The sequence below is a fragment of the Leptinotarsa decemlineata genome, unplaced genomic scaffold (genome assembly GCF_025532065.1).
Source record: "Leptinotarsa decemlineata unplaced genomic scaffold, Ldec_3_MD MMD2_tig00000505_RagTag_RagTag, whole genome shotgun sequence".
NCBI classification, from domain to species: Eukaryota; Metazoa; Arthropoda; class Insecta; order Coleoptera; family Chrysomelidae; genus Leptinotarsa; species Leptinotarsa decemlineata.
Genome location: NW_027412549.1, coordinates 9,581,659 through 9,642,606, shown reverse-complemented (window position 1 = coordinate 9,642,606; position 60,948 = coordinate 9,581,659). Strand labels below are relative to the sequence as shown.

General features: G+C 34.9%; 1 protein-coding gene and 1 long non-coding RNA gene across 6 annotated transcripts; one reads left to right on the top strand and one right to left on the bottom strand.

Moving 5' to 3' along the window:
• The first annotated feature begins 366 nt into the window (after positions 1-366).
• Positions 367-6,361, top strand: LOC141481767 (uncharacterized). The gene is made up of 2 exons (XR_012465159.1): positions 367-546; positions 6,192-6,361. It is a non-coding gene; the product is annotated as an uncharacterized lncRNA (long non-coding RNA).
• Positions 6,362-8,138: 1,777 nt separating this feature from the next.
• On the bottom strand, positions 8,139-33,255 carry LOC141481766 (equilibrative nucleoside transporter 3-like). 5 transcript variants are annotated; one of them, XM_074173898.1, is made up of 9 exons: positions 33,049-33,255; positions 30,260-30,423; positions 25,781-26,024; positions 23,325-23,375; positions 13,119-13,559; positions 10,277-10,362; positions 9,441-9,640; positions 9,017-9,131; positions 8,139-8,803 (listed from the first exon to the last, which is right to left on the bottom strand). In XM_074173898.1, the coding sequence occupies exons 1-8, from the start codon at positions 33,077-33,079 to the stop codon at positions 9,023-9,025; spliced, it is 1,326 nt and encodes a 441-aa protein (XP_074029999.1). In that variant the 5' UTR covers positions 33,080-33,255; the 3' UTR covers positions 8,139-8,803; positions 9,017-9,022. The 5 variants fall into 5 exon arrangements, with proteins under 5 accessions (XP_074029999.1, XP_074029998.1, XP_074030000.1 ...); XM_074173897.1 differs by lacking the exon at positions 8,139-8,803 and having other exon boundaries at positions 8,934-9,131; XM_074173899.1 differs by lacking the exons at positions 8,139-8,803; positions 23,325-23,375 and having other exon boundaries at positions 8,934-9,131.
• Positions 33,256-60,948: the final 27,693 nt, after the last annotated feature.

Here is a 60,948-nt window from a genome sequence, read left to right as displayed (position 1 = left end):
ATATGAAAAAAAGTTACTCACGCACTGCACAAAATTCGCAAAATAAATATTAGAGACGTTAATTACTGCCGTAGACGCCGAAACACCAACGAGCCGTAAATTAAATGCGATTAAAAAATGTACTAAACCAAAAATTATTTTCGTTCGTAACAACTTCACCCTTTCAAGGCAAGTTTCGAACATAAACTGAAGCTTTATATTTAATGAATAAACACCTCAGGAACCTCCGCCTATGATTTTACGAGTTTTACGACCGTTTTATGACTTGGGCCCTCATTTTGTGCTATCGACAAATTATGAACGGACTATAGTATTTCTAAAAAACCGTTTGATGTTATGGACGATTTTGTTTCGAAAAAAAATGGACCGATCAAATAATATTACTGAAATATTCTCCCAGTTTGGCAAAAATGAGTTAGAAATATAATTGATAAAATGTTCAAATCAAGGATGAGTGAATCATCAAATTGGTCATGACTTTCATCGGTAGTGATGGTTTAAAATTATTTTTAAAAATATATTCCTAAAGGAAAAAATGTTATAAAGGTAAATTTACTAATTTGAGAAGATCCTTTACCTAACGTAGTAGATTCAGTTCAAATAATGGATAATATGTTTGCTATTCAGACAATTCAAAAAATCCTGTCGAAATATTCAACAGAGATACATGCCTATAGTCGATAAAAATTTTACAAATGCAAACTGCCACTTTCTAATTCACAAATTTTGAGAGTTCGAGAATTTAAATAAACGAAGAGGATAGATATCCTTCCAATGTATATCATTCCTTTCCAAATCTGCATTCTTGATCGAAATATTCCACGTATCATAACAACTTCATAACTAACACACCGTTGGCTGGAAATGCTGGATTTCCTTCTATTGTAGACTGCAGGGTATTTATAATTAAAACTCTTCACGTCCACTCAATATACAATACAATATATTTCCGAATAATGAATAATACGCATTATCGTATTTTACATTCCAACTTAAAAAGGCGATAAGGTTTTTGCCTTGCGTTACTCATCTTCGCGTTCACCGATGAGTCGTAATAGAAATACTGGATGTCGGCAATACGGGATGTCCGCACGGCCATCCTGTGAATCTTTCGTCCTCGAAAGGATAGTCTGAAACAAAAGAAACAATTGAGATTTTTATTATGTTTTATTCTACCATAATGTGGTGCCTCGGGTGGCAATCATTGAAGTCCCTATGATGGCGATCAATTAGTGCCAAGATAGCGATCTCTACTGCCAAAGATGGCGATCGGTTTGGTGCCTAATATGGCGATCTCTAGTGCCTAAGATGGCGATCTCTAATGCCCAAGATGGCGATCTCTAATGCCTAAGATGGCGATCTCTAGTGCCTAAGATGGCGATCAGTTTAGTGCCTGAGATGGCGATCTCTAATGCCTAAGATGGCGATATCTAATGCCTAAGATGGCGATCTCTAATGCCTAAGATGGCGATCTCTAATGCCTAAGATGGCGATCTCTAATGCCTAAGATGGCGATCTCTAATGCCTAAGATGGCGATCTCTAATGCCTAAGATGGCGATCTCTAGTGCCTAAGATGGCGATCTCTAGTGCCTAAGATGGCGATCTCTAATGCCTAAGATGGCGATCTCTAATGCCTAAGATGGCGATCTCTAATGCCTAAGATGGCGATCTCTAGTGCCTAAGATGACGATCTCTAATGCCTAAGATGGCGATCAGTTCAGTTATCGTTTTTAATATTTACCTTAGAAATTTTGAATTTTGAAAGGCTTTATATCCTCCAAGCAGACAACTCCTTCGTATGGTCGGCTGGAACGTTCAGTGTGAATATCCTCTCTCACTTGATACCTATCGTTTGCTAGAACCTCTACTATCTTGAAGGGGCCGCGAAATTTTGGAAGTAACTTCTTACTTTCATTGTTGGCCGGGAAACTTGTTACTTTTGTTAATACTAGATCCTCAACTGAGAAAAATTTTGGAGGACCACGTCTTTTGTTGAATGCCACATCTTGCTCGATTCTATTTTTCTCTAGGTTTTTGGCAGCTTTTCTCCTGATTTTTGTGACGTCTAATTCTTCTTCTGATGAATGATGAAGATCAGTACCTGTTCTCAACTGGTACCCAAATAGCAGTTCTGCGGGCGTATATTTTGTGATACGGTGTTTTGTAGAATTGATTCCCTGTTGAATCTCAATTATTTTGTTATCCCAATCATTTTTGCTGGTTTGTGCGCCAGATGTTGCCAGAGCATCCACAATCGTTTTATTCATACGATCAGCTTGTCCATTTGCTCTGGGCATCCCGACAGCTGTTGTGAATAACCGTATTCCATTGACGACAGACCATTCTTTGAATTCAGTTGAGGTGAAAGCCGACCCAGGATCTGTTATTATACGTTTTGGGTTTCCCAGAAGTGAGAATAATTCTTGAAGAGCATCAATTGCACATTTGGAAGATGTATTTGCAACTGGCTTGATACAGGTATATTTTGAAAACCCGTCCACAATGACGAGGATGTATTTATTACCATTCAAGGTTTCGACAAATGATCCAAGATGATCCACATGCAGCGTATGGTGTGGTCTAGCGTACTTGGGAATAGAATGCAAATAACCAGGCTTTTTGCCACCATGTTCTTTGTAATATAAGCAATAAAGACACGAATTAATATATTTTTTTACGAACCGGTTCATTTTAGGAAACCAGTAGGCTCGTTTAATCCTATCGATTGTTTTGTCGTAACCAAAATGACCAATATCATCATGGTTTGCTTTAGTGATTTGCCACCTACACAATTTTGGAACAAACAGTCTTCTACCTTGTTGCGTAATTCGATAAACCTTATTTCCGCGAAGATCGTAATCATTGAAAATATCTTTGTGTTCGATACTATTGCCGCTTAATAAAATCTCTTTAATTTGATTGATTTGATCATCTAAGCTTTGAGCCTCTCTTAAATAATCGTTTTCACTTATTACGGATATTTGCATTTTTTGGGATCAAGGTCACGAAAATTTCGACTTAATGCATCAACGTGCTGCATTTGATGACCTGCCCTATGCTCGAGTTGAAACGTGAAATCTTGTAAAAAAAGAATCCAGCGAGCAACGCGGGGAACAAGTGTCTGCTTATTCCACGCATTTTTCACTGCATTGCAGTCTGTGAAAATAGTAAACATATGTCCCGGCAAATAATAACGGAATCTGTTGAGGGTTTTTACAATTGCAAGCAATTCTAACTCAAATGAATGATAATTTTTTTCAGGTCCAGTAGTTTGTTTACTGAAGTAGGCAATAGGTTTTTCTAAATTGTCTTGTTTTTGAGTCAAAATTCCAGCAAAACCATCACGGCTAGCATCAGTATAAACAAGTACAGGCAATTTCGGGTTGAAAATTGCCAGTATTGGTTTGGAACATATTTTCACTTTTAAAGAGTCTATTATTTTTGTATGGTTTTCATTCCATTCCCAGCTAGAGTCTTTTTTCAAAAGTTTTGTTAGTGGTGCAGACAGTCGAGCAAAATTTTTAATGAATTTCCGGAAGTAGCCAACTAAACCCAAAAATTGGCGCAATTGATGTTGATTCTTTGGGTATGGAAAATTTTCGACAGCCTCTATTTTTGAACTAGAGGGTGATATTTTATTCAAAGATATTTCATAACCTAGATATTTAATTTTTTTCAGCATAAATGATGATTTGTTTAGTTTTATTGTCAAACCGTATTCTTTTATTATTTCTAAAACCATTTGTAAAATATTTAGACCATCTGAAATAGTTTTTGAAGGTATGAGTAAGTCATCAAGGTAAGGTATAACATTATAATTACGTAAAGGTGAGAATATTTCATTCATAAATTGTTGAAAGATAGACGGGGCATTACATAATCCAAATGGAACTCTAGTATATTCATAATGTCCTTCCGGTGTCACAAATGCAGTAAACGGAATAGAATTTGATTCCATTGGAATTTGGTGATAACCAGAAGCTAAATCGATACTCGTAAAGTATTCAAAACCTGATAAATTATCAATAATTTCCTCTATTATAGGCATTGGAAATTTATGTTTTACAGTTATTTTATTGAGTGCCCTATAATCAACCACTAGTCTTTTCTTATTATCACTTTTATTTACTAACAAAGCTGGACTGGAATAAGGTGATCTACTTTCTCGAATAATGTTCGCATCTAGCAAGTCCTGTATGATTGTTCTAAAGGTTGATTTATCTTTTTCGGCAACACGATATGGTCTATGAGTAACTGGCTTCGTCGTGGTTAATTCTATAGATAATGAAACTGAATGCGCTTCACCCACTTTTTTTACTGACTCGAACACACATGTTTCATAAGACATCAACAATTCATAAAAAGCATTTAAATCAGATGAGGACATTTGTCCATGGTTGATGTTTCGTAGCCACTCAGGAATATCACGTTTGTTCAAAAAGTTCAGAGAATCATCAAATCTGTAATACATAATATTGGGGTTTTCTGTAAAGTTTGTACCTATCAAAATGTCAAAATTGAATCTGGAATTGTCGATAACATAATATTCAATATCTAAATTAACTTCATCCACTTGTGTTTGGGCGTTAACATATTGATTAACTGTAACACCATCCCCTAAAAATCCTGATAAAATAACGGGGTTGTCGAGATCCTGCACCTCCAATTTGAGTTTTTGTGCAACAGATAATTTAATAATTGAGCAATCGCTACCACAATCTATGAACGCTTCGCATTCATTTCCGTTGAGGGTAATTTTTTTATTAAATTTTGACTGTGGCTTGGAATTTTCAATACGGTTTATATGTTCGGTTTTTTTGAAACTATTTCTCGAGCCTTTGTGATTTTCTGAATTTTTCTTTGAATTCTTATATTGTTTTTTGAGACAATTTAGTTCAATGTGACCTTTTAAATGACAAAAATTACAAATTTGGTATCTATGGTGACAATTAGAACGGTCATGGCCTGATTTTCCGCATGACATACATATTTTGACTTTATTTTCATGAGAAAAATGTTTACTAATAGAAGGTTTGAAATAACTTGGACCCGCTTGCATCATTGAGGTCCGAGATCTAGGATGCGGATCAGAAACTATGTTATTATTCCCTGGGGCATTTGGCAAAGTGTGAATTTTATTTTTCAAATATGCTCCCAGCATGTTAGGATCTACCATGTTGGAAGCTTCAATAGCTGCCGTTATATTACTATCATTGATAGCTCCACAAATCAAAGAAACTTTATCAGCGTCAGAAAATTTCACTTTTAATTTGTCGATTTTAGCTATATGTTCAAAGTAAAAATCATATAACGAACAACCCTCAGTTGGCCTATGATTTACTAAGTCCATTACTAGCTTGAATGCATTTCGGCTAGGCTGAAAAGTTGATATGAAAATATTTTTCCAATTTTCCCAAGTAAACTGTGACCAACTCAACTCGCTTTCTATATAGTTATCCAACCACAGCTTGGCATTACCTTTTAGTTTATTTGAAGCTTGAAAAATCATCAAATTATCTGGCCACTTGTACAAGTTAGCATTATATTGAATGATCTCTATCCAATCATTGATGTCCGTTGTTTTTGGATCAAACTCTGGTATCATTGAGAAAATAATAAAACTTGTACCTGTTTGTACTGAAGATGCCTCCATTCTTGGTTGGTAAATTGGTGGGGTATAACTTACATTTTCTCGGTGGATTTTCGATTTCCTATTGGTTTTACGTCTATAATACTCATCATCACTTGATGTCGAACTATCCTCTGAAGACGATGACGATGGTGACCGATGACGAGGTTTCTTTCGGTGTCGTCCCATATTTGAGAATCCAACTTCAGTGGCACTGGCACAAAACACAACTATACGTTCTTAACCACTTCTGATGTAGACTGCAGGGTATTTATAATTAAAACTCTTCACGTCCACCCAATATACAATACAATATATTTCCGAATAATGAATAATACGCATTATCGTATTTTACATTCCAACTTAAAAAGGCGATAAGGTTTTTGCCTTGCGTTACTCATCTTCGCGTTCACCGATGAGTCGTAATAGAAATACTGGATGTCGGCAATACGGGATGTCCGCACTATGAACCTGAAAAACATAAATGCTGGTTAAAAAAATATATTGATTTGATTATTGAGCTGAAGTTGAGTCTTTATTTATATCCATTTTTTTTTTCAGTTTTCCTTTGTAACAAATGAGTTATCTGCCTTTTTGGTCGAAATATTCCACGTATCATAACAACTTCACAACAACACACCTTTGGCTGGAAATGCTGGATTTTTTTCTATGAACCTGTAAAACATAATTGCCAATTGATAATAATATATTGATTCGATTATTGAGCTGAAGTTGAGTCTTTATTCATATCCATTATTTTTTTTCAATTTTCAACTCCAGAAAAGAATAGTTCAAAAAGGATAGCAACTATCAGTATTGTGAGTATGTATCCACCAATTACTTGCAGAGTATATTGAATAATTTTGAAGGCCGTTTCTTTTATCATGTGGTAACATTACTATATTCTAAACCGTAACAGATTCGAAGATGATTGAATGGAAAAAAGGTAGTAACTGTCATTGGAAACAATATAATGGTCGAAAAAAATTTACGATGACTATTGCCCTTGTCGAATTATACGGGAAAAGCCAAAATTTCTGTTTTTCGTTTTTCCGAATGGAATTGTTATTTCGGAGAATATCAAAAAATGGAAAAAAATGTTATTGTATTCGAAGTGTACTATAACGTTGTAATAATGAATATTCGATAAACGTTTCGTGTCAACATGTCCACCATCAACTTTTTCAAATACTCACCTGTCTTTTTTATTAGGTATAGATATTGATAAGGAATAAATTTACAATCCAAGGGTATATCACATTTGATATTTTAATAGTGTTTAATTTGAAATAACCACCATCGTATGTGTATATTTCAACCCCCAACAGTCTGAAGAAGAAAGCGGAATTGCCTGTCCTGTCATTATTATATTCGTTTTGGAGGTATTTATCCGTCGAAAAAAACCAATGCTTGAGTTTTTGTAATATTGATTTCAACCTAGTTACTTCCACCCCAATTCAAAATCACTTCTAGATCCTCATTAGGGTATGCAACCACCTACTACCGATAAAGATGTGCATCCGCAGCCGATGTCCTGGATTCCAAATGGAATGACGAGACAAATTTAAAACGCAATTTATTGGATCCTTTATTGGTTTTTTATAATAAGTCTATATACAATGTTGTGGAATTGGCCTCGGTGGTAATGCGCCCGACTCACGATCGGAAGACCGTGGGTTCGATTCCTGCCTCGACCAGATATTTTTCTAGAGAGAATTTTTCAGGTTGAAGCTGGGATGATTCTGCAACCGTGTTAGGAATCACACGTTGAAAGGTAAGACCTCGTTACTCTTTAGCTCGCACAAGTTTCTCAACTTCTGAGAGTTGTCGTTCGTATGGGGCGACAGCTGATTAACGGAAAAACAGATTTTAAACAGATTTTTAAACAATAGATTCTGAAGAATTGCTTTCAAATTATACAGGGAATGTCATTTTGAACAACTTTTGATTTTTCCTCCAGACAACTATTATATACTCATGGCAGACTATCACTGTACTACTTTGTGGAAAAAAGCTAGGCATTGATTCAACATTTGCTACTTCGATTCATGACATTCAATTTCGATTATAATATGTGTCTTGAGAATATCTCTATAATTTTATAAATTAAAATATAACGCACCTTGTTTTCAAGATTGTGAGTCCTCCATAGCTCTCCCTTCCTATATTTTATTTATATGTCAAAAAATGCTCAACTCATCGCTCTCCTTCCTATATCTCATTCTCATGTCCAGAATATCAACTTGTTTGATCTTCCTCTTGAAGATGTTCACTTGGTGATCGAAACACATGTCGAGGTGTTAAAATAATGGTTTGGTGTTGGGAAAAAACTCCAATAATATTCATTACTACACTAAAGGTTCCAAACAGTGCATCACAAGTAGTTTTTTTACTGAACTGAGAATGTTGGGAACATCAATGATAAGTATATGTTAGAATAATCAGAAAATCCCCAGGTCATATATTCCCCCAGTAATTCTATGAGTTAATTTGGCAATGCTTTTCAAAAAGTATTTCTTATAGGAGCATTCTCATTTGTTTTCAATTCTATGAACATCTCCTTCTTCTAGTGACCCCAACAAACATTAGTTAATATATCCTTCTTGAACAATCATGTACTTCAGGATCATTTAAGATTATATTTTGATTAATTTCTATACAATATCATTTGTCTTTTGTCCTACATGTTTGTCCAATTTTAAATTTGTAAGTTAGTCATTAAAGTTACTTCCTAGATTCTAATTTAGGATTTTTCAAATTTTACTTGTTTTATAGCAGCTCGAGGAATAGTATATTGAATGTTTTGGAGTGTTAAAAAATGACTAAATACCATTTGTATTATTTCAGTTCTGTCACGCGAAAAGTCTGATGCAATAGATAATATTTTTGGTTGCCACTTCAATCTGCTTATCATAGGTTACGGACGTAAGAAGTCTTCCCTTTCCTAACTTCTGAACAGGACTACATATTGAAGTGGAATTCGTTGTCGGTCGGTAGCCGGGCGGTTCGACGTGGGTGTTTTGTTCACTCAGTCAATCGGCCGATGTGTGAGTCGATGGTTCAAGTCCCAGGCTGAACGCTCGATTTTCACTTGCTTTCGTCCAATCCGTGTTAGGAATCACACGTTGAAAGGTAAGACCTCGTTAGTCCTCAGCTCGCACAAGTTTCGACTTCTGAAAGTTGTCGTTCGTGAGGCTGCGATAGATATGTATTGAAAGTTCATAAATTAACAAGTAAAGCATGTACCTATACTCGCAAAACTCTACGTAACTCAGAATGAATAACTGTAGTCAATTATTTTTATTAGATATTTATTGAATTTGAATGCATGCCATGTCAGTGAATGGTAACAAATTTCTCATCTGCATTTCTTGTCGAAAACGTACCTCGTTTCATAACAATTTCACAATTAACACACCATTGGCGGAAAATGCTGCAGCAGTAACCGAAATGAAAACAGACAATAATTTCAGAGCGATTTCTGGTTGTCCTTCTGAGAGCCTGAAAAAATTAAATACAAGTTAGTTGTGATTTGATACGAATAAATTTACGTGATCTGATCATTTCCAAATCGATTTCAATTTAAGAGCCACCGGTAAACAGTTGCTGTTTAAACTCTGATTGTTCAACTTAATTCGGTCAAAATGAAATTTTCTGTTACATTTCTTGAGATTTACAAATCTGATTCAGAAATAGATCTCGTTTCTGTATTTATTCCTGAATAGCGACCTACTGAAAGTGACTAGCAAACAATTTAGAGTAAATGGGAGAAAAAACGCTGGGAAACTTTTTTCTACATTTCATACTCACCCAGGCACACTAAGACAACCGACGTTTATCAATAAACCGCCACTTATATTGTATAGAACAATAAATAGAATAAACTGCCAATCTTTATCAAAAACTACCGATAAGTGACTCCTTGGTTTGGCATTGCAAAAAATAATGATTCCCACCGAAAGGACCGTTCTCATCACCGTTCCACCCATCCAAAAGGTAAAATTGGATCTCTGAAAAATAAGTATTAGAATAGACAAAGATCCGTTAAATAAAGGATCGCTTAGATATCTTGAATTTTCGATAACATTAGTTTCGGCAATTGTTTTTGAATCATGTAGCTTTTTGATAAACCCTACATCTGAGTAGTCTGAAAGATATATGACTCACTATCTTTTTTGTTTCATATCAAGATCAACTGTCGAAATTTATAAAGAACGAATCGAAATTTTTGCAAATCTATTAAACAAACTCGCATCTATGCGTGGGGATTTCTGACAAATCGAGGCAAGTTGAGACATATTGGTCTTCTTTAGAGAGAAGTCTCAAATAATGACGAAAAACGAAGTAATTTTTTGTATCAGAGATGAAAATTAAAATCAAAGAAACTTTTAATTTCATTTCATGTATGTTATTTGTATCCTCCAACATAGGCCACCCTCAACTTTGAAATTTCAAACACAGACCTCTATATTGTGTTAACATGTTTTCAAAATGTCATATATCATACAATTATTTCATTTCTGGCATTTCTAAAAGCTTCATTGGAATGCATTCCATAAATCACCAGTCGACAATAAACTGTCATTTATTGAGTATTGAAATTACTATACCTAATCCATCTCTCTTCATCACGTCAAATACCTTACCGTAACTCTTCCCAAAGAAATTATCTGTCCCACCAAGCTACTAACATCGGATAGCAAAAAAACAATAACTGGGGTGAAATATTTATCTGAAAAAGTATAATATTATGATTATTTCCACCAGATCAAGAAATATATTCAAAATAATCAGTCATATACTCGTATTATGAATAAACTGTCTCGTTACTTGATGCAAGTCTACACGCTACTTTCATCGGTTGAACTGGTACCTACTTCAAAGTATTCTACGATATTCTTTAAGCAGAAATTATATGAATTGAAGGGGTTATATCTTTAGAAGTGATTAATTTTTGGGAAAGAAAGTAGAAAACCAAAAACTTTCTTTCCCAGAAATTATACTATTGTGTCGTGGTGTGTTGTGATGCTATCTGACGTGACGGCGAGTGTGCAGACTATTATTCTGTCGTGTCGGGGCCAGGGCTGCTCCTGGCTATACAATTGTAGGAATTGCTATACAATTCAATATTTTTTCGTACATGCATACCACATTGACGAAAAACATACATTTTGATTTCATTTGGTTTTGAATGGATTCGAACGAGGCCACGGTATATATTTACAAATTTCAATCACTTCGTCCTTCGATAGTCAAGTAATCTGTCTATTTCTGTCTTCCGTCTGTCCTAGAACTCATAGAAGTCATAGATCACGATCACGTCGATCACAGAGCACCAAGCACTTATTTTTCAGAGTAGTCAAATGTCAAATTTGTCGAAAACCACTGACTCTAAAAGAAAAATAAATCCACAGTGAGAAAAGAGAAATGACGAATTTTAAATAAATATTTATGAATGGTAGTTGGTATTTCACCTCACCCCTCTTGATTTTGCTTCATTCCATCTTTACATCATGTGGGAAACTGTCACTTGTCAATTATTCTGATCACAGTGTTGGCGACTGTTGATGCTATACAATTATAGCGAAAAGCATACATTTTCATCTGTCATTTTCGTACAAATTTTTTTTACCTTGAAGCAACACTGGTCGGGGCGCGCTCTGACGTTATTTCTATTAATACAGTGGTGGCCTTTGGAGTTAACGCATGCAAGTATCTACAATGTTTTCTTCCGATTCGGATAGTGATATTGAAGAAAACCTTGCGTGTCTGCAAATGTAAAGTTAACTCAAAAAGAGAAGAGAAAATTTTGGGTTCATCCAGTAAATAATCTGAGAGGTAGTCGAAGCGAATATCATTCACTAGTGATGAAGAAAGATTTCATCAATATTTCAGGATGTCAAAAAATCAACATTCTATGGTACAAAATGATAATAAAAATACAAACCCAACTTTTCTAACAAGTTCAATACGTTCATTCGACATCTTGTGCACAAATGAATGCAAACGACTATTCTCTAGCTAGTTAATGCATCAGATTAGAAACATACTAGTGTGGAGTGTTCTGTCGCGTCATAACCCCACCATCGTTCTGACGCCGATCGGGAATCGACCGATCGCCGTCACGACAGATCACGTCCCGACACAATGCATTTTAGTTATATAATTATAAACATAATAAATGTATGGATACGATATACTTGTGGCGCGTGACGACACACCACGACACAATAATATAATTCCGGCTTTATACACGGCGTTCCAACGAAAACTTGCTCCTCTGTAAGACAGAAATGAACGTTTATTTTTAGTGCTATCAATTTCGATATGAAGGTCATAAACAAAACTCCATCCCCTTACGGTCACCAGCTACCCTCCATATTTTTTCAATGGCATGGTAGGTCGAGTGATACATCATTTGACAACTTTTTTGTTCCTTCACCACCTCTAAGTGTTTATGGAACTAGTTCATTCGGCATCGCTATCATTGAATGTTAAACGTATTAATTAGTAAAAAACATAATATGCGCTGTTGTTTATTGAGGAAATCAACAACAAACAATATCAATGGGAACATAAGATACATTGCTCAAAATGATTATCATCTACTGTAACACGACAGCTTTCCTTATACTAATCTATATATTCGATGTCAGCAATCGAGATTCCCGATCAACTCTCTATCATATCTCTTATAGATTTGTAGAATTCACTCAAATAGTAGTTGCCCTGTATCCGTTTAGGCATGGACGAGACTATTCGTTTTTACTGTAATGGTTTTCTTTCTAGGAGCTAGTTATTGCAGTACAATGTTTTTAAAATTTTCATTCTATAAATTGTATTCAAGACACGTGTTACACCAAGCTCGTTTCATCAGTTAAACTGATGCATCAAACTATTCCAAAATACTATATAGTTGTTCTTTCATATCGACTGATGAAATAAATAGACATAATTTTCGTTACTGGACTATGCTCAATTGTTGAATGAAAACAATTTACACAAAATTTGACTATTAGGGTCAGAAATTTTGGTACTCAAATTGTTGGATCATTCTTCAATGAAGATAATCTCAATGGAGATAGAAGCAAGTTACAGCAGGATGGCGCACATCCACATGTCGATGTTCGGGGATTCCTAAAAAAAGGATAGAACAATAACTGGGAATCATTATTCAATGTTCCTGATCACTGTATAAAAAAATCAATGGGTATTTCACCGAAACGGTGATGGAAGTTGAAAAAACCTGGTGTGCAGAAAAGTTCAGAGTTCACTGTGAAAATACCAGTTGAATAATTCTTTTATTCTTCAAGTCTCAAATTTCGTTTGCTTTCAAAGTAGGCTGGAAATTTTTCAATACATCCTTCTACATGCAAATTGAAATCAAGTACAAAATATTTGATATTCGTGACTTGTTATTCGAATAGTGCTTTCGATTTTCTTGTGACTGAATATGATAAGACTTTCTAATAATAATATTGCACTCACTTGCCCAAGCACTCCCATCTCCATAGTTTTGTGATTCAACCAAGCTTGTGACTGAAGGATCAATGTAATTCGTTGTAAAAATCACAGTGCCAACTATAGTAACTCCAGGCCATATCAGTTTAATAACATTTTTCATTTCTGACCAAGATAATGTATTTTTTTTCGTTTCTTGGTCTCCTGTGCTGTCTTTCGTGTAATAAGCATATAATTTTGAGTATTTTATGCCAAAAGATATACAAAAATTTGCCGTTACCAAAACAGTTCCTGTTAAAAAATAAATTAGAGCTCCATCTACGGCTGAGTCGGTGACAGATATACAAATGATTTGAAGTAGATCTGTGAGTATTCCTCCACTTTGTCCCAAGAGAAACCATTTCATGAAATTACTGGGAAATTTTGCCACTAATACCATTGAAGACAGTTGGTAGACGGCAACTGCAGCTGGAAGTAAACAAAATAAGTTTGTTATGAATTTCATGTTCATATTGATGTAAACTTCATTTTATCTACAATGGGTATCACCAATCCCTATCATATTTAGAATGTGCCCGGTAGAGTTGACTACATTAATGAGCATTTTCTAGGTATTTTGTATGCTATTTATTTTACCCCGTAAGAATACTTTTCTTCAGTACCAACCAATACGAAACCATACACCTATGCTATTCAATTAAAATATCCGAAAATTTGATGATTTTTTGAAACTAAAGCGAAAAAATGGGTTAAACAAAAGTAGTAATGTGACAATACTCAGAAAATATAATCAGTCATCAGGGCGTCAGATTTCCATCGAGATCAAATATATCATTCTTTCACTCTACAAAAATGAAAATGATCCTAAAAATTATAACTTTGCTGATAAATTCTCAGAATTTCAAATCACAAAAAAATGTAGCCATCAAGAAAGTTATGATTCACTATCAATAATCTGAAGAAATACTGAATGACAGTTACTCTGATGATATGACATGCCATCTGCATTTTGACAAAAATCAACGATTCACATCAGCATAAACGTTAATCGGAAACAATTTTTTCAAAGAACTTGTAGTTATTCTACTCGTCATTGTGGGCGTGGGATGCGAAACCAATCCAAGTCGTCTTGTTTTTATACAGTATTCTGAAATTGAATATGTTTTGTACAATCGAAAAGGTACGTTTCTATATGTACCTGCATAGTTCTTTCTGCCACGCCACATTTTTCTCTCACCAGAACAAAAATACCGACTCTCGGCGCGAGTTTCGGTATCATGATAGCACCTAAAAATTCAGAGGCCGTACGCCTATGGCGTGTTCAGTTTATTCGCTGTTGTTATTATTGTTTGTAGTTTTTGTAGTCGGTAATGAGTAACTTACCACAAAATCTTCTATAATATCCTTAAATTTCGTTTTCATATGAGTAAACGCCTATGGTAAAAGAACAAAATTGGATCCGCACTTCGTTTCGAGGTCGCCGAGAACTTTGTGAATTCATGACTGAAAGTAGTGGAAGTGGACAAACTGGTTGATTTTTACTATGGTGGAGGTCAAATAGAACCACTCACTTTGGACCTAACCTAACCGAAAGCCTATGGCACTTTATACCTGCCAACAAAAAACATGCAACCCTGCACTTCCAGAGTCATATACACTAGTGCAAAAATAAGAGAACATTAGTTTATACTGTTTTTTTGGGTTAATCACCTTCCACAAACCAAAAAAAAAAAAGATAAATCAATAGAGAATCTTCTGATTAAAGGGCAAACTGAAAAGTTCACCCCGAAAAGGTACAACGTAATATAAACTACTGAAAATTCCAATTAATCAGTAACCTGTCGTATTCATAAATTTTGCCTACAAATTGAAAAAAACTTGATTGAAAAAATTCAATATCGATTGATTAAGGTTTCGGAAAACAATCCTTTACGGTTTTCAAAACCTGTATTCACTACGAAAATCTCGCCTCAAACAGTGATATTTCTAATTTCTTTGACACAAGTCAAACGAATGGAATGTCCAAATGTCACATGCGACAGTCCACAGACTCTTCTCAGTAATGGGAATCAGGTACGATTCATTTCCACAAAATTATTCGCAATACACTTGTTACCTGTTCAAAGAATATATGCGGATTCTTTGATGTTATGATCAAAAAATCGATGAAAACGCTTTATACCAGTGTTTATCGAAAGAAAACTCATACCAGCAGATATCTCCACTATGAATCTAATCACCACGCTATCGTCAAAAAAGGTACAGTTAGGTGTTTGTATGATAGGACGAAGACAGTTTTTAATTCAGTTCATAATATGAAAGAGGAAATAACTATCATTAAAACAGTTTTGAAACAAAACGCATATCTGGAGCAGTTTCACATACCTCACAACTAACATCATACCTTATCTTCCTGGTTTATCTGAGAAATTGAGACGCATGGGTTGAAAGTATAATATAAGAACAACTTTCAGAACTACCAACATATTGAGATCTCTTTTGACACAAACTAAACACGAACGAAAGTTTGTATTTACAACATACCTTGTTCCTGTGGTAAAAGTTCATAGGTGAAACCTCAAGACCTCTTGATGTGAGAAAAAATGAACATCGTGAATATATAAGGAGAAGACAGATGGCAGGTTCTGGGTGATCACGTCATAGAATGGAATGAAACAAAAATCATCACCAGAGAAGCTCATGGAAAAATTAGACGACTAAAAGAATCCGCATAAATTCTTACAGCTGGTAACAAGTGTATTGCGAATAGTACTGTGGAAATGGATCGTATCTGGTTGCCATTACTAAGAAGAGAGGTTGAAGACTGAAATATGTGGACTGTCGCGTGTGACATTTGGATATTCCATTCTTTTGACTTGTGTCAAAGAAATTAGAAATATAACAGTTTGAGGCGAGATTTTCATAGTGAATACAGAAAAACGGAAAAGGATCATTATCCGAAACGTTAACCACTTGAGTAAGCTGATCAACTATCAATTGGACTTTTCAGTAGTTTATATTACGCAGTAACTTTTCTGGGTGAAGTTTTCATTTTGCCCTTTACCACACTTCAGCAGATTCTCTATGGATTTACCTTTTATTTTTTCAGATTATGGAAGGTTATGAATCCAAAAAAAAACAGTATAAAATATTGAGTCCCCCACAAAAAATTGTCTTTTGAAGAATATTTAAAAGAGAAGATTAGTATTGTGTCGTATGTAAGACAGTCACAACCAACTAGTCTTGTCTATTCTTCCAGAAATCTTGTACAAAGTTCATTATAATTTTGTTAAACTACAAAGTCTACAGTCCACTCATTACCCAACAGACCAGTTCGCATCACTGGAAAATCTACGACTAATGCTAACGGCTACGTTACTGTTTCTATTTGCATCTGGACAAATTATTACTTTACATAATGAGGTGCGATAAATGTCTTTTCAAAAGTCATTCACTCATGATGATACATTGTTCACACAATACAATTGTCAATGGACACATTTTGAACCACATGTTTTTGTTTCTATATGAAAGGCATGGGTGATGGTCACCATGCTATCATTACTTGCCAGGTACTCTCATAGACGATATCAAAACAATCATCGAAGTTACAGTTAATCTTCTTTCTGCTAAAAATGACTCTTGAGTGTTTCAATACATCATGTGAAAGAATAAGCAACGATGTGAGGCCATTTTTTGAAATAAGCACCAGACATTCTTTAATATTTTTCACAATGGGGATTTTCATTCCTGAAATAAATTGTAAAGAATATATTTTTGTATATTTTTTAAAGGAATGTATTTTGTCCATCGAGAGTTGCCTTTTTAATCCTCTTGAAAATAAGTGAAGATAGTTTACTACTTATTTCCTGTCGTAAAATTCAACTTTCATAAGTTGTTCATATTATTTTCATTGTTTCGAAATAGTATTTCCTTTAGTTTATATCGGAAGAAAACATTTGAGCACGATCTACATATCGTTGCGGAGAGTTTTCATTTATAAAGTTTTGTCATATTTTTTGTACAACGATGGAGAATCAGAAAGTCAAAAAATCATTTTCATAAACTAACATCTTGTAAAAATGAGTATACGTATGTACTCATTTACGCACGTAAGTTATACTTCGTTTTTTTTTAATCATATCTTGCTGTGATTCATTTTATTTTTCGTTTAAGTTTATTTATGTATTCTATATTTTTATTAAAATTATTTTTGATACTATCGTCATGTTATTATATGTGTGTAGCACAATTTGAATGAATTTCATCATTCAAAAGATTACTATGAGGAAAAAACATCATATTTAATTTATCATTTGAAATGATTTTATTTTTTCGGGTGCTTTATTCACTCAGTTGCGACAGCCGGTAACGGAAAAACAGATTTTTTTTTATAAATACCGTCAACTAACCTCAAGTTCTACAAACTTACTCAAAGTGATAAGTGAAAACCACTTTCATCACATATCACCACGATATATTATCTGAGATATGATACAGGACTATTCAAATTCGTTTCTGTACATGGGGATCTCGTAAACGATAAGAGATAGAGTATCGGTTAAATTGTGACAAAGTTGCGTATTTCAGAGACCTATTCAATGGTGTAAAAAAATCGAAAATAGCTCTCTTGGTTTTGGAGATATACAGGAAAAACCAAATAATCCCAAATTATTATTTTGCCTATATCTTTCCTATTCGCAGACATATTGAAAATCTGTCTACATTTTGCCATTGGCACTTGATGTAGGCTATCACAATATGCCCATGAATCTTTCATATAGAGGGTCATCTGACTTGGGCCACCTCCATCTTCATATTTTCAGATACAAATCTGTATTTTTTTTCGCAGTTTTTGAATTGTAGACGTTCACTTCATACTGAGAAATTGAATTTTATTTTATATTTCAAGATGTTTCGGTAATATTCGATTATAATTGGGTGAATTATTTCCTTTCAAATTACGGCCCTGGAAATTGGTTCACTGACTTAAATGAAAACATAATAGCAACTTTCACGTCTTCCTATGTACCGTAGAGTTTTTCGAGAGTTTTTTTTTTCATTTTAAGGTACCTATTCATATTTTTTCATATTCCCATTGCTCTGAGCGTTTCCTACAATGAATTCCGAATAAGAAAACCTTCTATGATTATCTGAAACATATCTACAACAAAAATATATTATATGTGTTTTGATGAGCAGAAAAAGAAATGATAGCAATAATAACATTCGAAATGAACACTATAATTGTAATGAAAATTGAAATGAAGTAATTTACATACACAAAAAAATTAATAGCGCAATAAATGTTCGAATTGGAGTCCTTCCATTTCGAAACAAATTATGGGCTAATGAGATGGCTTGCAAGATCACCAGATCTTACTATTTTGGACTATTTTCTATGGAAGACATTGAAAAATAGGACTTACGCTGACAGAGAGGTACAAAATGTGGAAGACTCGAGATTGAGGATTTTGAATGATTTCGCAACAATGCAGCAAATAACTGTATTGAGGGCAACGAATAATATGAAAAACCAAGTTCAAAAATGTCTCAAAATGAATGGACTTCCATTCGAACATTCATTGAGCCATTATTTTTTTGTGTATATAAATTACTTCATTTCAATTTTCATTACAATTATAATGTTCGTTTTGGATGTTATTATTGCTATAATTTTTTTTCTGCTCGTTAAAACACATTCAATATATTTTTGATATAGATATGTTTCAGATAATCATAAAAGGTTTTCTTATTCGAAGTTTATTGTAGAAAACGCTCAGAGCAATGGAAAAAATATGAATAGGTACCTAAAACTGAAAAAAAAAAAAAAACTCTCGAAAAATTCTACGGTACGTGAAAATTGCTATAGTGTTTTTATTCAGTTCATTCAACTAATTTCCAGGTCCGTGATTTACAAGAGTATAATTCACACAATTATAATCAAATATTACCGAAACATCCCGAAATATGAAATTGAATTTGAACGTATGTATGAAGTATGAAGTGAACGTCGGTGATACAAAAACTACAACAAAAAATACAGGTCCGTATTTAAAAATTCGAAGACGGTGGTGGCCTAAGTCAGATGACACCCTGTATAAAAGATTCATGGACATATTCTGATACCCCACATCAAGTGCCAAATTTTCAATATGTCTGCGAATGATGAAGATATAGGCAAAAAAACTATTTCGGATTTTTTGGTTTTTCCTGAATATCTACAGAACCAAAAGAGCTTTGTTCGATTTTTTTACATCATTGAATAGGTCTCTAAAATACGCAACTTTGCCCCAATCTAGATATATATGTATGTATGCATGAATATATATGTAGATATATTATCTGAAAAAAAAAAAAAAAAAATATATATATATATATATATATATATATATATATATATATATATATATATATATATATATATATATATATATATATGAAATCTGAAGTTTTCACGGGTAGGAATATGCTGAACTGGTTTTTCCGGGTATTTGATCCGTGTATGTGATATTATCTCTAATTTCACCGACGTTTCGACAAAATCTCATTTGTCATTATCAAGGTGTGCTGTTACGTGTTCAGAAATTTGTTGACCTTGCTCAACTCATTTCTTACTATAATGGTAAAATGGTATTCGTTATGTGTTCAGAAATAGAGTAGTCCATAAACCCTCTACTACCTACTATTTAAACGTTCTTGAGTTTTACCTGCGTTCTTCTTCTTCTTAGTTGACCTCATCTCCCCGTTCAGGTATTGAATATGAAAACTTCAGATTTCATATTCAATACCTGAACGGGGAGATGAGGTCAACTAAGAAGAAGAAGAACGCAGGTAAAACTCAAGAACGTTTAAATAGTAGGTAGTAGAGGGTTTATGGACTACTCTATTTCTGAACACATAACGAATACCATTTTACCATTATAGTAAGAAGTGAGTTGAGCAAGGTCAACAAATTTCTGAACACGTAACAGCACACCTTGATAATGACAAATGAGATTTTGTCGAAACGTCGGTGAAATTAGAGATAATATCACATACACGGATCAAATACCCGGAAAAACCAGTTCAGCATATATATATATATATATATATATATATATATATATATATATATATACAGGGTGGCCCACCACATTCGCCTCGGTATTTCTACGAGAAATGAAGAGAGTTAGGGAAAAACTTTCAGCACAGTTATATGTGGGTCTATGAGGAACATATTCCAGAATCATTTTGAAATATATAGGGTGACTCACAAAAAAGTTACATACCAAAGTTATATTTTTTCTTATGGAACACCCTATATTCTTAAATACTATAGACAAAATGAAGGTGAGTTACTATTATATTTCCCATCCTTAAAACTGACCGTTTCTGAGAAATTTCGAGAAATTTAAAAATACAGACCACAATTTAAAAATTGTTTTCACCCTGTAACGTGTAACGAGCTGCTCGTGATCAATTGTACTGCTTAGCTCAAAGGTTAAAGTTGACTACCACATGAAATTTTCAATGCAGTATCATTCCTAGTAGCGAAAAAAATTGCCTCAAAACTTGGACACACATTTAATTAAATAACTTCTTGAAGTTGAATGGAACACCCCTTATTTAGTAGCGAAATTTGACGCAGGAGTAGATTCCCTTCAAAACTATATTAGGGTTCCCTATACCCATCTCTTCTGTTTTTTACACAAAAGGTGTTTTTATATTTTACTTATGAGTAATTTTTTTATCTTCAAACTGAAACACGCTGTATTGTAATTAAAAGTTCGCAAAGCGTTTGAACACCTTTTTATTGAAGAATACGCAGATTTGCTAGAAGCACAAGTTGAAATTCTTCAAAATAAGGTGTATCTAAAGTAAAATGCAGGCAAATGTAAAAACTTAAATTTTTTGCCATTTCTGAAATATTCTTCAAAATAAGAAGATGCATGTGTATTAATTATTGAGGCAAAATATGTTAAATTCGCTTGTTTCTTAACAAATATATTAGACTTCATAGTGGAATAAATACCAAAATAACAATATGGGCTCAATAAAAACATACATTTACGATTGCCTATAAAACCTATTCTACTATTTTTTCAATAATAGTAGGCTCTGGCCCAGATGACGTTAATTATTATTATGAAACAAAAATTTGACAGTGACACAACTTGTTAATCAAACCATTAGGTATGATTGTTTTAACTAGTTTGAAATTATTGTCATTTTGCAATATTGTAAAATGAGAACGTATCCCCAGGAAGAATGAATTGATATGATTTTGATAATCGGTGAGTGTGAAGAAAACTGTCTATTAACGTCTATGCCCAAAGGTATCCTAACAAGCGTTCATTGCAAAAGTTGTTGCAGCTTTTCCGAAGAACAGGCAGTGTATCTTATAATATGCAAGAACGGCAAAAACCGGTTACTGGAAATGAGGAAAATATGTGAAACAACTGGATAAGCAGACAGAGTATCCAAAGAATAAATAAAAATTACAAATTCCACCCGTATCGCATTCAACTACATCAACAGCTTTCAGGAGAAGATTATGATTGACGACTGAATTTTTGTTTATGGGTTTTACAAAAGTTTCCAAGAGTTTCCAAAGAGTCAACTTTCCATAACAACGAAGCAGTTAACAGACATAACTTCCACCACTACAGTGACGAAAACCCTAATATTTTTAGAACCCTTGATCACCAGCACAGCTGATTTGTTGATGTGTGGGGTGGAATAATTGGAACGCAAGTAGTAGGTCCTTACTTTTTTTATGGTCATTTAAACGGCGTCATGTTTTTCGGATTTATTAGGGATAATTTGCCTATGCTCTTAATATGCCTCTTAATATTCTTCAACGGATGTGAATGCAGCTAGATGGTGCTCCTGCCCACTTTGATAGACGTGTTAGAAACCAGTTAGATCGACAATATCCAAATAGATGGATAGGACGAGAAGGTCTACAGAACTGGCCAGACAGGTCTCCGGACCTTACAAGTCCCGACTATTTTTTATGGGGATATATCCGAAGTATTGTTCACGATACACCGCCAACGACACCTCAGGATATGAAAATAGGAATGAGAAGAGCGTTCCGTTCCATATCACATGATATGTTATCCAGAGTTCAGCACTAATTTCAAGAAAGAGTTCGCCTATGCATCGAAAATAATGAACACCATTTTGAGCATTTATTGAAATAATTAACTATTCAAGATTCCTAATTTTTCGATAAAATGACTTCAAGAATGCTTTTTTGCTTTTCATAACAATACAGGGTGTTCCATTTTCAAGATAAAAAAATTACTCATAAGTGAAATATAAAAACGCCTTTTGTGTAAAAACCAGAAGAGATAGGTATAGGGAACTCTAATATAGTTTTGAAGGAAATCTACTTCTGCGTCAAATTACGCCATCAAATGCGGGGTGTTCTATTCAACTTTGAGAAGTTATTCAATTAAATGTGTGTACAAGTTTTGAGGAATTTTTTTTCGCCACTCGGAATAATATTTCATTGAAAATTTCATGCGGTCGTTAACTTTAACCTTTTAGCTAAGCAGTACATTTAATCACGAGCTGCTCGTTACACGTTACAGGGTGAAAACAATTTTTAAATTATGGTCTGTATTTTTAAATTTCTCGAAATTTCTCAGAAGCTGTCAGTTTTGAGTATGGGATATATGATAGTTACTCACCTTCATTTTGTCTATAGTAACTAAAAATATAAAAAAATATAGGGTGTTTCATAAGAAAAAGTATAACTTTGGTATGTAACTTTTTTGGGAGTCACCCTGTATATTTCAAAATAATTTTGGAATATGCCCCTCATAGACCCACATATAACTGTGCTAAAAGTTATTCCCTAACTCTCTTCATTTCTCGTAGAAGGCATCTGTTCATTATGGACAGCAGGAGTCAGCCAAATGCGCTCGACTGAGAAGCAACCGCCATATAAATCAAAGAAGAAGATAACTTCAGGGTTTCGGATTATCGTGACGGTGTGCGCACGCAACGTGAAAATTTACTTTCATAATTTCATAACGAACGCGTCAAAATGAGTTTGAAAATATTTTCTTTCCTATTTGATTTATAGGTCAGTTCCAAATTGAAGATGAGCGCCTCTTCTCGTGATATATTCGAATACTTTTTTTTTGTCACTATTTTCAATGCGCCTGCGAATAGCTTCCTCGTTGGATATGATATACTGAGAATAAATGACAAATATAAAACGGAATTTCGAATACTTACAGCTATTCACTGCCAGCAGCATCATCGACATAATGAAAAATCCTGATTGCCCTAGAAAACAAGCATAGTTATTTTTCATCAAATTGAAAATTGTAAGCATGATTGCATTGAGATTCTGACATTTTTGCTTCCTTCCATCAAGCTCAATGAGTATCATATCAATATTGACAATGAATATGTCCGCAATGAATGAATAATGAATAGTTTTCTGTATCAGATTCTCTGAATTATCTTTTGAACACGTTTTTCCGACACTTGGTTAGCGGAGCGCGCATCGAGCTCTGAGCGCATATGGTATGGGAAAAGTATTTTCGATAGAATAATTTTGCACCTGACGTTCCAATTCTACATATGAAATATTTCGAGTTTGTTGCTGACTTAAAAAAAAATTACCGAAATAAAGTAAATTCTCACAATTTCCAACAAATTTCTGAAGGAAGTATGATTTGGTTTCACCCATCATTTATATGAAGGTCAATTTCACAGAGGTGATGATTAGAAAAAAAATTGAACACGGCAATTTTTATTTTGACGATGAAATCTCCCAGGCATATTCTGAATCTTTTCCCATCGACTCCATTGGTGTGATATTATGCAACTCTCAAATTTTAGATGAGACTGGAGATCAAATAATACCTCGTTTGACAGGATGCTACATACTTTTTCGAATTGATATAGCAATTATTGGTAAACAAATGTACATGAAAAATATTTCTGAACACGTATATCACACTCATTTCACTTTGAGAGTAATTGTGTATTGATGGTTATCAAGAACTGACTTCCTTATTCATTAGGTATGCAGTATCTGGACATCGATGCTTGCGATGAAACAATAAACACAGTTTTTGCTATTTTTCATTGGAAGTGAAATGATGAATTATTATCATTTGGTTTATTGACATTATTGATTTCACATTAACACCGATAAATATCTTAATCAGCATTTGAGAGAAATGATTCGTAGTGAATAGATCATTTAAAAAGGATCAGTTAAGTGGTTCACAAGGTCAACTGATTTGAGTTAGTTAGATTTTTGTGGAATCAAACGGAAGCTACAATTCATTCAATATATGTATAATGATGAGAATATAAATAATAATAGTCATCTACTGTCTGAGGCCTCAGCTGAGTTGCGTTACCACTTGTCCTAATAACTAGGGCAAAACCGGATCGGCAGCCCAGGCACACATGGCAGAAATAATTCAAACTGACGTCCTATATTTGGATTAACAGTGAATCATTTGCCAACTCACGACAATCGCAATGACACCAAACGCATTGAGTGGACCCATTAGTTAAGAGATGGCGTGATGAGTTGTTATAACCGTGGTAGCGAAGAAAGTACATGGCAAGAAGGTATGTGGTTTGTGGTGAGAATTGCATCCAGGGCATGCAGCCCTTTCTGGTGGCTGGGATGTATAACTATTCCACAGCTTGGCTGAAGGAGTGGTGCAAGTGGCAGCAGTAGAAGTGGAGAGCAGATTCGCATCATTCCTCATGCTGAAATACACGGAACACGCAATGGGCTGGTTAGTTTGGATGCGAAGATTCATGACGATTTTGAATAAGAGGCCGACAATTGACAAATTATCATCGCAGTGTAAGGCACCGTCCATTCGCTTTCCGAATCGGAAGGATGGAATCCCAACCTTGTGATACGAAAAACTGAACGACAAGTATACATATGTATTTTGCTTTACTACAACATTGCCTTGACAGGATACGATTACTAGTGACTGCTAAAAAGTTACTGATGTTGCGAGCGAGAAGTATCGCCAAGTATTCAGTAGAACATCTATGATCATCCGTAACCTCTCAACATATACACTCCAGCCCTGACGAAGTTCAAACTTCCTGTTAAGGTCTGATTACGATAAACTATGCAACTCGATAACCTTGGATGACGTTCGATCTCATCCCCGAAACCAGACATTTATAGAATCGATAAAATTCGTTCAATAATTTGTTAACAAGCATCTTCTCCACAGAGCGATTGTTTTCATTCATACGTTTTTTCTGCCTACATTGGTGTTTTTATTCCAAAATATCTGCCTTTCAAAAAGTTGAAACAATATAAGAGTACACACATACTATCGATATGAAACTCAGGAGAACGATGGGTGGATTTCAGTGTAGTTTCATGCTGTTCGGAACATTGGGAACTGTTGAATACACATAATGGCTCCATTATGCGTATTATCGATATATTTTTGAGTCATTCTCAAATTTGAAGCTGAGTGACTACAACGTGAATTTAAATTTCAGTGCAAATTGATTCTGTTTGACAAAATTATAAAGTACCGCCGTATTTCACCTCTAATGATACCTTCAAATAATACCTACAATTTCGTAGTAGGTATTCTCCATTTGGTCCCAAGAATATTGTATATTAGAACCAAGAAAGAAACGAAAAATATGTTATGAGTTCGAATAAAAGTTGTGGGTTTACTTACATGAGTCTGTGTTAACTCTAGTGAACGATGAAAAGGTCAGGAAAATAAAAAAGATGACAACCAACGCAAACAAAATTAATTTTCGTGCGTCGAATTTTCTACCGTGAATTGTCCCTAAAAGAGTGAATAATACTGTTGGTACTGAAATAGCAACTGACAATGCTGACTGGTAAAGAGACTGTAATGATGTCCTGTTTCCATCATCTGCTGGTGCACTGGCATTTCTGAACTTGAACATCCAATACTGAAAACAAATAAGTTATCTGCCAAGTTATATAATTTGAAAAAATTGTATTAACCGATATCCAACTGCTTCCTACGAGTAACTTTCAGAAGACTTCTGTAAATTGAGTGCTGGCCTCACTTCAGTGTGCGGTCTTTGAAACACTTGAGGATAGATATATAGTATATTTGGTTAAATCAATATAAAATGTATTTCTGAAGGAAGGCTGGTTGGGTAACAGGATCAAGTCGACGTTTCAAATTCAATTAAATTCTTCTTCCCCACCAATTTCCGCTTTCCACGACTATGTCGGCTCTTGTAAACAAATCGTACCCCAACAAAATAGGAACCCCATTCACCTGATGTCCCGTTACTGTTTGTGAAAGTAATGTTGATGTTTGTCAACTGTTGTCTTGTGATTTACCGGAAAAAGACAGAAGTTTGTTAAAAGACGTACTACTCAAATATAAGTCGATTTTTTCGGATATACCGGGGCGCACGAACTGTTATGAACACTCCATAATATTGAAAAATTACAACGATACCAGTAGCACACCAAGTGGCAGTTATTGAAACTATTGCACGGATGGAAAGTTGGGGGGTGATAGAACGAGCATCTACACCTTACATATCTCATCTCATGACCACTCTTAAAAAACATGGTAGCGTTCGAATTTGTCTTGATGCAAGACACTTGAATTCTGTTATGTAAACGGATCGTGAACTTCCAAGGCGCATTGAAGACATTGTCCGTTCTTTGAATGGATAAAAGTTTCTGTCAAAGATCGATCTTCCTAACTCTTACTGGCAGATACCTTTGAAACATGAAGATCGAAAATATACCGAATTTATCGTAGGAAATAAAACTTATCAGTTTTGTGTTCTGCCATTTGGGATCTCAACAACGGTTAGCTCTTTCATCCGGGCAATTTCCACCATCTTTGGAGAAAGTGTTTTCAAGGTTGAAAGAAGTGGGCCTAACTGTTAAAGGAGAAAAATGCCGCTTCATTCAGAAGGAAATGCATTTTTTTGGCTACATCGTGACGTTTACCGAATCCATCTGATAAGTGTTTGCAGCTTTATCAATTGAAGCTCTCGAAACTTTAGATATGTACACTGAATAGAATTGTAGAGTACCAGAGTGAGGATGAATACCTCCCAGAAATTATAACCAATCTTCCATTAGACCTGAATTTACAAAAAAATTTCGTGTGGAGGCACTTATATATTAGTCGTTTTAAATGTCTTTACGAAATACGTGACACTAAACCCTTTGAAAAAAGGGACTTCTAGGACCATATTAAATCGACTGACGACTAACTATTTTCCATTACATGGTCCGCCTATGCGTATCTTACATGACAACGCTACCCAATTTACTTCGAAGATTTGGAAAAAAAAAATTGTCTGACTTAGGCATAAAACTAGTGTTCATATCGGTCAGACATCCCATGGCTAATTCCTCTGAACGCTGGACTTCAGACATAACTTCATTTCAGAATTTTTTAAACCACGTCGTACACGAATCGACGGGGTTTTCACCTGCCGAATTGGAATATGGGCAAAAGAGAATGAAACTTTTACCACCGGCTGTTCGTCACCGGCCACAATGCCACCTTTCATGCCAGTCATTTGAAACCATATCATAAACTAGTTAGTCCGTCTTGAGTACACGAATAAAATGAATACGGAACTCAAGCTGAAGAGGGGGGCGAGATGTGGCAAAACACGGGCATTTTTTCTTTGAGTTATTTCACGTTTACTACATTAACATATATTTTTGATACATATATTTGTATGATGGGTTGCTTGCCACAGCGATCCTCGGTATGTCTAAAAACCTCGCATCTATCGGAATGTACAGAAAAACCGCCACCGTTTTTATATCGGAAACTATTTTATTGAATTGCGTTGACAGAGAGAGATTTGTTGAAACGAAGTAAAAGTCCGTGGTTTTATTGTTATCCACGCATTATTCAATTTAATATAATTTGCCTGGGGCCTGAAAGATCAAATAATACTTGTATTATGGCGACCAGTTCCTTCATCTTATTTCAGGTAGGCAATGGTAAAGTCAGTAGTGTTATAATGTGAGAATTAATCACATCTTATTTCAACTGTATATTTGCGAGTAACCATCCATTATTGATGCCTGTATTGATCACTCATTTCACTCCGAATCAATAAAGGTCCCATATTATAAGAGCAGCAGCCTGATTTTCCCTGACCACCCACGAAAAACCCGTTCCTTTACATACCCAAAACTATATTGGCCAAACAGGGAGAACGTTTTCTCAAAGAATTAAAAAGCACCGAAGTAGTTTTGTAAATGAAAAGACCAATTCCACATTTGCAAACCACCTTTTAGCAGAAGGATATGAGTTTAATCATGAATATGACGTATTACATTCAGAATAGAAAAATTTGAAACTCAATCTTCTAGAATGTTTAGAAATCAATAGTTTCAAGAATTCGGGTAATTTACTGAATGATCAATTAAAATAGAATAACTCCCCGTTACCAAATATTTTTTCAAATGTGGAAACGGGGACATAAGCTCAGGAAATTAAATTCCTTACAATGTAGGTGAAACTCAGGTACTCAAAATGTAGGTACTTCAAATTGTAAAATGAGATATATCAAACATTGAAAATGTAGAATATAGTCGGTGAAAACACGCCCGAAGAAGCCATTGTAAGGCGAAACACGTGTTGCGTTTTTGTAAAACTGTTTAGTGAAAATCTCACAAAAAAGTATTTGTTGAATACGTTAGTTATGGATTTTCATCAAGTATCGGCCAATTCCATCATATATAATAATTTGATGGATCATTAGAGCTGAAACAAACATCTATCCAAGGAAAATTTCGGAAATGATCTTGAAGATCCTCTTACTCAGCAGATCTGTGATGTCAAAGTTTTCCAGTAATAGATTTTTGTTCGTATTGCTATCTGAATAGAAAATACAGATTTTGGGTTTGGTTTGGTTCCTTTTGCCTATACCAATCTTGGATTTCGGGTTCGAATCTGGTTTAGAAAAATTAACTTTTTTAATTTCTTCTCATAAGTAGGTATAGAACTGAATTAAAAATATTTGGTGGTTTACACGATGAAATTTGAAAACCGACTGTTTGAAGCAAAACAATATAATATCATAGCTAAATCAAGAAAGCAGCTAACAGCAGTGATTCGTACCGAGATTCGTACCGTGATTATTGGGTGTTATTAAAGTTGAGCAAACAGACGTATAATGGGTACATTATACAATAATCGTGGATAAATAAGTTGTTTAGAGCGGCAAGGAAAGTATTTTGAGAATTTGGAGTCGAGTATATTATTATCCTTGTCTTAAAGTTAGTAACAATTGAATACATTCATTCGTTATTGTTTGAATATTTTTCTATTTTGATATTTTGTTTTGTTACCCGCTCATGTAACAAAATCGAAATAGTTCCCAATATTTATATGTTTTATGTTTCATATACCATCATCAGTATTTTATATATTTTGCTTGTTTTCATTTGTTCTCTTTGTTACACATATTTATTTGAAATCTCAAACTTTAGTTTTCACTTCAATTGAGAAAATGCCTCCAAAATAAAAAAAAAAATTGAAAACTGAAAGTTGTGGAGTCTCAATCGAATAAGGTAAGAAGTAGAAAGGCAAGAAGAAAATAATGTTTCAAAAATTAAAATTCAATTGAGGTATCATCCAGTTTCGTTCTGGTCACAAATAGGGGTGTGAGTACTACATGAAGGAGGTATCAGATAAGTAGATTTCATAACTTCTGCCTTAAAGTTCTGTACCGGATATCACAAAAATAACGTTTCAAATTACATTTTATTGTGAGATTTTCAATGAACAGTCTACAAAACTACGACATGTATTTCACTATGTGATAGTTTCTTCGTATAAACACCCTTGAAAAAATCATTGTCTATTGAAACGTTGGCGATCTGTAAATTGTTTTCTGAAAAGTGTTACTCAAATACAACCACAAAATAGCTTTATCGGATTAAATAAGTAGAGATTGTATTAGGTGGCCTCCACTGTTATATAGATAGTAACTTACTGAATGTCAAAATATTTTTGGCAGAATTTCAAAATTACAAAACAACTGTAGAAAGACTTTCAATAATGTGATTCGCGAGGTGGAGAGAATAACATCACAATGAAAAATGTCAAGAGATGAATATTTCATTAGTCATTATCGACGTATGAGGTTTCATTCAATGTAATGATGATATTTGTACTCACATTAATTGCTGTTCCGATAAATATCATTGGCATCAATGTCATAAATCCCATGAAGAAAAAGAAAATAAAACATATTAAAAAAGCATCCTTTGGTGCATTCCTGATTTTCTCGGCAAATCTTTCATCGTTAGATTTCGGAGTTGATAACACAGAAATAAGAGATTCTGCAAAGTTAAAGCCTATTGGATGTCGATACAAATAATAGGTTACTTGTGCTAATTAAAAAAAATCTTCAAGAAACCAACGAACTGCCTTTTCTACAATCAGGGTTTCGCTCTTTCAGACAATTATTTATGTAATAGCTAACGAATATCCTACTTTCGGAACAGAAAATGAATATTCAATTGTTTTTATATAGATTCATAAAATTATAAATTATTGGTTACTAATTAAACGGTTTCATTTAGCTTGCCCTATTTGTTTGTGTTCGGGTCAAATTCAGTAATTGAAGTTTGACCTCCTTCCTAGTGACAGATTAATCTGAAATTTAATTTTGATGATAATAAATTCTGTATCACTGTGAATCCAAGATGGCTTCAGCTACAAAATGGCGGACTACTAGTTTAACAACTACCTCAATATGGGTATCAAATGACAGGGCCTAACTAGTAAAATAGTAGTACACTCTGAAAGAAATGCAAATTCAAGATGGCCGTAGCTACAAAATGGCGAATTACATATTGTTTCACAACTACCTTAATATGGGTATCAAATGGTAGGGATTGGTTAGTAGAATAGTGGTACACTGTGAAAATGGCGGATTATATATTTTTTCATAACTACCTCAATATGGGTTGTAGAGGACAGGACTTAACAAGTAGAATAGTGAAACACTTTGAGAAAGATGCAAATTCAAGATGGCTGCAGCTAAGAAATGGTGAATTACTAAAATGTTGAAAATTAAATGAGTGAAAAAAATCAACTATTTTGAAAGGTTTTATTGAAAAAAATATATAAATGATTTAGATAATGTACTAAACAATAAGTCGGAAGGTCCTAGGTGGCAGTCATTACATCACTCTCCTCAGCAATCTACGGTACCGATCATATAGAAATAGAAAAATAATAAAATCGTTGGGCATAATATTCACATATTTACTTAGGTTACAGTTTTTAGTGCATTATCCACATCATTATTTCTTTTAATAAAACCGGTTTTCATAATATACATACATATACATATTTTATCTTTCTCAATGCATCAAAAGAATAGTTGAATACTATTCAGCAGTTACAGAGTTTTAGAGAGATTACATGCACAAACCTGTTTAATCATTCAGAAGAACAGGAATCTCAACATACGTATTTCCTTAGTTGACTATTTCGAATCAATCATAAAACTTGTGTCCCATAATTTTAAAAATATCCAGGTTGAGATGAAAAGAAAACCTTATCTCGTGCCTCTCATGTGAACCTACGACTTTGTAAGTGAGTGTGGCAGATACCCGACGGAAAAACAACAACCATCGTAGCAAATGCCGCGTAGAAAGCTGAAATAAAACCATCAGGCACCTGTGCAACATCTTCCATTTTGAAAATCCGTCTCAAGTTATTACCCACTATGAAAAGTAGAAATTGATTTCATTTGGTCGGTAAGACTAATCGACAGACCGGTTTCGGGGTACTTGCTTCATCATCAGTACTGGGCATGGCACTTCAGAATTAGATTGATCCACTCAAACTGTCTTTTTTAATTCATAGGTGTGGTTGGTACCGGTGAATGTGGAGTTCACTTGAATTATTTACTTTTTGGGGCACTAGATTGTGAAAAGAGGCAGCATCGAATGGTCATCAGATTTGTCGTTGCTTGATACGTTATGGGAAAAGCTGAATGGTAAAGTCTACCGTTTTTCTACGAATGCTTTCAAATCACCTCGAAAATGCTCTCCTCAGTAAGCTGGAGCATTTCAAAAACTATACTCAAATCAAAATGGGCTTTGAGTAGTTACTAATCTGAATATTCAATCAACTAGTTGGAAGTGAGCATCCATATAGATATAGACCTTATATGAGATTCTGTTCGTCAGGTTGCAGTCACTTACGTTTTGGACAGCTCAGTGCAAAGAAAACTCTTTGATATCTGTCAAGTGTTTGACAGTATTTACTGTCTTCTTCGAAAAAGACAACTGTAATAAATGATGTTATAGAATATAGAAATGTAGTTGCATAAAGAAAGGGTGATATTTGAATGAAATTGGTTACAAACTGAAAAAATATTAATCAATCAGTCATATTTTCATGAAAGCTTTATTCAAGAATTGAACCAAAAGTCACAATTACGAGAACAAGAATCAGGAAACATATTGAATGTTAATTGAAACAACAGCTCATTATCGGAACAAAAGCCATTAGCCTTACATGAAAATGATTTGGTTACGTTTTCAGTATTCATTGAAAAGTGATATTTACGTATCATCTGAAATCATTTCAAGCTGAAATAATAATTGACAATTCAGTACTGGTTACTTGAATTCATCAAAGTTTTTTTAATTCTTCAACAATTATATATTTCACAACTCTCAAAAAACTTTCATGTCATGCACACAAAAAATAGCTACAAGCATACAAGCATTTGCACTATCGGGACTTCATACTGCAGGTCTCATGTTGTAAAAATAATATATAGAAATTGTATAGATATCACCATGAGGTACTCAAACCTTGTAATTTCCATGAGAGTTCTCAGATATGTTGAAAATTTGCGTTAAAAATGATAATTGCCTATTTAAATTTTGGAGAAATTGTTCTGAATTAAATTTAGCAAATGTATGAAAAATATTCCTTCTTACCTCTTCTCAAAATTTCAATATGTGGAGACATGATCAAGTAATATTACTTGAATAATCTCTCACCAGTTTCAAAAAAACATTTTTCAATACAAATTATCGACAACAATATGAATGGCCATTCAAATTTTATCTACTTTCACTCGATTCTTCCAATGAAGATTACATTGATATCGCTTAATTCATTCTCTATGTACTCCATTAGAACAAACTTCACTCAAACGATAATATAATGAGTGTTGAAAATGAACTAGATAATACTGGGGATCTGATAACAAACTACTTCATTGATCGCAATTGAAAATTCGTTTCTATTTATATCGGCTTTTTTCACAGTGAAAATCTCATCAGGGCCATATTATGGCTATAACATCTAAACTCATTCTGACCCCAAAATAAACTGAGTGTGGAGAGAAGGTGATATTTCCGTTGACAAAAACGTATTCTATAGGATCGACAGATCATTTATTACCACCCATCAAAGATGGACCAGTATTGATGTTTTATTGAGGGGTATAAAGAAGCTATACAAAGTTTCTAGGAGCAAAATTATAAAATTATCGAATGGAATCAGTATCGTCGTGCATTCATTTGTGAAAGAATTGTGTTTAGAGAATGCACTAGAATATGAATTATCATTCAAATAGATTTATTCTGATTTCAGATTAGTTACATCTATCAGTCTATCATACGTTAAAATAACGAAGAATAATAATAATTTTTGTGGACTGGCGAAGACAAGTATGAAGACATATGTCAGCTCATAAATTATATGAGCAGTATTGGCCTGGCTGAAGAAATGATGGAGCGTTCAGCTCCATTCCTCAATAGTGTTGACCAGTGTATACAAGCTCATTTCTGTTTCTGGTCAGCAGATCGTGTTGAACTGATAGTTCAGAATATTGACTGGATGTTATTTTAGGTTGTATTTTATAGAGTTTGACTCTTCTGAAATATAAACTTTTTAAAATAAATAAAATATGAAGGACATATTACTAAATTTACCCAGAAATGTTACTGCATTTGGATAAAATTCAGATAGGTTTTCCAACCTCTCTTTTCACCTTCATTGTTCAGCAAACAAGATTAAAATAAAATTGTGAATGAATAAATACTCCCCTTGAATGACGTTTCGAAAAATTCCTCTGATGCCTTTCTCGAATGCTAAGCAAAATTTGATCAGAATCGCACAGATAAAGTAAATGACAAATGCCTAATAATTGGATATAGATGGTTAGTTTTTGCATACCCAGTACACTGAATGTTTAATTTTTCCTGGTATGAAAATTTCCCAGTTCGTCTTCCTTTCTATAGTATAACAATTTTCAATTGGAGGTAACTCATATACAAATTGAACTGAGAGCTAACGGCAACAATGTTAAATGTCAGAACTAAATTCTTACCGGAGTAATTTTTATTGTCTATGCATCGCCATCGCCCCCGTAACAAGATAGCTTCTGCATATCGATAGGAGGTACGAGCGAATGGGTGAACCAGTTTGTTAAATACTTTGAAACATCGGTAAACTGATCAACACTCCGCAGGTCTATTATATTTGCGCCCTTCAGTTGCCATAAAGAGTAATTCGGTTTCTTCATTATCAAGGGTCCTTATCTGCATAGGCGTAATGTGTTCTGTTTCTTATGGAGGTGACTTTGTTTTGTATTGATTAAATATATTTTATTATATTTATTAAATAGACTATTATATTTATTAACTTCAAAATATAAGATAGAGTTGGACGATACTTGTTTTTCAAAATACATTATAATAGATTTTCATCACATTCACACTTTATTGTGAGATAATTAGTTGACCTAGTCTTCAAACTCAGGTACAAATGTTTCTTTAAACTCAGGTATAACTGTAATTAATTAGTTCCTAGAATATTATTAATTTCTAGGTAGATAGTAATATTTCAAAAAATATATATGAATCACAATGTATGTAGAATTCAGTTTGTCACTGAACACGCTTAAAAAAGCTACTGTGCAGCGATACACGTGTTGCGGATTTGTTAATCTGTTCTAGTGAAAATCTCAAAATAAGGTATTTTTCAAAATACAACAACATTAAAATAGTTTTTGAGGTTGTTAAGGTTGTTTTTAGCTATAATATCCCAACGACATTGATAACTAACGAAATAATTTTATCACAGTTTTCGAAAGCACGTTATTTGGTAACATCCCGACGCCGAAGGCGGAGGGATGTTACCTAAAATAACGTGCTTGAGGAAGTTGTGATAAAATTATGAGTTATTTATCAATTCTCGAGGGATATTCGGTGAGAAAATTTTTTGCAATTCGAACAAAATTATTTATTGAACACACAGTTATTAAAAGAACAATTCGTATAATGATATTCCGTGATATGAAAATAATCAACTAAGCAAGCAGCACCTTCACCACCTCTCCAAGCCAATTCCTCCGCTGCTATGTGATAAAATTTGCGTAGGAGTCCTATAGGGGTATTTTCATCCCAAAAGTTTATAATTTTACTCATTTCATTTGAAGTTAATGGTACTGAGCTTGTTTTGCCTTTAGTGGGATCTGCTTGTAAATTTCTTCGTGCTGCGTCGCGTGCATTCCGCGCTTGTTTGAATGCAACACTTTTAAAGGCGTGTAGCATGATATTATACTCCTTGTAATACTTTTCTTGTAATAATTTGCTTGTTATATTCCATACGGTTTTAACAGTAGCCTCCTTAAACTCTGTGCTATCCTTTTTTCTCATATTAATCGCCCCTTGAGTATTAATGCAAGCTCTTCGAGAGTACGATTTCCATCCAATTCATATTTTCTGGCGTCACAAAACTCCATAAATATTTTCCAAGTGTATTTTTTACTATTGACAGTATTTTTTTGGTGTATTTTCTTCAATGATTTTGTCAATTGCCGCATCATTTTGAACACCAAAGCGAGAAAGTGACATTTTCGAAATAAATTGAATTACTGAAATGTCAAACAACTTTATTGTGTTGGTTGCTTAGCAATGTCATGACATAAGTGATAACTACCCGTGAAAACTATCCATGGGTAGTTATCAGTGTAATGATGGTTTCATTGGTTATTTCGACACACATGACTAGAAATAGACAAATTTGATAGGATAATTTTTTTGGCAAAAAATTATCAAGTGAACAACTGACAAAAAGCTGAATAATATAATTGAATATTATTTTTTTCATAATATTAAAATGGATGCCATATCAGGTCCAAGTAATGTACAAAGGAAGCGGAAGTTCATGTCGTTAGAAGAAAAACAGATTGTCTATAGAGAGTACGAAAATTTAAAAAATACACTCCGTACAGTGGAAGCTGTAACCCAGTGTTCATTTTTAAAGGGAATATCCGTGTCGACAATTGAACGAATTGTACGTGAAAAAAAGGTGACTGGGGTTGTGCAAGCTCCAAAAGTACATTGTCGTGGTAGAAAAAAAATTGAATTGGACGAGTACCAGAAAAATTTTGTACGCTATACCATTCATTCTTTCTTTTTTGAGAATAAAGCGCCAACCCTCGAATCCATTAGGACGAAGGTAATGGATAATGATTTCATTCCAAAAATGAGCAAAGAGAAGATAAGGAAAATAATAAAAGAAGATTTAAAATTTATATATACTGAACGATCCCGTAAATCTGTCTTAATAGAAAGGGAAGATATAGTCTTATGGCGATGGAGATATCTTCGCTCTATTAGAGAAATGCGTTCTGCTCACAAAAAGATTTATTATCTGGACGGAACGTGGGTGAATGCTGGTCACACAGTATCTAAGATCAGGCAAGATACTACTGTAACTAGTTATCGTCAAGCATTTGTGGACGGTTTATCAACAGGGTGACGCGGACCAACGGGTAAAGGGCAACGACTAATTGTCGCCCATAGAGGTAGCGAGAGTGGCTTTTTAGATGATAGTGCATTAATTTTTCCATCCGAAAAACCGCGGGATAATCACGAAGACATGGACGCCCAATGCTTTGAAGGATGGTTTGAATCCTTTCTTTCACGTGTCGAGCCAAATTCGGTAATAGTAATGGGTAACACTTCTTATCACAGTCGATTAGTAGAACAGCTGCCAACTATGACCACCAGAAAAGCAGACATGCAGAGTTGGTTAGGACAAAAAGGAATTCCATTTTACGAGGACATGGTTAAGGTCGAGCTTATGAGTCTCATTAAACAGCATCGTGACAGATATCGCCAGCATGTGGTGGATATTAGCTCGTGCTGAAGGCATCATCATTTTGAGACTTCTTTCTTACCATTGCGAGTTAAACCCGATATAATTAATCTGAGCTCAAATACAGGAAAACTGAGACTAATGCATCTGAATGTAATATTAGGTACAAAGTTCAAAAAATTGAGGTCCTTCTGGTGAAATTAAGCCCTAATATTTTCTGAGTATCAGAACATTGGTGTAGGGAAGGGGAGATAGAACTGAGCAATCTGAATAGCAACTCACTTGCTAGTAGCTATTGCCGAAACTAAAATCGAGGTGAAGGAACAGTTATACAGGGTGTTAATTAAGTATGTATACGTAATTCACATGTATGTAAATTCAACAGATGTTTTTTTAGGTAATTTTAAAACAAAATGTTCATATAAACATGGGTCCGCAAATCCTTCGTTCTCAAGATACAGGGTGTTGAAATAAAAATTAAAAAAAAGTTAGTCGTAAATATCTTAAATATCCTTCATCTAATTTTGTTGTAATTTGGCAATGATATTCATAACATTGAGGAGCTAATTTAGCTCAAACGTGATTCGAATTATTAGGTCCAGTGGCGTCTCGAGCGGGATTTGAACGAATATTTTTGACTTAAAAATGTACGCCACTGACTTTCTTGCAATTTTCATTATTTATTTGGATTGAGCAATTAGAAAAACAATTTTTTTGGCTCCTGAAATTTTTTTGTATCTTGCTTAGTTTTTATGAAAAAAAAGTCGACCTAATTGCATATCCCTACACCTCACATAATATAGGGAATTAAATGTTTCTTTCGAAAATTATTATTTTTACAATTTTTCATTACTAATTATGTAACAATAACAACAAATATTAAATAACATTGACATCTAGACTAACGAATTGCACTAAATTAAGTGTTGGAAATGACCTCCTTCAGCTTCAATATTACTGTCTAGCCGCCGCATCATTGAATTTCACACTCTTCTGAAAATACCTGGCGTATTTTTTATTATGTCACATGAATTAATGATTTTATTCCGTAAATCCTCTTCACTTTGTATAGCAGTCTTGTATACCAACGCTCTAAGGTGTCCCTAGAGAAAATAATCTGAGGAATTCATTTCGGGCGAGCGAGGTGGCCATAGGTGTGGGCCTGATCTCCTAATACAGCGATTATGGTAATGTTCATCCAAAAATTGCCGTGCCACTACAATTAAGTGTGGTAGAGCACCATCATGCATGTACCTTATACGAAATCTTTCCATGACTGGAATTTCTTCTAAAAGTCCAGGTAAAACAAATTCTACAAACCTTCGGTATTCTTCTCCATTGAGTCTAGGTGGAAGGAAGTGAGGCCCAATGAGATGGTCACCGACAATTCCAATCCAAATATTAAATGAAAACTGTTCATAAAAATTATTTTCTATCATGGCGTGTGGATTGTTTTCTGTCCAAATATAATTGTTGTGGAACTTAATAATTGAATTGCGAGAAAAACAAACTTCATCTGTAAACAATATTCGACTTAGGAAGTCTGGATTTCTTCTTATTTTACCGCGTAACCAATTAGGAAAAGCTAGTCTTACAGGAAAATCTCTGGGAAATAGAGCTTGCACACGTTGCATGTGATAGGGATATAGCTGCTGGGCTCTTAAAATCTGCCACACTGTGACATGGATAATATTAAGTTCTTCAGCTATTTTCCGAGTACTGGTATGAGAATTTACTTCAATCTCATTTGAAACAGCTTCTTCAATTTGAACTGTTCGTACCGTTGCAGGCAATAATAACCGTCGATCTTTTAAAGCTGCCTGTTTCAGAAAGTCGTGCATGGAGACGTACCAAAGTTCTTCTATTAGGCACTACACGCTGAGAAAATCTTTCAGGGTAAATGCGTCTTGCAGCATTCGAGTTTCCGTGAGCCATTCCATAACAGAAATGCATATCTGTCATTTCACTGTTAGTAAATTGAACCATGTTTTACAAAAATGGTTCAAAGAATAACCACTAAACACACTTTTTATAACAATTATAAATTAATTAAAGTTGACAACAACTGTCAAGTTGTTTATTGAATGCTGCGATCGTTTTCCAAGCCAACCAGCATCAATGATGCGGCGGCTAGATGGTTGTATTGAAGCCGAAGGGGGCCATTTCCAACACTTAATTTAGTGCAATTCGTTAGTCTAGATGTTAATGTTATTTAATATTTGTTGTTATTGTCACATAAATTAGTAATGAAAAATTGTAAAAATAATAATTTCCAGAAGAAACATTTAATTTCCCATATTATTTCTTGTCAGGTCCAGGGATATGCAATTAGGTTTCCAACGCAAGCCGCATCAATGATGCGGCGGCTAGATGGTTGTATTGAAGCCGAAGGAGGCCATTTTCAACACTTAATTCAGTGGAATTCGTTAGTCTAGATGTTAATGTTATTTATTATTTGTTGTTTTTGTTACATAATTAGTAATGAAAAATTGTAAAAATAATAATTTCCAGAAGAAACATTTAATTCTCCATATTATTCTTTGTCAGGTCCAGGGATATGCAATTAGGTCAACTTGTTTTCTTTAAAACTAAGCAAGATACGAAAAAAATTCAAGATACAAAAAAAATTGTATTTCCAATTGCTCAATCCAAAGAAATGATGGAAATTGCACAAAAGTTAGTAGCGTACATTTTTAAGTCAAAAATATTCGTTCAAATCCCGCTCGAGACGCCACTGGACTTGATAAATTGAATCAAATTCGGTCTAAGTTAGCTCCTCAATGTTATAAATGCCATTGCCAGATTACAACAAAATTAGGTGGAGAATATTAAGGATATTTACGAATAACTTTTTTTATTTATTTTGATACCCTGTATCTTGAGAACGAAGGATTTGCGGACCCATGTTTATATGAACATTTCGTCTTTAAATTACCTAAAGAATCGTCTGTTGAATTTATGATACATACTTAATCAACACCCTGTATACAGAAAACTTGGTCAACAAATAAATACAGCCACTAGCCGTATAAACCAAATAGAGAACAATTTGAGAAAACTTTTTGTTAAGTCAAAATTCGTATGTATATTATATGTATATTATTTATATGTATATTATAATGTGGTTACAGGTCACCAAATGGTAGCTTAGAGTTTTTCTGACGGAAAACTGACGGTACATCTGGACTTCTGCAGTACCCGAAATGAATATCTGATAGTATGCGGGAACTTTAATATCAAATTCAAGCATAATGTTGCAGCAGTTCATCTGATCTATTCCTTAAATGCCTTGTACATCAGTCAATATTATCAGACCATTAGAGCCAAATACTTGACATAGAATATAATACTCCATCCAAAAACTATTCTATGAAAAAATTATTTTTTCACAAAAGCAATATAGAACAGTTTCAAAATTCTTTACTATTGAAAAATCAATATTCATGGAGTTTTTTCCTAACTCCAAACCGTTATTTTAACAACTCAACACGTGTTTCGATCACCAAGTGATTATCTTCAACAGGTAGATCAAACTAACCATACTTACAGAGCTACCCTTATTTATACCATAGATACCTGTTCTAGATACCTGCGGTTTGAATGTCCTTATCTACTTGTCTCAAATTAATTTCACAATGTGTCCTTATGTAACAGTCAGGTACATTTGATAATTGAAATATCATAAGCTATATAAAATTAATTTCGCATATTGCCTCATCTACTAGTTTTGAATTAATTTTACAATGTATCCTTATGTAATAGAAAGGTAAATCTAATAATTGAAATATTAAAAGCTATATAAAATTAATTTCACATATTGCCCTATCTACTAGTCTTAAATTAATTTTACAATGTGTCTAACAGATTGCCTAACTGTTGCATAAGGACACATCGTAAAATTAATTCAAGACTAGTAGATAAGGCAATTTGTGAAATTGATTTTATATAGCTTTCAATATTTCAATTATTAGATTCACATTTCTATTGAATAAAGACACATTGTAAAATTAATTCTAGACTAGTAGATGAGGTAATATGTGAAATTAATTTAAGACAAGTAGATATGGCAAATTCTAAAATTAATTCAAGACAAGACGCAAGTACCTAGAACAGGTATCTATGTTATGAATAAGGATAGCTTTGTAAGTATTGTTTGTTTGATATTTCTCTTCAACATGATCACTTGGTGATCGAAACACGAATTATATCGCCCGTAAACACGAATTATATCGTCCGTTCCCATGTGAACCACTGACCATGCTGAAGCAAAATTTCGCGATTCTGGGAAACTGATGTGCAAGCAATCTTATCTCCATGGGAAGAATACTTTTGTAATTCAGTTAAAATTTTGTTCTCACACCGTTAACATCTATTTTTGTTAATAAAATTAATTTTTAAAAAAGGACTCTGACATCCGAAAGTTATATTTGGCGCAGTCAGTAGGATACTCGAAATTGAACGTATCGAACGTTCAGTTTTCGTTTCAACGATTTATCGGGTATTCAACTTGTTGTTTTGTTTCGTGGAGGTGTTTGTGAAGGAGTGGCTCTTCAAACTTCAAGAAACCCAATCCATCGTGGACCTTTAGCTACCCTTAACAGGCAGATCATCGGGTAGTGGAACAGAATCGTTCAGTCTCGCGAGGAAGTCTTTCTGGAAATCAAAAATCGAGGAACCAGTCGTCTACCTTATAAAGGATGATCAAAGTTCTTAAAATTTTAATGTAAGTCGTAATTTTTGAATGTCTATTGATAACTTATCTCAAACTCTTGGAAAGTTAAATTTGAATAACGAAAACCCTTCAGCTGACTCTTCAGTTTCTTTGCCTAATTCTTCTAGTAGTTCAAATATAAAAATGGCTAATCAATTCAACTCAGAATACCTTAGGTGTGTGCCTGAATTCGACGGCAATCCTAATGATTCAAATAGATATCTAGCAGTTTGTGATTCAATAATTATTACTTTTTATAATGTGGCTGAACCGACAAGCTTTCGAAATGTTCATTTACTGAACTGTCTCATTTCAAAATTATCAGGCAATGCTAAAGTTGTAGCTAATATACAGAATGTTTCAAATTGGAAAGAACTTAAAGTTACATTAACCAGAAACTTTGCCGATCAAAGGGATGAAACTCGCCTAAACAGAGACATGGTTATGCTTAGGCAATCCCCTAATGAAAAACATCAACAGTTCTATGTTAGGTTTTTGAATATATTGAACCTATTGTGCAATTATATCGACGTTCACGAAATCACAACAGAATCTAAAAGGTGTAAATGAGATTTATATAGCAATTTGGCATTGGAAACCTTTCTTTCTGGGCTCAAGGAACCCTTGGGTACTACAATACGTTGTATGTAAACCAAATCTCTCAGTGAAGCATTGCAGTTTGTGTTACAGGAAGACAATGTACATTACTTTCAAAATTTCTCAAATAAGAATACATTTAGGCCAAACTTTCAATCTTCTAGAACACCAATTCAGATCAGACAGCCAAATTCTTCTCCTATCAATAATTATAGTACACCAAATAACTTTTTCAGACAGCAAAATCAATCAATCATATTAAAACAGAAACGTTTTCAGGCCCAATCAAAATCAAAATCAGAACTTTACAAAACCTACACCCATGAGTGTATCTACCAGAAATACATATCAAACAGATAAACCAGTACCAATGAGTGTTTCGACAAGAAACGCCCCTAATTATTGATCAGGTCCCTCAAACCCATTTCAAAATCAACCTCAAAGAAATTTCATATCAGAGGAATTATTTAATACGATAGTTAGTGACACTCAAAATGATCCAAATTATAGCGAACAAGAATATTACGCTAAAGAAGATTATAACGAACATTTTGACGAATTTCTGTATTGCGAATATGAAAATCAGGAAAGTAACTTCGACAATTCTGAGCTAAACTTTCAGGAAATGTCAACCACAAACCTAGTTTCGCGAATCATTTCTTTCAATAATTCTAGTTCTAGCGAATTATCATATATAACATTTACGGAATATGACGCAAAATTTCTCATTGATTCAGGCTCCACGAAATCTTTTATAGATCCAGAAATTGCTCAAAAACTGTTTCCAAATCTAATTAAATACGACCCGTTTATTGTTTCCACGGTTTTCCAAAAATCAGCTCATGAATATAGCGCATCTATGCCCTCTTCAAAATTATTCAATTTGCCACAACAAAAACATTCAAAATTTTTCCTTTTCAAATTTCATGACATTTTCAAAGGATTAATTGGTCTTGACAATTTTAAACTTTTGCAAGCTAACCTAGATTTTGGTAATCGCTATCTTATCACTCCATATGCGAAAATAAAACTGAAGTTTGAAAAAACAAAAAGCGATCTCAATTAAATCACGATCACTCCAAGATCTGAGCAAGTGATACAGATCAAAACATCAATTCAGAATGGTGAAATAATAATACCTCACCAATGTTTCCATAACGTTGTGAGATATTATAACTGTTGCAAATAAAGGTAGAGCTCTCACTACAACACCACCAAACCAGTAACCCTGAATTTTTCAGAACCAATCGCTGCTGAAAAATTTGATTTCCAATTTGATTCCCCTAAGCAAAATTTAGATTTCCAAAAATACGATGTGACCATTCGAATGGCGAGGAAAGATTTAAGATACTTTCGCTGTGCAAAGAATTCTCTGACATATTTCATTATGAAAACACCCCGCTTACATTTAAGAGTCGTGTGAAGCACCAAATCAGAACATCTGATGAAATACCGGTGTATACAAAATCATACCAGTACCCATTTATACACAAGCAAGAAGTCGAAAATCAGATCAAAAAATGCTCGACCAGAAAATTATTTGGCCAAGCAATTCTCCTTGGTCATCGCCAATTTCGGTGGTACCCAAAAAGGTTGATGCTTCTGGGAAGCAAAAATGGAGGGTTGTTGTTGACTATCGCAAGCTCAATGACAAAACGATAGATGACAAATACCCTTTACCTAACATCGCAGATCTTCTGGACAAACTGGGAAAATGTCAGTATTTCACAACACTCGACCTGGCCAGTGGCTTCCATCAAATTGAAATGGAAGAGGACGATATTGAAAAAACCACTTTTTAATACGGAACATGGCCATTATGAGTACCTGAGGATGCCATTTGGTTTGAAAAACGCGCCAGCTACCTTTCAGCGCGTAATGGATAATATCCTTCGTGGTATCCAGAACGAAAAGTGCTTGGTATACCTCTACGATATTATTATCTTCTCGACTTCCCTCTCGACTTCCCTCCAAACACCTTGAGAGCCTTAAATCTATCTTCAACAGGCTGAGAAGCTCAAACTTCAAAATTCAGCTGAATAAATCGGAATTCCTACGAAAGGAAGTAGCCTATCTGGGACATGTGGTGACTCCCGAAGGTGTCAAGCCAAATCCAGATGAAGTCACAGCCATCAAAAATTTCCCTGTCCCAAAAACTACCAAACAGATCATAGGATTCTTGGGTTTGTTAGGTTACTATCGACGCTTCATCAATAATTTTGCTAGACTAACGAAACCATTAACCAAATGCCTGAAGAAAGGCGCAAAAATCGAACATAATGTAGAGTTTTTGGAATGTTCCAATACCTGCAAAAACTTGTTAATCAACGATCCGATTTTGCAGTACACCGACTTTTCTAAACCTTTCAATCTCACCACGGACGCAAGTAAATTCGCCCTAGGAGCTGTCCTTCCTCAAGGCCCTATAGCCAAGACCTTCCAGTTGCATACGCATCTCGGACCCTGAATGACTCTGAGCAAAATTACTCAGTCATTGAGAAAGAGCTTCTCCCGATCGTATGGCCTACCAAATACTTCCACTCATATCTGTTTGGACGAAAATTCAATATCGTCACTGACCACAAACCCCTTCAGTGATTATTCTCTCTGAAGGACCCCAAATCAAAATTGCTGAGATGGCGGATTAAACTAGAGGAATAAGATTATACCATAATCTACAAAAAAGGCAAGTTGAACACCAATGCCGACTAAGGACAACATAACCTTTTGGGAGGAATTGGATGACATACTAGACGAATCACAACGTCTAACAAATCAAAGTGTCACTTTCAGTGGTCAAGGGAACCCAGTAAGTCGTTGCCTTGAAACCCCGGATTATCAACCCTCTTCCGATATTTTGATTATTGGAGAACCCAATCTGGACACTGAATATTCTCCCATCATGATTCCCCCTAACGAAATGCATGTAAATAATACGGACAACGAGTTACCTCCGAAAAGTCACACAGAAAATGACAATCTTTCTTTACAAGTTCAACCTGATACCGAACGTACAGGAGATGAACCTCTACCAGAACCCAGAATACACGAAGACAATGAATTACCTTCCACAGGTAATGGAAGAAATGACATTTCTTCACCATTGCAACCTAATATCGAACAAAAAGAAGATGAACCCCTACCAGAACGCGAAAACAGATGATACTATTCACTCAAATGCTGAACAGAACCCTGTTGTAGCAATTCCAATAGCGCAGTGTGCCGTGAACCTAGGGCTCAATCAGTTTATTATAAGCTCAGTTCTCCATTCTCCGGCTAAACCTAAAACTACCATTCTGTTCGAGAAAAAGATGAGAATTCATGTACAAATATCGCAAAATAATACAGAAAACGATATTTTGAATTTTATCAGAGAATATGTCGCCCCAGGAGTACAGTACCATGTCTATTTTGAAAGCCCCGAACTTTATGAACCATTTTCGGCAACAATTCAAAAATATTTCAAATGTCCTTCTATAAAATTCAAAAGGTATACCAAAAAGCTTCTGGACGTTCAAGAAATTATCAAAAACCAATATGAAGGTAAGTCAACTCACCGGGGTGTTGATGAAACTTTCGCAAGAATCAAGGAAAAACATAACTGGCCGAACATAAAAGAAACCATTCACACATTTATTAATCAATGTCTTATTTGCCAACAAAGCAAATATGAGCAAAATTCCATCAAAATGAAGCTCAACATCACCCCTACAGCAACCAAATCATTCGAAATCATACATATGGATACATTTACTATCGAAAGTAGAAAATTTCTCATAATCATAGACAGTTTTTCAAAGTACGCCCAGGCATACCTAGTCAACTCCTTGACAGGTACAATTTTTTTCTCAAATTGGTATCCTCAAACGAATTATCATTGACAACGGTACGCAATTCAATAACTTCCTCATTTCGGAACTCCTGGCTTTACACAAAGTCGAAGTTCATTCCATATTACCACACCATCCGCAATCCAATGGAATGATAGAACGGTTCCATTCTACCATTCTAGAACACATTCGTTTACTCAATACTAGAAGATTTTTGAAAACCCCTTCAAAAATGAAAATGAACGCAATTTCGACATACAACCACTCTATACATTCGGTCACGAAACTCAAGGCAATTGACATCATAAGTGGTCACAACCAATGATCCTTTCAATATTGATATTGATCGGGAATTACTAAATGATTACACCAATGATCACAAAGAACGATCAAAACTCCTCTATTCCAAAATAAACTCGGATCTAATAGAGCGAAAGGAAAAGATAGTAGAACGAGAAAATAAAAAACGCGATGATCCCATTGTATTCAAAACCAAACAAAAAGTTTATATGAAAAAACATTAGGCAAAAGGATGCAAATAAATTTCAAAAACCAACTCAAATTAAAACGGTCGATCATACAATGAAAACAGTTTCTATAGAAAACCACCAAAAAATTCACATGGACAATTTAAAACGTCCCCTCAAAAAATACCCATCTCCCATTAAAAATTGATTACTTCTTCAGATTATCTGGAACTCTCGGACTCCAGAAAAATATATCTAAACAAAACCTAAAGAACAACCCAGGATTTATTCCTCTCAAACTTGGAACAGCCAAAGTCGAAACGCACGCATATTCACTTATTCATTATTATGATTTAAATCCAATAAACATGGAGGTAAATAAACTGAAATTTCATTCAAAAAATATAAGGACACTTGTAGGCGGTCACAAAGACTACTCATGGGACGCATCTAACTATTTAAAAATACTAGAATTTTCGGAAAAGGGGGTGACTGAAACTCAACAATATTTAACCACATACACTCAGAACAAAGCGCGGTCTTATAAACGGCATTGGATCCATTTTCAAGTTAATCACAGGAAATTTAGATTCCAACGATGGTGAAAAATATGACCGTCTGATCAAATAATCACGAGATAATCAAAATAATCTAGTAACGAACATCAAGAAGCAAAACTCACTCTCAATCTCATTAATTGATCAGTTCAATAGTACAGTTCAGCAAGTGAAACAAAACGAAAGGCTTTTGGAATCGAATAGAAAAAATTGTTCAAAATCAAACGTATAAAGAAAACTCTATGTTCATCAAAGACATCTTGAATCAGATAATCAATACATTTGAAATCATAAATTCATTTTTGCAAGATGTTGAAAACTCAATACAATTTTCCAGACTGAACATTCTTCATCCTAGTATTATAAAAACAAAAGATTTGTTCGAAGAACTGCAAAAATTGAATAAAATTGTTGAGAAAGACCAACTACCAATGGAAATAAGTTTCGAGAATACTTTGCTTAATGAAAACATTATTAGCCTTAAAAGCTATATATCAAATTTCAGAATAACCTATATCTTGAATATTCCAATTACCCATTCATCAAATTTCGATTACTATCACCTACTTTCTATTCCGATAAGAACTAAGGGTCAGTTCAAGGCTGTTATGCCTCAAAACAAATATTTTTCAAAAAACGAAAAATTGTATGCATTTTTGAGCGATCCTTGTTTGGAGATCTCCCATCGAACTCATATCTGCCCATCCACCAACATCAGAGAGCTGGCAGAAGACAATCCATGCGAAATCCAGCTACTCAATGTTTAGAACACCTCCACTTTAAGGAGACAGTCATACATTCATCGAAACCAGCCATTAGACAACTAAACAACTCACACAAATGGGTTGTCCTCCTACCGGCTCAAAAAACTACCAAACTCAAGTGCCAGAACCAGAACAAAATCGAGAACCTACTACCTGAAAGTTATCTATTCGACATTCCAATTGGATGCCAGTTATCCTGTGGCAACCAAATCATAACCAATGATCACCAAGATACCAATAGTGAACCAATCACCAGATCTTACCATCTTTCAAGGGACAGATTTGTTATAAATCGTTTTGAAATAGCAAACACTTTTAATAATTTTCACATACAATACGGAAATATATAGAATGTTCTTCATGACACTGTGTCTCACGCAAACCACATAATGTTTCTCAAACCAGTTAGCCGAATAGAAATCCACTGGGTAAAACTAGCGGTACATCATCATCATCAGGATCATCTTTAGGTTCATATCTATTTCTCCTGTATACTAATGATCTTGCCCTCTTAGATATATCTGGTTCCTTCACTTCATTTGCCGACAACACTACCACTATATGGCACTCTGAAGATGTGAATTTGCTTCGAAAAAATGTTACAAGAGACCTATAAAAAATCAAGTTGCGGTGCATTGCAAATTTTTTGTTTGAATTTCAATAAAACAAAATTTCCCACATTCAAATGTCTTCTTCCGGATATAGAATCGGATGCTGACTCTATATCATCTGACAGTAATAATAAATTCTTGGGACTCAACATAGATACCAATTTGAAATTCACAATTATAAATCGGCTCTTTTGCCCTCAGGTTCACAGCTGAAGAGTTGGGTTATGCTGCGGCAAAAAATGTCTATTTTGGTCTTATTGAGTCAAACTTGAGGTACGCAATCCAGTTTTTGAGAGTGTATTTTTGCTGCAAAAGCGTGCGGTGCGGTATTTGTGCCATGCAAATAGGTTGAGTTCCTGCAAAACTCTTTTCCTGACACTTGGACTACTGGCACTAACTTCAATCTGCGTTTCAGAAGTTGCATGTCTCATTCACAAGAATGAATCCTTATATGAAAATAACAATATCACTGCACGAAATGCATTATTCATCCATAAATCCATACTGATCAAAGAGTCAATAATTCACATAATAAACTTCCCGAAGATATAAAGAACATAAATTCTTTCAAAACTTTTAGGAGAAAGTCACATGAAAGACTGGCATCTAAAGCCTATTAAAATCTGACAGAATATTTTAATAACGAAACGATGTGAAATTTGTTCCGTCTTCACCTCCATTTTTTTTGTGTTCATATAAATAAGAGATATTGTGTTTGTCTGATTATTTTTTCCCATATTTTTTTTCTCATTATCGTAAGAACGCCTGTGCGTTCCATGTTCGGAGAAGGCTGGCTCGCAGAGAAGTGAACAGATACCTTTTTGAATCGGTTGTCAACGGCTCGATAAGTGATCTACCTCGATAATAATAATTTCGCTCTACAAGTACAAGACTTCGATAATAATAGTTATTCATATAAACACTTGTGTTTATGCTCAGTTTCCTCTCTAAGAAAAAGAAGTCAATCAACGTTGGATCTGGATGCAGAACGATTCCAAGGTAGGAAAACACAGTCACGTGTAGTAAATTCTCATCATTATTCTCTGGCCATTGAAAGGCAACTTTATAAAACTGGTCAAACACTCTTTGAGCTAGCGGATTCCTTTTTTTACAGTCCATTTATCAAATACAAAACAAAATTGATGGTGCTTATATAATAATATATGTGTACTTTTACCTGGATGTGATTATTTATATGTGTCATTTTCATGTAATTATGTTATTTTATATTTATCTGGATGTAATCATTAACATATTCTCTTTTTACCAGTATTTGTCAATAAGGTCCTGTATCTTGGATAATAAACACATACTCTCTCTTTCACTCTCAACATAATGAATTAAATGTAGCCTAAATATTCATCTGGTATTGATAGATGGGATACCACCTGCTATTCTCAAACAAATTGCAGAATATATGTGACCCTTTAGTAAATGTACTCAATGAGAGCTTGTCATCAGGAGTTGTTCCTGATGACTTAAAAACTGCCGAAGGTGTGCCTGTCTTCACTCCTCAAACAGTTTGAGGAGTGCCTAGAAGATGACAGTACTACCAACTGTCGAAAGCGCTCGCAGATAATTGATAGATAGATGAAGCGTCCAAATTATAGTCGACAACGGATCTGAATTTAAAAATACAGTTATTGAAGAACTTCTCAAACTGCACAAAGTAAATGTACATTTCTGCTCACCCAAACTTCCCCAATCAAACGGACAAATTGAAAGACTTCACTCTACTCTCATTGAACACATTAGACTTCTCAATACTAGAGGATTTTTTAAAACACCGCCTCAAACAAAAATGGTTTATGCTATACTTGCATACAATCACTCAATACATTCTGCAACAAAATTAAAACCCATCGATATTGTTAATGGACATATAACCAATGAAAATCCATTCGATATCGACATAGACAATATTCTTCTCAATGACTATACAAATGACCACCGAGAAAAAACTGAATTACTTTACGCGGAAATAAACAGAAAAATAATGAATCGAAAAGAAAAGGTTATTTCAAAATCTAATGAAACGCGCGATAACCCAGAAATGTTCAAACCTAATTCTAAAACGTACGTGAAAAAACACTTGAGACAAAAACACGCTAACAAATTTGAAAAACCGACTATCACAAAAGTAGACGAATCTATGAAGACAGTTTCCACAGAAAATCAAGAAAAAGTACACATGGAGAATTTAAAAAGACCAAGAAAGAAGTGCTATGATTTTAATAAATAGTTCATTTCATTCCTTTTCAGAATACCTTCAGTATTCGGACTTCAAGACAGAATAACATTGAAAACCCTGGTATGATACCTTTAAAATTGGGCACTGCCAAAATTCAACAATACTCACACACACTGATACACTACTATGACCTGAATCCATTCATCCAAAAATCCAAAAACTGAACGACCAATACGGACAAACTTTAGAAGCACTCGGTATAAACAAAAACAATATTTCCTCAGCTGAAACAGAAAATTACATCAAAATTTTTACTTTGACAAGAAACAAGACTGAATCCAAATTGCAAGAAATAATCACAAATCCCAAACGAATCAAAAGATGATTGATTCATGTTATTGGTTCGATATTTAAATCAATTACAGGAAACCTCGATGCAGAAGACGGGGAGCGGTACGAAAAACTTATTAGGGAACTTCAAAACAACCAAAAAGTATTGGCTTCTAGTGTTGTGAAACAAAATTCAGTTTCAATCAATTTGATCAATAAATTCAATCAAACTGTTCAACAAATAATTCACAATGAAAAATGTCTTCAAAAAAAATAGTTCATATTGCTACCATATTCCAAACAAAAAGTTATGAAGAAAATAGAGCATATGTTCACGATGTACTCAACCAAATGATTGATATGTTTGAAATAGTCAACTCTGCCTTACAGGACATTGAAAATTCTATAGCATTCGCGAAACTCAACATTATGCATCCAAGCATAGTGAAACCCACTGACTTATACGCCGAACTTCTTGAATTACACGAAATTATTGCAAATAATCAATTTCCTATTGATATTACTTTAGAAAACATCTTGAAATTAGAGAAAATCATAAATATCGAATGTTTTATTCTGAATAATAGAATAACCTTTCTTCTTCATGTTCCAATCACATATCCATACATTTTCGATTACTATCACTTATATTCAATCCCTACATATAGTCAAAGTCAGTTCAAGGCACTTATACTCAAAAATGCATTTTTACTGAAGAACTCAGAATATTTCACATTTAAAAACGACGATTGTGTTAAAGTCGAACCACAATTCTATGTTTGTTTGAAGGTGATTGACAATGTTTCGTGATGAATTTCACTAGTTCGGACTTCCATTGTCTACTATATAAAATGATTTGAAATCCCTGAAACAAGTAAAAAAGAATAATTAAAAAAGAATAGTTGAAAATAACAATTATATTAAGCAACAATAAACCTGAAACGAAATGATAGTGAAACAACCTACTAGTAAAAATATAATAATTGAATAAATAAAAATTAAAGGAATGCAAAAAAGAAAATAATAAAAACTAAAAAGGTGTAGAGATTCCAAGTCACGTTAGTTCACGACGTTTCGATTGTTGGTATCTACAATCGTCTTCGGGTGATGACTGGACTTATTCCTCCGAGAGATGACTATTTTATAGGTCGTTGAAATACTTTCACTTTCTCTACTTTCCATTTTCCGCTTCACTGATTCCGTGAGGGATGACCGTTTTGGCGGGAGTTGGTCATTTTTCGTTTGATGATGGGTTTCCATATGTTTCGTATATCTACGCTGGCCTGGCTGAATACGTTGTTGGACAACATGTATGCGGCTTCCTTAAATTTTCTCCTGAACCAATGTTCCTCTTTGTGCAAGATCTCAGCTTGGGACCACTCGATGTTGTGTTGATGGGTCCAAACATGGTCTGCTATTCCTGATTTGCTGGTTTTTCCTCGCTGTGTGTGCTTCTTGTGCTCGGCAATGCGAACATTCAATGGCCTCTTAGTTTCACCAATATAGGATTTTCCGCACTCACAGGGTATCCGGTAAATGCAATTCTTGGAATCGCAGTCCGCGTTTGGGGGCCTGGTTTTCGTGAGGCTGCTACGGATAGTGTTACCGGATCTGAAACAGGTTCTAATGTTGTACTTGGAACCAATTCTTCTTATCCTCTCCGATAATCCTCTGATGTAGGGAAGTACAAGCACTGGTTGTGACGGCTTCTATTCCTTGCGAGGCTCCTGCTGTCTTTTAGCCAAAGTCTTTTCTACCATCGCTTTGGAGTATCCATTCCCCTGAAGATCATTTTTGATGATGTCTAGTTCCTTCTCGAGACCTTCCTTTGTATTACAGAGCCCAAAAGCACGGTCTAATAGAGTCTTGATGATTCCTCTTTTTGTCGATTGATGGTGGTTGGATTCGTGGTTCAGATACTGTCCCGTATGAGTGGGTTTTCGGTATACAGATGTTTCCCACTTAGTGTCGGTCCTCTTCACCAAAACGTCTAAGAATGGCAATTCATTGTGGATTTCCTTCTCCATTGTGAAAGTGATGGAAGGTCTCACGCTGTTGATGTGTTTCAGAAAGGCGTCTAGTTCAGTATTCCCATGGTTCCATATTATGAAGGTGTCGTCAACATATCTCAACCAGACTCGAGGTTTCTTGTGGGCTTCTTCGATGGCCAGAGTTTCAAACCACTCCATATATATGTTGGCTATGACTGGTGAAAGTGGCGATCCCATTGGCAGTCCCTCATCTTGTGTAAAGAATTCGTCCTTCAGTTGGAAATAACAGTTTCGTACACAGCATCCAAGTAATTCCATAATTACTTCTATAGGTAGATTCGTTCTTTCTTTCAGGTTCCCGTCTTCGGATAGCTTTCTCTGTATGATTTGGAGTGCTTCTTCGACCGGAATGTTGGTGTAAAGGCTTTCCACGTCGAAACTAATTAGTAGATCTTCCTGTGTCACCTCAATTGACCCAAGTAGTTCGACAAAAAGCCTTGAATTCTTCACCAAAGACGATTTTTTTCCTTGTAATGGTTGTATTAAGGGAAGTAAAAATCTAGACAAGTTTTGAGTAGCCGAATCTCTGGAGCTGATGATCGGTCTAAGCGGAACGTCCTTCTTGTGGATTTTGGGTGGACCATACAAGTGAGGGGGCTTACTGTGGTGCGGTGTTAGTCATGATCTTTCCTTGTCCGAAAAATAGACTTGGTGTTTTTTCAAAATCTGGTACAACTTCCTTTCGATTGATGCCGTAGGGTCCCGTACGATCTTTGTGTATCGTCCCTTCTGCAGAACCTCTTCGATCTTCTGTTCGTAGAGAACGGTATCCATTACCACAGTAGCGTTTCCTTTTAAGATCCTACCTGCAGATAAAGGAAACGCTACTGTGGTAATGGATACCGTTCTCTACGAACAGAAGATCGAAGAGGTTCTGCAGAAGGGACGATACACAAAGATCGTACGGGACCCTACGGCATCAATCGAAAGGAAGTTGTACCAGATTTTGAAAAAACACCAAGTCTATTATTCGGACAAGGAAAGATCATGGCTAACACCGCACCACAGTAAGCCCCTCACTTGTATGGTCTACCCAAAATCCACAAGAAGGACGTTCCGCTTAGACCGATCATCAGCTCCAGAGATTCGGCTACTCAAAACTTGTCTAGATTTTTACTTCCCTTAATACAACCATTACAAGGAAAAACATCGTCTTTGGTGAAGAATTCAAGGCATTTTGTCGAACTACTTGGGTCAATTGAGGTGACACAGGAAGATCTACTAATTAGTTTCGACGTGGAAAGCCTTTACACCAACGTTCCGGTCGAAGAAGCACTCCAAATCATACAGAGAAAGCTATCCGAAGACGGGAACCTGAAAGAGAGAACGAATCTACCTATAGAAGTAATTATGGAATTACTAGGATGCTGTGTACGAAACTGTTATTTCCAACTGAAGGACGAATTCTTTACACAAGATGAGGGACTGCCAATGGGATCGCCACTTTCACCAGTCATAGCCAACATATATATGGAGTGGTTTGAAACTCTGGCCATCGAAGAAGCCCACAAGAAACCTCGAGTCTGGTTGAGATATGTTGACGACACCTTCATAATATGGAACCATGGGAATACTGAACTAGACGCCTTTCTGAAACACATCAACAGCGTGAGACCTTCCATCACTTTCACAATGGAGAAGGAAATCCACAATGAATTGCCATTCTTAGACGTTTTGGTGAAGAGGACCGACACTAAGTGGGAAACATCTGTATACCGAAAACCCACTCATACGGGACAGTATCTGAACCACGAATCCAACCACCATCAATCGACAACAAGAGGAATCATCAAGACTCTATTAGACCGTGCTTTTGGGCTCTGTAATACAAAGGAAGGTCTCGAGAAGGAACTAGACATCATCAAAAATGATCTTCAGGGGAATGGATACTCCAAAGCGATGGTAGAAAAGACTTTGGCTAAAAGACAGCAGGAGCCTCGCAAGGAATAGAAGCCGTCACAACCAGTGCTTGTTCTTCCCTACATCAGAGGATTATCGGAGAGGATAAGAAGAATTGGTTCCAAGTACAACATTAGAACCTATTTCAGATCCGGTAACACTATCCGTAGCAGCCTCACGAAAACCAGGCCCCCAAACGCGGACTGCGATTCCAAGAATTGCATTTACCGGATACCCTGTGAGTGCGGAAAATCCTATATTGGTGAAACTAAGAGGCCATTGAATGTTCGCATTGCCGAGCACAAGAAGCACACACAGCGAGGAGAAACCAGCAAATCAGGAATAGCAGACCATGTTTGGACCCATCAACACAACATCGAGTGGTCCCAAGCTGAGATCTTGCACAAAGAGGAACATTGGTTCAGGAGAAAATTTAAGGAAGCCGCATACATGTTGTCCAACAACGTATTCAGCCAGGCCAGCGTAGATATACGAAACATATGGAAACCCATCATCAAACGAAAAATGACCGACGCCCGCCAAAACGGTCATCCCTCACGGAATCAGTGAAGCGGAAAATGGAAAGTAGAGAAAGTGAAAGTATTTCAACGACCTATAAAATAGTCATCTCTCGGAGGAATCAGTCCAGTCATCACCCGAAGACGATTGTAGATACCAACAATCGAAACGTCGTGAACTAACGTGACTTGGAATCTCTACACTTTATTTTTATTATTTTCTTTTTTGCATTCCTTTAATTTTTATTTATTCAATTATTATATTTTTACTAGTAGGTTGTTTCACTATCATTTCGTTTCAGGTTTATTGTTGCTTAATATAATTGTTATTTTCAACTATTCTTTTTCAATTATTCTTTTTTACTTGTTTCAGGGATTTCAAATCATTTTATATAGTAGACAATGGAAGTCCGAACTAGTGAAATTCACAATTCTATGTCTGCAAGAATATGCCGATTAGAGAAATTTCTGGAAATCTCTGTGAGCTGCAACTCCTGAAGATGGAAGACACTTCCACATGTAGACAAATCGATGTTGGGATTACTAAGCCAATAGCTAAGCAACTGGAGGACTCTACCCAATGAATAGCGATATTTCCAAATAAAACGACAATCCACTCACAATGTAATGAACAAGAGGAAGTTCAAAGAATATTTGGATCCTATTTATTTGACATTCCAGTAGGCTGCAAAATCAAGGCGAATCAAATCGAAATAATCAATGAAGAAAACGTAATCAATAGCAATCAAATAATATTGATTCCCGAATTGAACCAAAATCGCAACCCTCCAAGAAGTGTAAATATGAGCTTTCAATTGGACGATGTTGACCTGAAAGAACTCCAAAACCTGAAAAATCAGCTAATTGATAACAATCCTGAAATAACTTTCAACCAAGGCGGACTTTACCAATCACCGAGTATATGGACTTTAGTGGTTCACTTAGCGATCATATCAATGATAGTTTACTTCTTGTACAGGAAAAATGTACTTCGATGTTGCACCAATAAGAAGCCAAGTCAAGAAGAGAACCAATTACAAGTAGTCAATGAAGTAACCGATCTATCCGCTGTTCAACTACCCCGCTGCGCATGATAGTTGAATCTTCGGGGGGAGGAATTATCTCACCACCTAGGACAATCCCGCTGATCTAGCAGTACCACCACCCTGTTTCAGATGCTGACAAGACAGTTCTCACAGGAGCGCATATCTTCGAAGCTTCGCATCCAGAGTCAGTCAGATTTCATTCCTCAAAGCAACAAGACGTATAATTTCATATATTTTGTATTTCTATAATTTTTAATTTTCAAGTTTGTAACAATAAAAGTATTTTTTAAAAAGCAAGTTTAGTGCCGTCGATAGTTAATTCGTTTCGACAAAATCTCATTTGTCATTATCTAGGTGTGCTGTTACGTGTTCGGTTGACCCTGCTCGACCCACTTCTAACTATACTGGTAAAATGATATTTTTTACGTGTTCGGAGGAGAAAAAAAAACCAATCGGCGGCTTCAATATAGCGGACGAGTTTTGTATTTATGACCCGATTCAATTCAAAATTGGTATCTGGGGTTTTTTGGGGTCAGAGAATATTATTCTGCTGTCAAAATTGAAACTTCCAAAAATTCAAAATGACAGCTACAATATGGCGGACGAGTTTTGTGATTATGATCCGATTCTATTCAGAATGGGTACCTGAGAGTTTTTAGGGCCAAAAATTCTGATTTCTTCGTCAAAATTGAAAAATCCAAAATGGCGGATCCAATATGGCGGAAGAGTTTTCTGATTATAATCTAATTTCATTTACAATTTTCATCTACGGGTTTTCCTGGTTGAAGATTATGATTATTTCATCAAAATCGAAAAAATTCAAGATGGCGGAATCGATATGGCAAACGAGTTTTGTAATTATGCTCCGATTCTATTCAAAATTGTTATGAGGGTGTTTTCTGGGTCGGAAATTATAAAAATATATAAATTGAGAAATTCAAGATGGCGGCTCCGAAATGACGCATGAGTGTTGTGATTATAGTCCTATTATATTTAAAATTGGTATGGGCTTACTAAAAAGTGAAAAATAAAAATAATTAAAAAAACTTTTCTGAAACAATTCTTTAAACGAAAGCACTATAAAGGAAAAAATAAATTACATGGAATTATTTTTATAAAACTGCACTGAAAAGGAAATAATAATTTCTTCTATGTTTATTCTAGGCTATTCTTAGAGTTACAGATTCAAAAGCTTGTCACGGATACAAAATGTGAGATTTTGCGCGACAACATATTGAATCTGTTACTCACAGAATAACCTAGATCAAACATGTAAGAAATTTCATCAGTTTGGACTTACATTGTCTAATATAATATAAATTGATTTGAGATCCCTGAAAAAAATAAAAAAATTAAAAAGATTAACCGAAAATACCAATTTCATTAAACAAAAAACTGAAACTATAAAAAATAACATACAAACAACAACCAAAAAATAAAAAATTGAAATATTAATAAAAGCTGCAAAAAATTAAAAATTGAAAAAATATTATTAACAAAAAAATTAAAAGATTCCAAACCAAATTACGTCACGATGTTTCGTTTGTTAGTATCCACGATCGTCTTCGGGTGATAACTGGACTTATTCCTCCGAGATCTGACTATTTTTAGTACTTTCACCTATCCCCTCTTCACTCTTTCCGCTACATTGGTTTTAGCGGGAGATGACCTTTGGCGGGAATTGGTCCTTATTCGCTTGATTAGAGGTTTCCATATGTTACGTATCTCTACGCTAGCTTGACTAAATGCGTTGTTGAACAACATATACGCGGCTTCTTCGAATGTTCTTCTGAACCAATGTTCCTCTTTGTGGATGAATTCAGCTTGAGCCCACTCGATGTTATGTTGATGATGTTGTCCAACAACGCATTTAGTCAAGCTAGCGTAGAGATACATAACATATGGAAACCTCTAATCAAGCAAATAAGGACCAACTCCCGCCAAACGGTCATCTCCCGCTAAAACCAATGAAGCTGAAAGAGTGAAGAGGGGATAGGTGAAAGTACTCAAATGACCTATAAATAGTCAGATTTCGAAGGAATAAGTCCAGTTATCACCCGAAGACGATTGTGGATACTAACAATCGAAACGTCGTGACGTAATTTGGTTGGGAATCTTTCAATTTTTAATTTTATTTTTAATTTTTTTGTTGATAATATTTTTATAGTTTTATAAGAGCCTCGTCAGCTGAAATTTGGGACCTAGCCTGTGGATTTGTGGCAGTAAAATGTCGTAATAGGCGTCAGCGCCCAGGAGAACGTTCACATCGGATGGAATGTGAAATTCGGGATCAGCAAGTCTGAATTCTGACGGAATATTCAAGCTATTTTTGTTTAGCGGAATTCTAGGTAATTTGGAAGTGATTACCGGGAGTATTGCACAAGACACCTTGAGTCTAAAGTTCTCATGAGTATTGGAACGGATAACAATATCTAACATTCTGTTGAATTTGATTGTTGTAAGTTTTATTATTAAATTTTCTTACGAATTTTTCAGAAGCGAAGGAACATTGACTGCCGTTGTCTAGAATCAGCCTAGCTTTAACGGGATAACCGTTTTCGGAAAGATAGAATTTCAATAAAATTTCATGATCTTCTTTACCTACAAGAAGTGCGGAAGGCATCGAAGGTACTGGAGTAATTGCCTGAGGTTCGGGCTCAAGGGCTCGGAAGTGCGCCGTATTGTCAGCATTTGGAGTGGGAGGATTAAGGGGAGAAGAACGCCAATTTCGACTGGGACTTGTATTTTGAACTGATTTCGGTATTGCTCCAGTGCTACTTTGAGGCATGGGACTATTTCTCTATTTGAATTTTGGGAATTTTTTGGAACATAATCTTGGGAAGAATTTCTGTGAAGTAGTGTGTGGTGTTTTCTACCACATAGGGTACAACGTTTAGACTCACACTCGGTCAGCAGGTGTTTGCCACCCAGACAGTTGAAATAGAGGGCCAAGGACCTATGAAAGCTGTATTTTTCATCAGTACTAATTTTGGAAAATTTATAACATTTATAAATATCATGATCAGGGACTTTACAGAAACAACAAATTCGTCCTTTACTTGTCGGGATACTACTATTTACATGTAACGCGGTTTTTGAACCTGTCCTTGAGAACTTTTCTGATTTTGATTCAAGCGACGCCAAATGGGAGGAAGGAGTCAAGGATTCTAAAGCACTGCATCTGGCCTCAATGATTTAAAAAAATTCCTTTAAAATAGGATTGATTTTTAAATCTCTACTGGACTGATACTCCTTTTTAGTACCGTAATCTAACTTTTCCATGGCAACATTAAGAATAATTAAATCCCAATGTTCAATTGGGCATTTCAAATTTTTCAAGGCATCCAAGTTTTTTCGAATATTTACTAAAAAGTCTCTGAGGGAGAAAGAAGTGCATTTTGTAATATTCGGACAATCCATTATGGAATTTAAATGTGAATTTATAATAGCTAAACTATTTTCGTACCTTTTTTCTAAAATATTTATTGCGATTTGGAAATTTTCATTTGTGATTTCAAGTGACTCAATGAGACTCAAAAGCTCTCCTTTCATATAAGAACGCAAATAAATCAATATTTGAACATCAGTTGAGGAATTGTTATTTTTTATCAAAGCAGTAAGCAATTGATAAAACGGTGCCCATTTTGCATAATCACCCTCAAATTGGGGTATGGAAATTTGAGGAAGTTTTACTCGTCCACCTTGTTCATTGAAGGCAGGTACGGATTGAATACTATTTGGAATGGAAAGGGAGAAAGAGGGGTGGAAGGAATGGTTAAACTGTGAATCTTTTTTCTAAAACTCGCAACGGATAAATCAAACTTATTTTGTAAATTATCTCTATCATCTGTATTAGATTTTTCTAAGTCTGATTTCTTAATTTCATCCTGAGCACTGATAACTTAGTAATTTCAGTTTCTAAATTATCTAATTCAGTTTGAAGGAGAAACAAATCATTTTCGGACTCTAAATTCTGAGTAGCCCAAGTTTGGGTTCGTGTAATCGCGGCTTTAGCATTTTTTCTTTGTTTCTTTAAGGACTGTATTGTGTGTTTTGAATTGAGAAAACGTAAAGTTGTCTATAGTCTAAATGGTACAACTATTCTAAAATGTAAAGAACCACGCACGATTCTGTGGAGGAACACTATGCTC

Coding starts and splice junctions, on each gene's coding strand:
- LOC141481766 (XM_074173898.1), bottom strand. CDS start 33,079: ATGTCTCCACATATTGAAATTTTGAGAAGAG. Junction 30,424..33,048: donor TATTGAAATTTTGAGAAGAG/GTAAGAAGGAAT, acceptor TTAACTTTGCAG/AATCTCTTATTTCTGTGTTA. Junction 26,025..30,259: donor TTATCGGAACAGCAATTAAT/GTGAGTACAAAT, acceptor ATTTGTTTTCAG/TATTGGATGTTCAAGTTCAG.